The 70821-nt window shown below is 48.8% G+C and overlaps 2 protein-coding genes and 2 long non-coding RNA genes across 9 annotated transcripts in view; 2 read left to right on the top strand and 2 right to left on the bottom strand.

The window, feature by feature from the left end:
* LRMDA (leucine rich melanocyte differentiation associated) overlaps positions 1-27414 on the bottom strand; it is a 1134568-nt gene extending 1107154 nt beyond the window's left edge. For all 5 annotated transcript variants that reach the window (XM_033209743.1, XM_033209745.1, XM_033209746.1 and 2 more), the window contains exons 1-2: positions 27100-27414; positions 20391-20491 (exon numbers count right to left, since the gene is read on the bottom strand). In XM_033209743.1, coding sequence (XP_033065634.1) covers positions 20391-20491; positions 27100-27129 — 131 coding nt within the window. In that variant the 5' untranslated portion in view covers positions 27130-27414. The remainder of the gene's footprint in view (positions 1-20390; positions 20492-27099) is intronic.
* Positions 27415-27798: 384 nt separating this feature from the next.
* Positions 27799-31001, top strand: LOC117082759. The gene is made up of 3 exons (XR_004436764.1): positions 27799-28809; positions 29007-29163; positions 29339-31001. It is a non-coding gene; the product is annotated as an uncharacterized LOC117082759 (long non-coding RNA).
* Positions 31002-48300: 17299 nt separating this feature from the next.
* LOC117082058 lies at positions 48301-58249 on the bottom strand. Of its 2 annotated transcripts, XR_004436435.1 has the most exons (4): positions 57898-58249; positions 52578-52884; positions 49948-50003; positions 48301-49834 (listed from the first exon to the last, which is right to left on the bottom strand). It is a non-coding gene; the product is annotated as an uncharacterized LOC117082058 (long non-coding RNA). The 2 variants fall into 2 exon arrangements; XR_004436434.1 differs by having other exon boundaries at positions 48301-50003; positions 50677-52884.
* A 25-nt stretch (positions 58250-58274) lies between these two features.
* On the top strand, positions 58275-62285 carry ZNF503 (zinc finger protein 503). The gene is made up of 2 exons (XM_033208540.1): positions 58275-59058; positions 59780-62285. The coding sequence occupies exons 1-2, from the start codon at positions 58750-58752 to the stop codon at positions 61403-61405; spliced, it is 1935 nt and encodes a 644-aa protein (XP_033064431.1). The 5' UTR covers positions 58275-58749; the 3' UTR covers positions 61406-62285.
* The last annotated feature ends 8536 nt before the right edge of the window (positions 62286-70821 follow it).

Below are 70821 nucleotides of genomic sequence, written 5' to 3'. Positions count from 1 at the left end.
CTGCTCAAAGTCAAAAGAATCAAAAATGAAATAAACTACTTTTGGGATATCTACTCTTTCAGTATATCTTCTACAGGAACAAAACTCTTTTACATTTAGTATTTCATTTGGTCTTCACAGCCCCTTCTATCCCCGGTCTGGAAAATGACAACAGAGATTAAATGACCTACTCAATATTTCACAGATAATTTGTGATGGAACAAAGACAAATAGTCAAAACTCAGGCATCCTGTGTCTTAATGATCTCCTTGCTTTTCTGCCAGATCATCCTCCAGCCAGAACTACCCCAGCTTCTTGGTCTCCAACAATGTCTCTGAGCTTCAAACTAGCAAGAGTTCAGTTCCTCAATTAAAAGCAAAAAGAAAAAATGGCAGTAATGCATTAGAGTTATGTAGTGTTAGTGATTTACAGCGCATTTGCATTCAAATCACCTATCTCCTCTGACCCAGAAACACTCCCAGGAGTGAGAAAAAAGGACAGTATTCTTTGCCCGTAACTGATGGAAGATGCTGTCCAGATAAACAGCAGCAGCAAGAGGACTAAAACATATCTGAGATGGAACCAAAAACTGGTGGGGCATAAAGGAACAGGACAATAAAACGTAAGCTGATTTTCTGTGGACTTTTATAATACTATTATTTAATGTAAAGCCTCGGTGCCTACAGTTTTATCTCCTCCTGAAAAAACAATAAGGTCAAATATAAGTTTGGGAAGAAAACAAAACAGCAGCAGCCCTAGTTGTCTCCCCTGCAACTCCTGTCACTCCAGGGTGAAGGTTTGATGGGAGAACCCATACCTGGAGTCCTTACTTGGCTGGCCTCCCTGAAAGACTCTGGCATGGCCAGCTTCTACTTCCCAGAATCCCCACTACGCTGTAGGGGTTGTCCCCTTTTCATGAGCCTGGAAGACAATTTTCCTCTTCTCAGTCAACCTACACTAACTAGTTTGCCAGATAAAGATCTTAGGACAACAATGAATTCGAATTGGAGGAAATATACAATCAAATAGAATACAGTGTAGGAGCTAACAGTGGACTTCGTAGTCAGGGAAAGCTGCGTTTAGATCTTGGTCTCCCACTGACCAGTGGGAAAGCCTTTTAACCTCTGCACATTTTTGTTCTCTGTCTTTAAGCTGGAAAGAACACTGTGCTTGCCATAAAGATTCAAGAAGGTCATCAGGGAAAACTGACAGATGAACAGGAATCACCAGTACCATTACCTCTTCTAAAATAAGCAATTACCATGTTTTTTAAAAATCCATTTTACCACCAGGCAAGGTGACTCACACCTGTAATCCCAGCACTTTGGGAGGCCAAGGCAGGTGGATCACTTGAGGTCAGGAATTCAAGACCAGCCCAGCCAAAATGGTGAAACCCTGACTCTCCCAAAAATACAAAAATAAGCTCGGAGTGGTGGCACACACCTGTAATCCCAGCTACTCAGGAGGCTGAGCCAGGAGAATCTCTTTAACCCGGGAGGCAGAGGTTGCAGTGAGCCAAGATTGTGCCACTGTACTCCAGCCTGGGCGACAGAGCAAGCTCTTTTTCAAAAAATGAAATAAAATAAAATAAAATCCATTTTAGCAAATGAAGAATTTCCAGGCTAGATTGTGTCTTCTGATAGAGGGCACCTACCTAGTGCATAACCCTGTCCTGGACACTTCTGAAAGTGAAGCTGTTATCCCATCTTGGAAAAGCATACATTTCAATGGGAGACAGAGATCCTGCAAAGGCCCTAAGGCATTCACAGAACCAATAATGTACCAATTCTCCCAGTGGAGAATGTACCCCTAAGTGCTGGTCTTGCAGAAACACTGTGGCATGGAAAGTGATAATAAATGCAATTTCTGAAAGATGAGGTTTCAAGTTTTGGTTCCTCCCTTCTGAATAAGCACAGAGCCAGCCCACAGGGCCTTGCTGGATGTGAAGAGGCACATGCTTGTGGCAGAAGTCTTGGAAGAACTGCATTAACCATGACCCTTCTAACAGCATAATTGCTGCGTGTATGTGTCAGGGCCGAAACGCAGGCCCTGCTCAGCCTGGGACGGGGCTGCCCTCCACCAGCTGGAGGTGGCTTGTCTCCCCTGCAACTCCTGTCACTCCAGGGTGAAGGTTTGATGGGAGAACCCATATCTCGAGTCCTTACTTGGCTAGCCTCCCTGAAAGACTCTGGCATGGCCAGCTTCTACGTCCCAGAATCACCACTATGCTACACAGCAAAAGGGTTTCTGTCTTTGGGTGTGAGAAGAAACTTACCCTGTTCTCCAATTTCACTTCTCCTGGATTCCAACCCACCCCTGAGGGCATACAGATCACCATTCCCACTCAGGAAAATCCTGGTCCCAAAGCCCTGACATTGTACAAGCTCCGAAGTCTTAAGGCAGCATGGAAAATCCTGCCCTCCCTCCAGGAGGTGGCTCAGGTCTCAATTTCTTCATGAAGTTTCTTTTCAAGATGTCCTCCCTTCTGAGAACTTCTTGGGCATGAGAACCTCTATTATACTCCTGGCAATTAATTGGACTGTGTTATCCTGTGTGTACATAAGGTATGCACCTGTCTAGGGGCCAACCCAGGATCCACCTGGGTCATTTTACCTGCTCTGCTGGGCTGGCTGGCTGGGAACCCTCCGCTCCATGTATAGCTCCCCAATGCCAGCTCAAAGAGAATAAGCTTCCCAGGCAGCAGACAAAGTCACTACGTTCCCCAGTAGGACAGAACTGCAAGGTTCTCAAAGTCCACAGGGAGAATCTGACCATGGACCCACATTGTTCTCTAATAATTTTACCTGTATTAGCCTTATCTCCACATTGAGCATGCGAGCTTTCAAATGGGGAAACATGACAGGTATAAGGTCCACAAGCTGGGAACCCAACATTGGGGCCTTTGCAGGAACTCTCTCGATATCTGAAGGTATACAATAATCTATGCATCTACAATAAATAGGAGGAGACCTGTAAGGGACAGTGGTCAAGTTCTCAGTCTTTGAGTACATCTGAAGACAGTTTTGGGGAAATCATACTATTCTGGGCAGTTCCCACCCTCACTTAGTCAAAGGATTAGTCTATTGCCATGTCTGTACCAGCCATGACAAGACCCTAAAGAAAGACCACCTAGCTCAGGTGCCTCCAAGGAGGGGTCCCATTGTACCAGGCAGCTAGAAAGACCACTGTAACCCTACTGGCATCCTCCAAAACATAAGTGGCCCAGGCCTGACTTCTACCCACCAGTGAAAGAGGAAGAAAATAAGAAAAGCCTTGGCGTGTATGGTTAAATTTACCCCTACTGTCATTCTTCTGGGCTTCACGACACAAGCTGGAACAAATACAGTGCTCCTCAGAGGCAGAGCACTTGACAAAAGACTTTCAGGAGCCACTGCCAGGCTCCATTTTTCTATACCCCAGGTAAGGCTGATTTTTCTTGCCAAAGTCCAGCCTGAAAGAATTGAATTCAGAGTACTGATTTGCTATATCCAATTACAACTGGAAGAATGGTTAGCTCTCTGTGATGTTGGTCCACCTCAGGCATCTGGGAAGAATTCATGTGAGCCAACCAGGACAGACTCGTGATCCAACTGCCAGCACAGGTTAAGACAGCTGCCACCCGGGCTCCTGGCTCACTGCACTTTCAGAGTAAGTGCTTAGAAGGGATAGGGAATACATTCTGAAAAACAAGTCACTGGAATAAAACTAACACCCCACTAGGCAATTCCAATGCACCCCCCCCCCCCCAATTAAAGACTGTGTTGGGACTCAGAAAACGACAGCCCAGAGTATGGTGCTTTGGTGTGCTGAGTACTTGGAACTAAAGGAGACTGGAAGGTCTCAGAGGCTGCCTCAGATGGAAGGCCTCTCTGACAGCGTCTCCTGCCCCTTTTGCTTCCCCAAAATGAGAGTTGCAGAAGCCAGAATTCCTCCTCCCCAAGGCGGGTCCATAGAAAGTAGAACCCCTTTCCCTCAAAACAAACCATAAAACCTAAAAATATTACTCAAACCTTCCCCCACCTTTCTGTGCAGGAGCTGGCTACAAGAAATTCTCTGACCTACCTTGTCTGACAGTTGGTCATAAGACCCTCATTCCAGAAGCGTCCTGCCCTATAGCCAGGAAGAAGGATGCTACACAGAGAGGCCAAAAAGAATCCAGACAGGCAGGCCTTGCTAGACTCCCCGCCCCTCAGTCTGTTAACATTAGATCATACGCTTTTGTCCAATCACACTTCTACATAGTTGTCCATTCTCGATCACACCCTAGCATAGAAACGGATCATTTTCCCTGGGTTTTGGGGCCTTCAGTTCACAAGGTTTCTGTGGTCACATAAAACTTGGATTAGGCCGGGCGCGGTGGCTCAAGCCTGTAATCCCAGCACTTTGGGAGGCCGAGACGGGCGGATCATGAGGTCAGGAGATCGAGACCCTCCTGGCTAACACGGTGAAACCCCGTCTCTACTAAAAATACAAAAACTAGCCGGGCGAGGTGGTGGGCGCCTGTAGTCCCAGCTACTCGGGAGGCTGAGGCAGGAGAATGGCGTAAACCCGGGAGGCGGAGCTTGCAGTGAGCTGAGATCCGGCCACTGCACTCCAGCCTGGGCGACAGAGCGAGACTCCGCCTCAAAAAAAAAAAAAAAAAAAAAAAAAAAAAAAAAAAAACTTGGATTAAATAAATTTGTTATGCTTTTCTCTTGCATAAGACAGGTTATGTCTTTTGTGACAGAGGTGTCAGCCACGGCCCCTATGACGGGTGAGGAAAGGGATCACAACTTTGTACCCTACATATGACACGGGAGTGGGCAATGCCCAACCACCTATCTCCTCAGAAGTCAGCAAAAGCTCTTCACGCACCCTATCCCCTCTCACCTTTTGCTCCACCAACCCCCAAAATGCATTTTAATACATTCAATCGACAGAGCTGAAGCAGAACAAATATTAAAAGAAAAAAACCTATGAGGGTTTTTGAGGAACAAACACCTCAAAACTCACATATTTAAACCTCTAGAGGATTGTATGTCTAAGTGAAATAGAAAAGTCTTGGGGGGAAAAATGGCACCTTTGCAAACAGCATTTTATTTGAAAAGAATACATCTAAATGATCCCATGCTTTCATTTCTTAAGCAGTACAGGGACAAACTAAAGCTAGCTTCAATTAGCACAACTTTAATTTTAAAAGAATACAAATGAAAAGAAGCTTCCTTTGCCATCAACCTATGTTTTGCCCCACTCATGTTTGCTACGAATTCAAAAGAAAAGACAGTGGGAAACCGGCAGCTAGGTAGAGACTCCAGGCAGAGACAAAACTACTATAAATGCCACATTTGGACAAAGGTCAACTGCCAGAGCTCTTCTTCACACATTTTCTCTGTCTATCTCTGAAGGCATTCACAGAAGGATGCCCTGTTGGAGGTATACGATAATATCTGGAATTTATCTTTTTTGGGTAAACAAAGCTGCATATATGACTAATCTGATTTCTCTTTGACCCATATTAAACTAAATCAGGCTGAAGTTCCAGGTATCATTACCCCCACCTGGCCACCCCAACTATACAAGTCTTTTCCTCTCAAAAGATCCCCACATTTACTAAAATCATTTGAGACTTCATCGGAAAGACTATTATGCTTGTAAACTTTAAATAATTTAAATGCTTCCTTGTATATAAATATTTCATATCAGAAATTGATTTCCAAATCAAGTGACCACACTAAGCAGTGTCCAAGTGCATCCCAATGAAATAAAATATAGGCAGCTTTTTTAATGCAGTTGGCATGAGGTCATGAAGGATTATATATGCGCAATACAGAATTAAAATTGCTGCCTCAAACTCCCTTCAAGTCAAGCTAGAAACCTATCCAGTGAAATCTCCAGGAAGAAGAGCTAAACAAATCTTTGCTTTGCTAAATTGCTGCATTTTCAGAGGAATAACCTAGGGTGGTGGTAAGGTTGACAATGGATACTAGATACGTTTAAAAAAAAAAAAAAAAAGTCATATCCTGAAATCACTGAGTTTTAACCTTGGGTAAGACAAGCGTGAGGTTTTAAAACCCGATCCACAAAAGGCTCTGGCCACTAGCCCTTATCTTGTGTCAAGAAGCAAAGGAAAAAAATATCCTGTTCTAAAATTTGCAAGAAAAAACAAGGCTATGATGTGACCCCAAGTCTCAAAACATGCAGCTTCTCCCTGAGCGGCATGAACGGCAATCACGTTGAAAAGGGTGAACAAAGAACAGAGACGCGCGATAAACACCATTAACCAGAGCTCCAGGCAGCACAGAATAAACCAGCTCGAAATAAATGGGCATTGAGACCCCAACAAAAACTTTCCACGCAGCCTCAGGAGTGTGACAGCCCAGGACCCCAGGCAAATCCTGAAGTGTAGTGAAGGAGGAAGTGAGCAGGGGGTCCACACTGGAGCCCCTCCCTTGACCTCTCCAACAACACTGGCCACTTCTTTCCTCCTTCCCTTCCTTGGGTACCGAAGGAAAAAGGCATAACAAGACCAAGTGGGACTGAACCAAGGAAAACATGCCCACTTCTTACGCCAAGCCAACGGCACAGAATTGAGCAAATTAGCATGCACATGTAACCCCCAAATGTACTATCCAGCACAGCACCATATCACCGATGGAGACTTAGAAGACACACATACACACACACCAAAAAATGCTTTTTTTTTTTTTTTTTTACCAGAGCAATAGCTGAGAAGAAAAAATTATAACTCCTCAAGCCGTAGCGAAAGTTAAATCCTGCCTCGCCTTAGCTGCAGCATTCAGCTTGATGTAGCTAAATTAACAAAATGTTCCCTTGGCATTTAAATTCTCTTTTCTTTTTTTCCCCTTAGAAGCAGGGTGGGGGATGAAGTGTAATAAGTCAAAAGCAACTTCAAAACAAAATCAGTTATTTGTAAACAATCCTTGTGGGGAATTTTTCTCCCCTCCTCTCCCCCTACCCCAAGAAAAACAGCCCTGCCAGTTGTAATAGAAAGCCAAGTAAAGATAAATCAATTAGCTTGCTAATTTCTCCCCTCTCATTTATTTAGCTCTGCACTGTATTTGTCGTAATTGACTACAATTATGTTAATTACTAACTCCAGTATAATTACTATATTTATTGTCATTGAGCACGCGATGTACCCACAGCAAAGCTGGCATTTGTCGGGCATCAAGAAAGCAAACTGTCGAGAGGTGATTCTCGGCAAACTGGCGGATGTGGCTTCAGCAAATGAAAGGGCAAAAGAGATTTCATGCAATGTTAGTTTGAAAGCACCGGTTCATTAAGGATATTAATTTTCTGATAACTACACATTTAAGCATGACACACTCACGCAGTATCTACAGGATTTCGCAATTATTAATGCGTGACAGTTTCAAATGCTAAGTGAATCAATTAAACAGCAGCATTCACAATTTGAGAAGAGATAACTGCTTCATAACTACCTAAGACTACAATTTTCACATGACAAAAAAGAGCCATTGAGGCGCCTTCAAAACCTGACAGGTCAAGAAAGAAGTTTGAAACAAAAGCACCTTACAACCATCATCTCTCCTCTTTACTTGTCAGATCAACTTTGCTAGTGTCTCCCCAGAAACGGCATCACATGCCAGCTGCCACAAGGTGATTTTTCATGTCTTGTCAAAGAAATCTTTTATTCTATTTGCTCTGCATTAACATGTTACATTTATTGATCAAGGGCCTGTTCGGCAGCCACAGCAGGGCACTGAGCTCTCCATGCCTACAGGGCTTTGATGTCCCGGTGACATTCGAGCCCGAATAATGCACATACTAAATGGATTTAATGCAGAAATGTGTTTGGGCCTGACAGTTACATTAATAACAGCCCCTCACACTGATAAATATGCAATTGCTACTATTAAGAGTTACCCAATTACGGGGAAAATATTTCTCTACCTTATAAATAAATCCATCAAGGAAAAAGAAAGTTTTAACAATGGTGCATTTTCTTAAAACACTTCTCCAGCTGCAGGAAATGGGCCGTGTGGGGGTTAACATCCCCTCTCCTGCCCTCCCTCCAATTGTTTTTAATAAGTCTTGCTTTATCTCAAGAATGGTTTGGTGATTTTTTTTTCTTTTAAACCTCTTTTGTTGGTCTTCCCTGTTCTACCCGTCTCTTGTTTCTTCAGAACCAGAGAAAAAGCAGACACCCAGGAGACTGAAAAATTGGGTTCTGTATAAACTCAGCAAGGAACTTAGGGGAGGTGGTGCAGAAGTGGGGGCACGTAGCTGATCTCCATCATGATGGGTCTGGAGGAGGAGCTTTAAAAAAAAAGAAAGAAAGAAAAAGAAAAAGAAAACTCGACGCGAAACCTGAACATGTATGTGTCTCTCTCTCATTTAAAACCCTAAGTGACCTTGTGCTAGGGCAGTGACGGGGGTGGGGGTGTGAAGGGGAAGAGAAAGCAGCTGGGATGGAAGAAACCTTTTATTAGAAAAGTCTCGGCCAGGCAGAATTTGTAGTTATTATATCCCTGCAATTAAACACAGACACTCAGCAAAAAGCATAATCGCTCCCCTTTCATCATCAAGGAACAGGGAACAGCTGAAATCACCAACACTGCAGTCCCTGAGGAGAGGAAAGAGGCCTTTCAGATGGTGGGTGTGTGCACGCAAGTGAGTTCATGTGCAAATACACACACACACCCCACGCACCTCTTCTTTTCCCTTCAGACTCAGAATTCAAGCATGCAGTTGTCCATCTCAAGGTCCCCCAGTCCCAAGGCTGGCACCACAGTCAGCAGTTGCTGAGCCATTTGTCCCACCGCTGCAACCTTTGATCTGAACCACACCTCACAGAGCAAGGGAGAGGAAGAAAGAAGATAAGTTCTCTGGAAAACTCCCACCTCCCAGGCCTCATGAGGTCCTGCCTCGCCAAACTTTCCAATCAGAAAGGTTTTACAGAAATGGGAGAGAGCAGGAAATGCTATATACATATGACTCCAGGGCCTCCAGCGTCTTGAACTCAGAGCAACAAAATCTACTCAGACCCTGGTATAGTGACTTCCACAGGCATTTAATGATTCAAAAAAAAAAAAAAAGAAGAAGGAAACTTCCCCCCTACCCCCAAAAGTAAATACAGGCTTGGCAGTAGCTGTCTTCTCCCACACACAGAAAAAAGATTTACACCCTGAAAAGCAGTTTAGGATAACCATAAAGCTGAAGTCAGACCACTGGGGCCATTTAATCCCAGCTCTCCCATTTAACCATCAGGGTGGTCTCAGGCAATTACTCTGCTACTCTGGGTCTCGGTCGTTTCATCTGTAAAATGTGGATAAGAACAGCTCCATTCTCAAAATGTTGTCGGGAGTAAACGAGATAACATATGTAAGTGTTCTGCCCAGGTATGGCATGTAGTGCATACTTGATAATGTTGGCTGAAAATAAACATGACTTTTTTTTGAGATGGAGTCTCACTCTGTCGCCCAAGCTGGAGTACAGTGGCACAATCTTGGCTCACTGCAACTTCTGCCTCCTGGGTTCAAACAATTCTCCTGCTTCAGCCTCTCGAGTAGCTGGGATTACAAGCACATGCCACCACGCCTGGCTAAGTTTTGTGTTTTTAGTAGAGATGGGGTTTCACCATGTTGGCCAGGCTGGTCTTGAACTCCTGACCTCAAGTGATCTGCCCGCCTCAGTATCACAAAATGCTGGGATTATAGGCGTGAGCCACTGTGCCCGGCCTAAACATGACTTTTGATGTCATCTGTCTGACTGTCTGTCCCTCGACTACTTTGGAGAGTAGAGCCAGTCTTTCGGTATTATTGGCAAGTCTCCTTTATTATGAAGCTCATCAAGAGAACCATTCTGCCAACTATCTCCAAAAGGGCACCAGAGGTCTTTCTTGACAGGCTGAAGTTGGCACGGGGGAGGAAGGATTCCTTTCATCCAAAGCTGTCCTATGCCCTGACACTTGGCATCCCTGGCCTCACCCACTAAATGCTACTAGAGCCCATCCCCATCACTGTGACAACAAAATGCCCTCTACAGTGGCAGAATTTCCTGGTTGAGAACTTGAAGGTCTAGCAAGTAGAAAGTTTGAAAGGGTTAAATTCTCCAGTCTCCTTCCTAACACCCCCAAATCACCACTACTCCTAACAGTCACCCTGACAATTTGGAAGGCAGCACCACTCACATGCCCGATAATGTCCTCAGAACAGAAAGCAGGGCAGAGGGGGAGGGTGGGGCAGTGGGGCCCAAATTCCAAACAGCTCAGGGAGAGACAGACTTTACAAGACAGGAAAATAAACCCCAAGATTCTGGGACAGCAAAATGGGTGAGAGGGGAAATAAAATGCGTTATCAAAAAGTCTGGGAATGTCTTATATTAGAGGCAAACGCTGCAGGAAATATGGAGACAACGTTTATGAAAGCACTTTCTAAATCATATCGCAAGTTACAGGGATCATCATCATTCAAGAAAGTGAACCTCAGGGAAGTCCTGTAGCTGCTTAGCAACTCTCTCCAGTTGCCCACCACCTCCTGGACCAGTCTTACCGTGGCACAATGCATCATTTTCTCTGGGTAGAAATCCAGGAAGTCAGGAAGCCTTAGGGAGGAGGGAGTGCCACAAAAACCACCCTCACAGTGGCCTGAAACCTGCTGCCTTAGTGCTCTTCCCTCCCCTATTGAGTCAGATTTTTGTTTGTTTGTTGTCGAGATTGGGTCTTGCTCTGTCACCCAAGCTGGAGTGCAGTAGCACAAACACAGCTCACTGCATCCTCTACCTTCCAGGATCAAGCGATCCTCCCACCTCAGCCTCCCAAGTAGCTGAAACTATAGGTGCATGCCACCACACCCAGCTAATTTTGTGTATTTTTTGCAGAGACGGGGTCTTGCATTTTCCCCAGGCTGGTTTCAACCTGGGCTCAACTGAGCCTCCCAAAGTGCTGGGTTACAGGTGTGTGCCACCCTGCCCAAGCTAGTCAGACTATTTTGATGCTTCTACAGGCAGGGAGGTCACTCCAGAAAGTCTAAGTAAAGGGAATCAAAGTCTTCTAAGTGAAATTTTTTTTTTTTTAGATGGAGTCTTGCTTTGTTGCCCAGGCTGGTGTGCAGTGGTGTGATCTTGGCTCATTGCAACCTCCACCTCCCAGGTTCAAGGAATTCTCCTACCTCAGCCTTCCAAGTAGCTAGGATTATAAGCACTCATCACCATGCCCTGCTAATTCTTGTACTTTTAGTAGAGATGGGATTTCACCACGTTGGCCAAGCTGGTTACAACTAAGACATTATACATCACCCACCAAGTCATTTTCCACCTTTCTTTTGATTGTATGTTCTGGTGGTAGCTGGAGACACCAGGATGGCCAGTGATATTCTTAGAACAAAAATATTTCTTTTACTGCATTGCTCAGTTTAAAGAGAACACTGGTTCTAACATACAGAGTACCTTGCCTCCTAGGAATCAGTCAGAATATATCAATGCCCTATAACTACATTGAAAATTCACTAACAATTTATCTTCTAAAGCCTATCTTTTCCACCACCATCTCTTCTGCTCAAGGCTTACAGACATGAGCTCTGTTGCCTCCCCTACCCCAATATCAGCATGTTTCCCAAATAAGATCACTACATTTGGGGTTGGAAATAAATATGAATAAGGCCCTTGGCTGCAAAGCCAATATTTAATGAAGACCCACTACCAACAGAACATGTCCTTTGAACTGTTCTCCTGAGAGTCTGGGTGGGGAATTTTCTCTCCCCAATCCCACTGGAACATGATCAAATATATGCTCCTAGCTGGCAGGGATAAAAAATATATATGAGGTGAGCTGGTTTAGCCTATGGAATACCAGGGACAGTAGGAAAGCTAAGGTATTTATATTAGGATAGCATAGGTTATGCTACATTAACAAGTAACTCCAAAATCTTATAACACAGATTTATTTATCATTCAAAATCTATGTCCACAATAGATAAGCAAATGGTTATATTCATTCCGGTCAGAACCCAAGACTGATGATCATATTACTAAAAGATGAAGTGGCAAATCATTCACTGGCTCTTACAGATTCTGCCCAGTGGTCAACCAAAGAACGCTGAGATGTGCAAACACATTATGTGTTGAAGAAGATGAAATCCTGAATATCTGTGAGGAGCCTCAATGACAACCATAGTGAAATGGCCCCCATGGAGGGTCAAGCCCAGGCTCTTAGCCTCACTAGCACCATGTTCTAAGCACTAACTATGTTTACTAAAGACCTATTATATGCCAGGTAATTTAGAAGGCACATTACACACAGCACTCAACATTTCTGCAATTAGCCCAAGGTCAGTTAACCAACAGATGAGTGACAGAAGCAGGATTTCAAACCAGGATGGCCCAACCCAAAGTCTTGGTTCTTTTCATTACACTGCCCATCTTCCCAATAAAGCAGCAAGTTAACAGCCCAGCTCTGTCTAGCAGTTCATAACAGAGACACAGAAAGTATGGTGTGTCTGTCCTCAAAGCAGCTCTGACAGTACTCCAGGTGTCTGCCTCATTGCCTGCAGCAGGGGAGAAAGGGCAAGGCTGCTGTTTCTTTTCTGAAGTTTCCCAAACTCCAAAGCCCTTTACCCTCATCTTGGCCAAAGCCAAGGAAGCAACAAGCAAGCTCTACCTAAGAAATTTTCTCCTAAGCAATTCTCCAGCCCAGGCATTTATCAGAGTGATGCTAAGTAAGATGCAGCTGCAAAGAATTTAATTTTTAAAATGTAAGCTTCCCGTTGCCATAGATCAATTAAACCTTCTTGATTTTATTGCCAGGTTGACATGGGATATTTATCACCGTTTGCCATGGGAGCTCTGCTCTGCCACTGTGTTCAACAAGCTAAGCAGGCAGCCCACTCAGGGCCCCTGGGGCAGGGGAATGGGGCCACCAAGGAGAACTCTGCCCTGGGGCAGGGGAATGGGGCCACCAAGGAGAACTCTGCCCTGCCCCAATCAGGGGAGATGGGAAACTAAAAAGCTGGAACAGTTCATTAAAATGTCCTCTCTGCATTGAGCAGATTAAGGAACCAACACTGGCTAAAGCACAGAATTCTCTTTACTAATTAGCAAAGGAAAGGTAAAATATGGACAAGCTCAAGGAAGAATTTGGGACCATGGACATTCAAACACTCTTGGAAGGAGAAATTGGTATCACCTCTCCAGAGGGTAATCCGACATCTGTACCAAAGCTGCCCTATTTTGTCTAGGAATCTGTAAAAGCAACTAATCAGAGACATACTCATTAATGAGTATTACAAAAATATTTATATTAGAGCTATTTATAGTGGTAGAAATTTGGGGGGAAAAAAACAACTAAACATCCAACACTAAGAAATGACTTGAGAAACCATTAACAATTGTGATACAGGCTGGGCATGGTGGCTCATGCCTGCAATCCCAGCACTTTGGCTGAGGTTAGAGGATCACTTGAGCCCAGGAGTTCAAGACCAGCCTGGGAAACATAGGGAGATCCCACCTCTACAAAATTAAACAACAACAACAAAATTAGCCGGGCATGGTGGTGCATACCCATAGTCCCAGCTACTCAAGGGGCTGAGGTGGGAGGATCGTTTGAACCTGGGAGGTTGAGGTTGCAGTGAGTCATGATCATTCCACTGCATTCCAGCCTGGGTGACAGAGTGAGACCCTGTATCAAGAAAACATTGTAAAGCAGTAAAGTATTTATTGAGATGGGGAAATACTTCCAACACAATGTAAACAATGGCATCATTTTTTAAAGTATTTGGCATTGTAAAAGACTAGGAAGACAATACAATGACAACAATGGTGATTTCTGGTTGGTAAGATTATCAGTGACTTGAGAGGAACACGGTTTCCTTCATACTTTCTCTGGGTTTTCCAATATTTCTATATTAATTACTGTTACTCTTATAAGAAAAAAATTATCTTCAAAAATAAAAAACTTAAATACAATTTCACACAGATGTAGACATTGGACTCACATTCACTAATGCACTCAATTTCAAGGGACAAAATGTCATGCCTCCTGGCTGTTACCTGATCAGCTCCCTAAACCCTCTATCCTCATTCCAGGGTGGATGGCAAGACCCTGACCCTGAGAATTGAGTCCAGAGAACTCAATCCAGTTCACAGTCACTATGGCTGACCTGGTTCCCGGCCGATCACAGCAGGAAGAATCAGATCCAGGCTGAAAGAGCAAAAGAAAGGAATGTGTGAGCCTTTTAAGGGAGCCAGAAATTTCATTTGGGCCTGTTTTCTTGCTTCCGTTTCCAATTTCTAACCTGACAGGGTACACACTGGCTCCAATAACTTTAATTCCCCCCCAGGAAAGAGTCACAAAAACAATACAGCCTGAAATCCATGACCTTCTGCATAGAGAGGTCACCAGTTTACTGATGGACAATCCAACTAACACAGAAGTGGATTTGCCATAGTTAATGCAGGAAAGAAGACTTTGAAGCATAATGGGAAGAAAAAAATATGTACAGTAACTTCAAACAAAAGTCCAGAACTTACAAATCCATAACTACCCTCCCTTCCAGCATAAACAGGTGGTCATAGTAGAATCAGCAGAACTATCTCTTTTATGAATGAGATTAACAATGATTGTGGATGGATAAGAATGAATGGCAAGGCTGGACATGGTGGCTCATGCCTGTAATCCCAGCACTTTGGGAGGCCAAGGCGGGCAGATCATGAAGTCAAGAGATCGAAACCATCCTGGCTAACATAGTGAAACCCCATCTCTACTAAATATACAAAAAATTAGCCAGGCATGGTGGTGGGCCCCTGTAGTCCCAGCTATCGGGAGGCTGAGGTAGGAGAATGGTGTGAACCTGGGAGGCGGAGTTTGCAGTGAGCCGAGAGTGCACCACTGGACTCCAGCCTGGGTGACAGAGTGAGACTCCATCTCAAAAAAAAAAAAAACAAAAAACAAAAAACAAAAACAAAGAAGGATGTTCCTTACATGAGTGGTTGAAACCTGGTGCCTTTCTTCTAACTAACATCTTGGCAGGCAGTAAATACAAATCCAGCCACATAAAAAAAAATCACCCAAGCAGATCAATTAACAAATAGGGAGATTAAATAAATAATCAAAAATCTCCCAACAAAGAAAAGTCCAGGACCTGATGGCTTCACTAGTGAATTTTATCAAACATTTAAAGAACTAACATCAATCCTTCTCAAACACTTACAAACAACTGGAGAAGAGGGAATACTTTCAAACTTATTTAATAAGACCAACATTGTCCTGATACCAAAGCCAAACAAGGACACTACAAGAAAGCTACAAGCCAATATCCCTAATGAACATACAAGCAAAAACACTCAACACAATCAGCAAACCAAATTCAACAGCACATTAAAAGAATCATGCACCATCATCAAGTGGGATTTATCCCTGGAATGCAAGGAGAGTTTAATATATGCAATCAATAAATGTGATGTACCACATTTAATGGTATATATACCACATTAGCAGAATAAAGGATACCATATTAACAGAAAAAGCATTTGACAAAATTCAACATCCTTTCATAATAAAAACTCTCAATAAATTAAGTATAGAATGAATTTACCTCAACATAATAAAGGCCATATATGACAAGCCCACAGCTAACATCACACTCAACAGAAACAAGCCAAAAACTTTTCCTCTAAGATCAGGAATAAGGATGCCTACTCTCACCATTTCCATTCGGTATGGTAATAGAAGTCCTAGCCAGAGCAATTAGGCAAAAAAAGAAATAGGAGGCATGTAGATTGGAAAGGAAGAAGTAAAACTGTCTCTGTTTGCAGATGACATGATCTTATACATAGAAAACCATGAAGACTACACTAAAAAACTGTTAGAATAAACAAATTTAGTAAAGTTGCAGGATACAAAATCAACACACAAAAAGCAGCTGCATGCCTATACACTAACAAAGAGTTATCCAAAAAAATTAATCCCATTTACAATAACATGAAAAAATAAAATATTTTTATAGGAATAAAATTTATTCCTATAAATTAACCAAAGAGGTAAAAGATCTGTACAATGAAAACTATAAAACATTGATGAAAAAAATGGAAAGATACACACATAAAGGAAGATATCCCATACGACCTAAAGCCATCAACAGGTTCAATGCAATCCTTATCAAAATTCCAATAGCATTTTTCACAGAAATAGAAAAAAAATCCTAAAATTCATGTGACACAAAAGACTCCAAATAGAGCAACGTTGAGCAAAAAGAACAAAGCTAGAGGCATCACACTACCTGACTTCAAAACATATTACAACGCTGTAATTATCAAAACAATACATACTAACATAAAAACAGACATATAGACCAATGGAATAAAATAGAGAGCCCAGAAATACATTTATGCATTGACAGTCAATTGATCTTCAACAAAGGTGCCAAGAACACCCAAAGGGGAAAGAACAGTCTCTTCAATAAATGGTGTTAGAAAAACTGGATATCCATATGTGGAAGAAAAAATTGATCTCTTATCTCACACCATATACAAAAAATTGATCCCTTTTCTCAGATCATATGCAAAACTCAACTCAAAATGGATTAAGAACTTAAACATAATGTAATGTACAGCATGGTGGCTATAGTTAATATCACTGTACTGTATACTTGAAATCTGCTAAGACAATAGATCATTCATGTTCTCTTCATACAAAACAGGGAACTGTGTGAGGTAAAGGATATGTTAATTAGCTTCAGCTCAGTAATCATCTCACAATGTATGCATGTATCAGAACATCATGTTGTATGCTACAGATACAACTTTTAGCTGTCAATTATGCCTCAATAAAGTTGGGAAAAGATTTAAAAATCACATGTTAGTATATGCATGGAATATCTCTGGAATATGACACAAAAACTGAGTAACAATAGGTAAATGTACAAAGGGAACCTGGGAGGCTAAAGGACATGGTGTAAATGAGACTTTCTTCTCACTGCATGTTTGCTCCTTCTAAAGGTTGTGCCATGTGCATGTATTAACTATTTAAAAACTGAATAAACAGAACTCCTTGTCTAAAAGTAAACTTTGCCCTAAAACACAAATGTACTGCAGCTGATCTTGCAACCTAGAGGAGTGCAAAGTTTTTATTTATCAAGGTACTGCTCTGTTTAAGGCAATATCCTGATATGACTTTAGAGGTTAAAAAAAAAAAAAAAGCCTGTAGAGATGTTCTAGAAGGAGAGAAAAGGGTTAATTTTTCTGTATATAACAAGGGAAGAATTTTGTGCTTCTGAGGATAGCTCTGGAAAGATGGTAAGTGGCATGGAAAAGAGAGAAAGGGCCTGGGAGAAAGAGACATTAGTCACATGCAGGAGGCCTGACCCTAATTAGAGGCACTGCCAGGGAGAAATTCTCTGTGGCAAGCAGAACCCCAAAAATGTCCAGGAACAGTACTATCCCAACCTTATCTCCTGCTGTGTGCCACAATTACCACCCAACCCTCTTCACTACACCTTCAGCTAGCAGTACAAGTCAATATGTAATAACGTGGTGTTGGGCTTTGGAAAAATGAAGGGGATATCCCAAGTGGGGCCAGGCAGGCTGCTCAAGAGGAAGAATAGCAGACAACAGAGCCGAAATATGGTCAGGGAGCTGCAGTGTGCTGGGTGCAAGGCAGTCTGACTGGGAAACATGCTCCCTGCAATCCCATGGAAATAGTGAGGGGCAGAGGGGCCCAGGGAGAAACTTTCTACAGAACACGGGATATGGATTTACAATATTTCATTTGGATATCATGATCCCTGAAGCCTAGAGAGCTTGGGTCATCCACTCCAACCCCACTCATTTGGAAGGTAAGTTTAGAATCTCCTGTCTCTTCTCTTCTCCCTATTTTCCCCCTCTCCTGCTTGCTTGCTCGCTCTCTCTCTCTCTCCTCTCTCTCTCTCTCTCTCTCTCTCTCTCTATTTCGAGACAGAGTTTCACTCTTGCTGCCCAGGCTGGAGTACAATGGTGTGATCTCAGCTCACTGCAAACTCCACCTCCCGGGTTCAAGCAATTCTTCTGCCTCAGCCTCCCAAGTAGCTGGGATTACAGGCATCTGCCACCATGCTCAGCTAATTTTTTGTATTTTTAGTAGAGACGGGGTTTCACCACATTGGCAAAGCTGGTCTTGAACTCATGACCTCAGGTGATTTGCCTGGCTTGGCCTCCCAAACTGCTGGATTATAGGCGTGAGTCACTACGCCCAGCCTCTGCTTATTCTTGTTAAGAGGAATTAGCTAAGCATCTAAAACATCTTAGATGTTGATTCAGCTGAAGGCAAAGATAGAGACCAGTGCCCAAATAAGCTCAACTCTTCTTCTAACACCCCAGAGAAATAGTGTTGCCTCCCCTCCTCCTCCCTCCAATTAGGTAAATAAAGAAGATCAAAGGTGATCCACTCCCAAGCACACCCAACTCAAGTCAGGAGTGCTTTTCTCCATTCTGGTCTGCAGCTGTCTCCAGCATAACCAAGTCCTTAAATACAAACTTTTTCTGAACACTAGACCTCACCCCTCCACTGCTCATCCCTGCCCAAACTCAGCTACAATCCAGTGTGGAGCTCACACACTGACGACAACACGGACAAGAACAGGCTCCTACCAGATGTGAAACCAACTCAAACTCAACACTACAGAAATGTGTCTCCTCTCAACAAAGGAAAATATAAATCTTCGGTGTTCTCCTTCTGAATCCACTCTTCAGCCACCCTCTTACTAAATTTTCCTGCATCTAGGATGTGTCATTTCCTACAATAAATCCATATAGATCCAGCCCCTCAGAGCCAACAGCCCCTTCTTGCCACACATACACACCTCCCAAGGTCCAGTCCCTTCTCTCCCAAAGAAGGCGGGGCCCCTGGACATCACAAAGATGGTTGTGTTTCCTCAGACCTGACAGCCCAGTCCCATGACCCGCATACACTGATGCTCCCTCATGGGGCCCAGCCTCCTCAAACCCACATCCAGCTCCCACTAACTACTCGGGGCAACCACAACCCCGAGCCCCAGTGCCCTGAGCCCCTGGGGGCTGGTCACACAGGAGGAACTCCTTCCATGCCCAGGAAAGGGAGCCTTTTGCCTGAGTCTGCTCTGGGAAGCTGGAGCACTCAAAAAAAGTGCTCAGAAAAAGATATCTCAAAAAAAAATCCTTCATTTCTCTAGAGTCAGCATGTATTTATTTGGCTTCCTCTCATCGCTGTGTACTACTTTACAACTTGTCAGTTTCCACCTCTCCCCAGATGCACAAAAACCCTTTGGGAGTAAGGAAGAATACAGAGACAGTGGCCACTCTCCATCCACCACAACCCTCAGGGTGCCCCTTTCCTGGAGACAGCGCAGCTCTGTGTGGCCGCGTACTCCCGAGCTGCATCCGAGGAGTTCCGCTGGCTGACCTCAAACAAATCCTCTTTTACCTCTTGTGCCTTATTGCTCTGAGTTGTGTTCAGTTTCCCTCAAATTTCTAATTCCCAAGTATCCAGATTCAGCAGTGGGAAATGAAGACTCCGAGGCCTAGAAGCAGGAAAGTGCCTGGGCCCTGGAATGGAATTCAGGTTCCTCATCTCTCCTTTGACCCCAGAACAGTCTGTCCCACTCAGAGGGCAGCACAGCTCTCAAGGAGAGCACTGAGGAAAAAGCCCTGGGTGGCACCAGCTTGTTAGGAGAAAAGCAATTGCCCTGCCTGACCCCTGCTCTTATCCCACTGACACCTGCTTTCCAAGTACCTCTTACTTCTCTCCTCCAAGCCCCCAAATCAGGCACAAGGCATAACCTTTTAGGGAGAAAGGAAATAACTGCCTGTATTCTCCACTGGAATAATATACAAGATCACACTTACCTTTGCCAAGACTTGAACAGTTGTCAGAGAGTTTCCCTCCCACCCACCCCACACCAACAGTGTTTAAATTGCTTTGAAACACCATCTGGGAGACATTATCATCACAAACATTTAAAGCTCCAATTCATAAAAAGGCAAAAGAAAGAAAACACACACATACACACACCCTACCTGTGACTCGACGAATGTTTTGGGACATGTGTTTATCCTAAAAAAGCACACCTAGACACCCCAAAACACTCTTGCAAGCTCCATCTCATTCCTTCCCCAAGAGTATTCTGACCTGTCTACACAGGTATCCATGAAAAATGAAAAGAACACAGTGAAAATATGATGACCCTCTCATAGGAACTGGTGTGAAATGGATGAGGCTCAACATGCTGCCTAGGCATCTTCAGCAGCACAAAAAAAGGGCAGCCAAGGAATCACCGGACACAGTCAAACCTTTGGGGCGTGATTCCACACCTCTCAGAGCCTCCTGCTGAATAAAAGGACACCCTATGTGGAGTTGGAATATTTGACTTTTATCTGCCAGCCCTAAAGTACCCGGGAGGACTGGGCCTCCCAGGCCTGGCCTACATCTTGTGAAGGTTACATACCTCAGAAGGTTAAAGCTCAGATCAAGCCTCTTTGCAAAATGTCCACAGTCCCTGCCAAGGTGCTCTGGAATTTCTCTGCAGTCCTGGCCTACGTAGGACACCTGGAAATTAAATGGAACAGAAACAATGTGGCAAACGGAAATCACCCAGCTGCTCCCAACCCTGAAATTATTGATCCAATGATTGCTTCTGCAACTTGAAACGCATGTTTCTCACACACAAAAAGGCCACATTTGTAACTCTTTCCCTGATCAAATCAGCTTTGGGGGCTCCAAGGACACCACCAACAGTTCCCCTTTCCTGGTGCAGTTAACATGATGGAGACTAATCCCAGGACAATGGAAATTGGACTAAAATTGGCCAGATTCAGGTGTCCAAAAGAAACCTGAATATCAGGGCATGTTGATATAACTGCAACAATCGCTCTCTCACTCAGGGGCTTTTGCAACAGCTGCTCCTCTGTCCCTTCTTCTCCCTCCCCTCCACTGCCCCCCAGTACCCTGGTATGCACATTACCTCATCAAACACACAGCAGATGCACTTGCCAGCATTCAACCTTCAGGGTGCTGGAACAAACAGGGTTGGAAAAGAAAACCTCCCCAGACCACCAATCCCACCCAGTTGCCACCATGTACAAAATGCCCTCCACACCCAAAAAAAGCTGATTTGAAGGCCACAGGGCAACAATGTGTGCCTGGGGCTCCTGAATGTCCCTCCTCCAGAGGCCTTTGGCAGTCAATCCCACTCTGTGCACAAAGTTGTTTCCCTGGGCATTCTTCTATCTATTACAGATTATTTATTATTAAGTACCTGTATGTGCCCAAATATTAAAAGGCTGAACTGAACTGAATCTGAACTGATTCCAGAACTGACGCCTGTGAGAAGGTCAGTGGGCTTTCTCACTACCCTAATCACCCAGTTTTTGGAACCCATTTTTACAGACAGCACTCTGTGGGCAGACTGGCAACTAATCCCCAAACCATAAAATAAACCCATGGGGTTGAGCTGACCAATAGGCCACAATGCACGCTGTTTCCCTAAAGTACAACATGCTTAACCCCCAGCTCGAAATCCAAGCCCAACACACGGCTACAACCTTCTTCTGGTTTCCCTACAAATCACATTCTTCCACATATACAGACAAAGATCTCTTAGAATGAGAAAGAGATTCCCCAGGAGGTTGTTTCCTCATGGGAAACGAGACTACGGTGACCATCTTACATCCTCAGATATTAGGTTCAACCATGTGAGCTATGAATATCCATTTTAGAACCACAAAATAGCTCTTTTACATGGTTCAACCTAATATAAGCTACACTGAATCCTGACACCCTCAACATCTCCAGTCACCTCTCAACCTTCTCCTATCCACTAAGGACAAACTGCTGACAATGCAATATCCTATATCCACTCTCCTTCAGTAACTTCATTCTAGGAGAGAAAAGAAGGAGAAAGAACAGAAAAATAGCTGACTCCAATAAAGTAATTTTGACTCAAGAAGATATAGGCTAAAAAATAAAGGACTCTAAGTTCAATCTAGCAGTCTCTCCTCTTTCTACCTGGGGTCCATCTTTCTTCACAGTTCTTTGTGTAATAAATTAAGTTCTGCTTCCAAGCTGAGAGAGAAATAACACGCCAAAGAGAGACTGTGGCTATAAGGCTCTAGTCCATCTGGTGACTTCGATCTCCCTCAGGATCTCTGCTTAACCAGCAGCTTCTTCTGTATTGTACATTCACAGTGAACCCCAGGCCCATGGCACTCACCAGAAAATCCATCCCATTCACCCCAGCCTGCACCACTATCTTGTACATATTATCAGTCAAGACCTCTATGATATATATAGTAGAGACATTGAGTTTTAGATGCAGAAACTGAGTTCTTTCCTCTTAGAATGGCCAAGGACTAAATCTCATAGAGACCCAGTTTGTCAAAACTTCTTATGTTTTATACAAGGAAACTAAGACCCCAGAGGCCTGCCTAGCACAATACAGCTTCTTAGTCACAGAGCCCAGATCAAGTCCTATACCATAAATAGGGACTTCCAACTTGGGGGCCATGGAGTGTTTACAAATCCACATGTGGGTTTGAGATTTCTTTTTTTTTTTTTTTCTTTTTCTTTGTAAGAGATGGGGTTTTGCTGTGTTGCTCAGGCTGATCTCAAACTCTGAACTCAAGCAATCCCCCCACCTCAGCCTCCCAAAATAGCTGGAATTGCAGGTACAAGCCACCATGCCAGGCAGACACGAGTTTTCTTGATCAGCAAATGCCAATGGTGCATCTATCATCATGTTTTGGCTTCAAAATGAGTCTTCTGAGCTGAAAGGGCAAGAACTTCTCCCATGGTGCTACACTGAGGGCCCAAGAAGAGTGTTAGAGCCTGGGAAAAGAGAGGGATATTTGCTTCCCTTTTTCTTCTGTAGGAGTTCCATTCAAAGGAAACAGGAGCACCAAGGAGAGCTATCACCACAAAGCATTTGGATCATTCACAACATCTGATGAGACTGTCAGCAGCCTGTTTCATTACATGGTCTTAACTATATGACATCCCAGGAAGACTAAGAAAAATACAAGTTGTTCTCATTGTTCTCAAATGTGAAGACCAAGTCTCAAAAGTTTAGCATGAGAACCAACTTGGTAAGTAATCTGCATGCTTAGATAACCCCTGTGGTAAAGTAGAAGCTTTTAGAGATGTGAGTTAAGCCGACCAGGCTGAAGGGCTCAAATCGGCTGGAAAAGGCTCAAAAGCAGCAAGCAGTCACTGCCAGATATTGCAAGCAACGCTTGAAACTAGAAAAAAGACTTAAGAAGTGCTTCTGAGGGAAGACATTACCTCTCAGGATGTCAGGAAGCTTCTTAGAGTATAGGACCACCTAATGTAAGATGCAAGGCCAGAAGAGCCAAACCAAAAATAGTTTGCTTCTTCAGCAAAAGGGAGATGGGATACAGAGATTAATATATCTTAAATGACAAGAAGCAAGAGCATATTCAGAACACCACTGCATTTAGTCAATTACCTTGATTTAGACTGCATTGAGGAACAAAGATTCGAACTTATCATTTCTCTGTTTTCTATAATTTGTACCCTAAGACTTCCACCCTGTGTGGAATAATAGGAAGGGACACCATTACCAGGCAAATGAAAATATAACAAGTTAAAGATCCCTATGGAGAGGAAACTAGAAAGGGAGAGGAGAGTCTGGAAGGGGTCCCCATCCACGTACACACCCAATCCCTCCGAGCTGAAGCTGTAGAAAATGACCAAACCGTAGAAGACTGCAGGGTTAACTTTGCTTTGGGACTTTCTGGCTCCCAGGGCATTTCTGGAGATGAGTTTGTCAACTGTCAGATGTTGAGGAGATTATTTTATGATGCCTGCCCCTAGCCAGGGGTGGGAGATCCTTGATTTCAAATTTGTAATACTGAGCTGGGCACAGTGGTGCATACTCGTATTTCCAGCTACTCAGGAGGCTGAGGCAGGAAGACAGCTTGAGCTCAGGAGTTCAAGGGTGCAGTGAGCTATGATTGCGCCACTGCATGTCAGCCTGGGCAACAGAGCAAGCCCTTATCATTCATTCATAAATAAATAAGTGTATGTGTGGTACTGGAAGCGGTTGGAGTAGAAACAACCATAGGTAGAAATCTGATTCCCGGTACTGCCACTGCTATCTGTGTTGTCGCAGATAAGTCACCATCTTCGAGTCTGTTTCCTCTTCTGCAACTGGACTAACACTAACTCCTCCAAAGGTGTTAAGAATAATGTAAAAACCAACATGTATTAAATGCCTATCATGTGCTTGTTATCTATTCAATCCTCATGAAACAGCCCCATGCATATTATTGTCCCTATTGTACTTACAGCAATGCGATGAGCCAACATATTAAAAGTGCACAACACTGTCCTTGGCACCCAGTGGCCACTCTGTTAAACAGCTGTTGAATGAGACCACTCTCCCCACAGAAGCGATTCATTATTCCAGTATCTCTTGGGCACAAGATTTCAGTGCCCAAATTCCAAGTTTGTATTTGTGTCTACAATCGTATTAAGTTGTTATAAGCTAGAGGAAAGAGAAATGACTTAATGCTGAACATAAATGATGCATTCAAGCCAAGAGAAGCCAAATGAAGTCAGACCCATGGCAAATGAAAAGACTTTTACAGAGAAAAGCAATAGGAAGACTGCAACATCCCCAGGCATGTGGCATCATAGGCTTGTGGAGCTCCTAAAAACCAGCTCCACAGCAGTCGGCCCACAGTGGCCTTAAAAGCAGTGACTTGGCCGGGCGCGGTGGCTCAAGCCTGTAATCCCAGCACTTTGGGAGGCCGAGGCGGGCGGATCACGAGGTCAGGAGATCGAGACCATCCTGGCTAACACGGTGAAACCCCGTCTCTACTAAAAAAATACAGAAAACTAGCCGGGCGAGGTGGCGGGCGCCTGTAGTCCCAGCTACTCGGGAGGCTGAGGCAGAAGAATGGCGTAAACCCAGGAGGCGGAGCTTGCAGTGAGCTGAGATCTGGCCACTGCACTCCAGCCTGGGTGGCAGAGCGAGACTCCGTCTCAAAAAAAAAACAGTGACTTAACTTCAAGCCAAGCAGCATTCATCTCATTAAATTGTTTAATTGTATAGGGTTTTTTTTCTTTGCACTTAAACCATCCCTTTATTTGGGATTTATAGGTCTCTGGATATGGGAAATTTGTATCTGGCTTTATGTTTTTATATTTGAGTAACACTGTAATAAAAACTATATTCACACGATGGGCTCATGGGAAGTTTTGTGGGTTTCATTTTCCTCCCTTTAAGAAGGATCTACTAAAGTCTGACAAGTACTGTTCCACGCTACCCACATTCAAGGTGCTACCTCTTAAAACGGCAGCCATTAGAAATCACTGGGAGCAGAATGTCAAAAAAAAACACACACACACACACACACAACCCTCCGGGGCCAGGCACTCAAATCCACTAACCTGGGCAGTTTGGGAAATGGGGCACTAAGACTCTCCAGGGGCATTTTCCCAACCTACCTTCTTAGCTCCTCCCCAGGCAACTCGGTCTAGTAAAACAGTCCCCAAGGGCCTCAAATGCTTCACCCACACTTCCATGAATGCCCTTGGGCTGTGTGGAGTAGGCTAAGAACAGGTGTTGCAGGAAAAATCAAATCTAGGAAATGCAGGAAGAGCAAAGGGAAAGGAAGCACAGGAAAGTGCTCAGCCCCCTGAACTTGTAGCAAGGTACACCGGGAGAATACCACATCTGAAAACACAGAGACCCAGGGTCTGGGGGGCGGGGAACCCTCCTTCTTAGGTAGATACTCCAAGAGAAGGAAGAGGCCCTCTTGTCCAGCCCCTCCCTCCAGGCAGTCATAGTAACTCCCAGGAGAAAAAAAAAAAAAAAAAAAAACCTTTCCCCGATGGCTGAACAAGACCGGTCATTTTTAGCCTCTCTGAAAGCTCGTAGCTCACTTTTGAACTCTGGTCTTTCTCCAGCTCTCTCCTCCCAGGCTGTGGGTCAAGGGACAGAGCCAGCATTCCTAAGCAACAAAAATGTTAAATAGGGTGGTGTACAGAGACAAAGGAAAGGCTTATTTCCAACAACACCTGGCATGGTGCCTGGCATACAGTAGGCACTCAATAAACATGTGTACCTGATGAAATGACAGGACTCTGGAAAAAAAGAAAACAGGCAGTGGCTAGTTTAACGGGCAGCACAGATGGCCCTCACTGCATCTGTAGGAGCTGTAAAAACCCCTAGAACCTCCTCTAAGGAGGAATCATTCCCTTCAGCCCAAAGTAATCTCAAAATCCAATTGTGCCTGACACTACCTGCCTTAGGCAATCCAAGAGGAGAGCTTCAAAAACTCAGAACTATTTCTCCAGGGTGTGCAGGGAAAGGTGGGAAGTAAGAGGGCTCTGGCTTCATCAGAGAAGAGAAGAGGTTAAAGACAGAGAACTGGCTTTTTCAGCAGGTAAGAAAGACACCTGGTCCCAGCGTTGCTGGGTTCATCCCTCCAGCCATGAACATCTGAGGCTTCACTACAGAGCTAAAAGCATGTAAGTCTGGGTGTCTGGCACCCAGGGTTGAAACTGGCGTGTTGCCATTCGTCACAGACTCCTGTTCAAGAAATCGAGTGTGGAAATAGAACTGGAGGTCGGTAGCCTTCCATCAGCCTTTGGCTATGGCGTAGCCCATTCAGCGCGGGGCCCACCAGCACCCTCATCTCCAGGGATGTGCTGGGACTTTGGGTACCCTAGACACTTTTGCCTACATAAACCCTTTCCTCTATTTACAAATAAGTAAATTTATATATGACAACTGCATTGGTATAAAGATGACTATATATCAATGTGATTTATCAAAATGGATTATTTGACCAAAAGTTTTAAAAATTCGGATTATGAAATTGGAACATTTTCTGTGGGCCCCCAAAAGTACCGCTGGGCCTGCTCAGTGAGGCGCTAAGGGCAGAGGGAAGTGGGGGGAACGGGGGACCTTGGGGGTATTCTTCCCGCAGAGCCAGGGTGTGTGCCAGACCCGAAACGGGGTCTGTACTCGCCCCACTAGGGCGAACCTGAGCACCTGACGCTCACCGCCTGCAGATGCAGCCCCCTGAGGCGGGGTCACGGGTGTCTAGGCCCTGGGGAACCCCTGTGCACCGCTGTTCCTCCCCACGCGGACTGCGCCCCGGGCGGAGGCGGGGCTGGCCGGGACTTACTTGAGTTCCACTGACCACGAGCCCGGCCATGGCTGCCAGGACGCGGCGGGCGCGCGGCACGGAGCGCGGGGGCGCGGCGGCGGCGGCGGCGGCAGCAGCGGGGAGCGCTGCAGGGGAGCGCGGCGGGCGCACAGTTCCGCACTGGGCAGTCAGCTGACCCAGCGGAAGCCGGAGGCGCGGGCCGGCCGCGGGGACCTCAGCTCCACCGCGCGCCGCCGCCGCCGCCGCCCCTCGGCCCGGCCCCCGCGCAGGTGAGCCCTGCCCGCCCGCTGCAACAGGTGGCCCGCAGCGCCCCGCGCCCCGACGGCGGCCTGACCCCGACTCCCCGCGCCCCTCCCTTCCCCGGGTGTCCCAGTGCCCAACACTCCATGCCCACAACTTTATCGCGTTAGTCTGGGCCAGGCCTGAGGTGGGGGGATTCCTATCAGGGGCGCCCCTTCTGAGCCGTTAGCTGGGCTGTAGCCAGCCGGGCCTTTCCTGCATTTCGCAAGCTGCGTTACATAAGGGCCCTCAGCTGCAGCGAGCAGGGGCCTCTTGGCTGAACTCCCCTCCCCACCAAAGCTGGTAAGTTAGAAGGTTGAAGGACTCCTGGTGGGGCGGAGTTTCCATTTGTAGGGGGGGGGGGGGGATTGGGGGGGTTGAATTTCCCTGTAAATAAAACGTGGGCTTGGTTAAGACCACCCCATCCTTTCCCTGTGGCCTCTAAGAGTTGACAATAATAAACCCTGGGGAAGGATAATTGGCTGGTGACCCCAAGTTTCAGGCTTTTCTTCTCCTGCTCCTCAGAGGGAAAGAGATTTGTGAGGCTTAAAGTCATCAGTGGGGTCATTCGCGCTGTTCCCCACCCACCCCATCTGGAAGAGCTGGCCATGGGCCTCCTGTCTGGATGAAAGTAGGCCCAGTGGGCAGGTAAATCCTTAAACCCATGCCTGTTTTTCTCTGAAAGGATCCAAATTTTCTCCTTGCCTATTCTTGCCTCCAAGCCCAGGATGCACAAAGCTACCAGATATCAACTGGTTGTCATCTTCCACTCCTGCTGCAGCTAAGAGCCACCCCAGCCTTAACTGGCATCGTCTCTCAGACAGCCCTGGTCCTAACACATTGTTAGGTGGGCCCTTGTCAGCATTTTGATGAGCAGTGTTGATCTCGGAGGGTTGACCTTCCTGCCCCTCTCTCAGCTGGGAGGAGCAGACTCAGAAGAGTGGAGCAGTAAGAATGCAGTCTCGACTGTGTTTACTTTGGGGAATTCCAGGAAATGCTGCAACAAAAGGTCCTGCAGGCCAAAAAAGAAAGCTTACCCTCCAGAGATAAGGGGATCAAAGGGAACCTTCCCAGGCCTGCTGGCCCAAGGACCAGCTCCCCCGCCTCCTCCCTCCTTCTCTGCTGGACGCGCCCTCTCTGGTCCATTGTCCACTTTTGTCTGCTTTTCCTGCCTGAAAAGGAGGAAGTGAGCCCGGGCCCAGCCAGCACTCTGCCCTCCGCAGATGCCTTTCAGCTCAGCTTTCCTAGAAGGGCTTTGACAGATAGAAGAGGACTTGTGGAAACAGGCCCAAGCCGACTCAAAGATGAGATTAGAGAACGGCTCTCGCTTCCCGGACCAGAAGGGAGTTACTGAAGGTCATCTCATCCATCCCCCTGCCTCCATACACAGCTGGGTCATCTTAGCATAGGCTGTTCTGCAGACACTACCAATGTCACCATAGTGGGCAGGTATCTTTCCCCCTTTCCACACCCTCTCACTACTATTGCCTCCTCCACATAGCCCCAGGGCAACCATTTTAAAAGCCCAATTTGATCCTACCTAAAATCTTTCAATGGCTCCTAATCAACTAATAATTAATACAGTTCAGAATCTCTAGTATGTCCCTGAAGATCTCTTATAATCCCATCAATTCTTACCTCTTCAGCCACGTGTCCCAGCTCTCCCGTCCTCTGATTGGTTTCGCAGAAGCTGTTAGTGTCGGCTGGAAATGCTTCCCCACCCACTGCTGTCTCTGTTCTGTGAACACATCAAGAAGGCCAGTTGATGGTGTGGGGAAGGATCACGTGCAGAAATCACAAAAAGTAAGATCACGATAGCTCTGTTGGAGGGGGGCTTTAGTGTTGGAACTGTAAACTGATAACAATAAGGAGTTATTGAAAGTTCTTGAGCAAAGTAGTTGTCTTAGTCTACTAGGGCTGCTATACCAAAATGCCATAAACTGAGTGCTTATAAACAATAGAAATTTATTTTTCACAGTTCTAGAGGCTGGGAAGCTGAAGATCACGGCACCCACGATTTGGTGTGTGGTGAGGGCCCATTTTCTGGTTCCTAGACAATGGCCTTCTTCCTGTGTCCTCAAATGGTAGAAGGGACAAGCTAGCTCCTGTGGGCCACATTTATAACAGCACTAATCCCATTCCTGAGGGCTCCACGCCAATGATCTAATCACCCCTCAAGGCTTCACCTCCTAAGACCTTGGAGGTTATGACTTCAACATACGAATTTGGGAGGAACACAAACGTTCAGACCGTAGCAGAAGTAATTTCCTGAATGTTGTTGGGGGAGGACACCAGCAGAAACAAACTGGATTCACCTGTCCTTATTCCTCAGCTTTATGGAGTTAGTCTTAAGAATAGAAGAACAAGGAGAAGGAGGAGGGGAAAGGAGAATAGAAGGAACAGAAGGAGGAAGAGGGGGAAAGGGAGAGTGGTAAAAGGAAAAGAAAAAGAATCTGTGTCCCTGGACCAAGGAAGATTGGAAGCCGGGAGGGGGAACATCCTTGTACCTCCTCATCACCGTTTCGAACAAAAACGAAGATTAAACAAATAGTGAAGATAGTGAAGTTCCTCTGTAATGTAGCCCTCCCTTGGGGAGGGGAGAGAGCAAAAAAAAAAAAAAAAAAACACACACACAAAAAAAAAACAAAAACACCGAGATAAGACTGACCTAGGAGCTAGACAAATAATTCCTCCGGAATACGAAGAGTTTACAAGGGTGAAAATAACAGACAAGTCCCGTAGGGTCTTCGTCCTGAACACAGCTCTTTCTGCCCCAGCCACAGGAGCACTGAGGTAAAAGATGGGCTCATGCAGTCACGGTCCTCTCACACCATTCCATGACTCATTGAAAGTGAGCTGCAAGCTTCCTGTCCTGCCCCATCTTACTTCACAGCCGCTGTTCCCCAGCTTCTGGCCTTGTGCTAGGCACTAGGGACATCTGTGACTAGTACACACTGTTCAGGAGAGACGCTCCGACTTGTACACAGACATTCGCAGCACTGTGTCAACAAGAAGTGCTGTCATTGTGATCCTGTTTTCTGAACCCCAAATTGAAGCCATAGCCCAGTTTGTACAAGTGCACTCAGGAGGACCACAAGACAGAAAGTTCAAATCGAACCTACGCTGACCACCCTGAGCCTGTGAATTCTGGAGCTCTGACGGGCACATGGAGAGCAACAAGGTTCAACTCATACAACTGGAGATTTCCTTATCGCCCTTGATGAAGAGGGCAATATTTTATTCCTATTGTCATCATTGTTATTATTATTCTGCTTTGGCAGAAGAGGCCCTTTGCCTTAGAGTCTTTCCTCCATCACATTCCTGGGGACAAAAAGGAAGATCCTGTTTATTTCCAATCAAGGGAGTTGATTCTGGGGTCGGCCAGAACCAGGGAAACAGGAACTGATTCCTTAAATCTTCCAACTCTGCATTAGCAGCTGAAAGAAGAACAGGGCCAGTTAACAAAGTTTTGTTAGAATTCCTAACTATCCTTAGCTGCATTTATCTTCAGCCTGGCTTCATTTCTTTCAGGCCCAGCCCCTGGGCAGGTTAAGATGGTTATTGTAATTAATCATGCCCTGGGCCCTAGTTCAGACTCACCACATTGATATTTCAATTAAAAAAAAAAAAAAGTGGGGTGTCTGCTTAAGAAATGCTCTGCACGGCCGGGCGCGGTGGCTCAAGCCTGTAATCCCAGCACTTTGGGAGGCCGAGACAGGCGGATCACGAGGTCAGGAGATCGAGACCATCCCGGCTAACACGGTGAAACCCCGTCTCTACTAAAAATACAAAAACTAGCCGGGCGAGGTGGCCGGCGCCTGTAGTCCCAGCTACTCGGGAGGCTGAGGCAGGAGAATGGCGTAAACCCGGGAGGCAGAGCTTGCAGTGAGCTGAGATCTGGCCACTGCACTCCAGTCCGGGGGACAGAGCGAGACTCTGCCTCAAAAAAAAAAAAAAAAGAAAAGAAAAGAAATGCTCTGCTGCCGGGCGCGGTGGCTCAAGCCTGTAATCCCAGCACTTTGGGAGGCCGAGACGGGCAGATCACAAGGTCAGGAGATCGAGACCATCCTGGCGAACACGGTGAAACCCCGTCTCTACTAAAAAAAATACAAAAAACTAGCCAGGCGAGGTGGCGGGCGCCTGTAGTCCCAGCTACTCGGGAGGCTGAGGCAGGAGAATGGCGGGAACCCGGGAGGCGGAGCTTGCAGTGAGCTGAGATCCAGCCACTGCACTCCAGCCTGGGCGACAGAGCGAGACTCCGTCTCAAAAAAAAAAAAAAAAAAAAAAAAAAGAAATGCTCTGCTTATGAAATGCTCTTTCTTGCTGAAGCAGCCCCCTTTCAGCCTAAAGGAGAAAGTCTAGGAAGTGCAGGAAAGAAGAGAGGTTTCCAGGGCCCTCTTCAAAGTACTTGCACATATGTGAGGGGATTGAGGATGATCTGTGCTCCAAAGCCCCACCAGTATCTCCCAATCAGAACAAATTGAATTTTTAAAAATATATATTAAATACCATCATAATATCTAGCATGAGTGTTCATTCCATAAATGTTATTCTCAGTGCCTCTAGTTTTCCTTTTTAATTTTTTCTTTTTTTTTTTTTTTTTGAGACAGGGTCCCAGGCTGGAGTGTAGTGGCACAATCACAGCTCACCACAGCCTCAACCTCAGGGCTCAGGTGATCCTCCTGCCTCACCCTCCCAAGTAGCTGGGACTATAGGCACTCACCACCACGCCTGGCTAATTTTTTTGTACTTTTTTTGTAGAGACGGGATTTTGTCATGTTGGCCAGGCTGGTCTTGAATTCCTGGGGTCAAGCGACCCACCCACCTTAGCCTCCCAGAGTACTGGGGTTACGGGCATGTGTCACCGCATCTGGCTGTTTTCCTTCTCTTTAGGTCTTAAAAGGTTTTGTCATTGTTTCTCTGTTAAAATGCAAACAATAGGACTGAGCATGGTGGCTCATACCTATAATTGAGCACTGAGACCAGCCGGGGCAACATAGTAAGATTCTCTTGCTAGAAAAATAAAAGTAAAGCAAAATGCAAACATTAGCTGGCTGTGGAGAAGGGAGTGGGTTTGAGGAAGGTGGGAGTGGGAAAGGAGCTTCTGCTTTTCACTCCATTTCTTCTGTGATTTTGGTAACATGCATATACTACTTTTATAATTAACAACAAAAAAGGAGGAGATTGGCACAGAATAGAGAATTTACCATGAAAACTACTATCTGCTAATTTCTTGGTACTATTTTAACAAATCCTGAAAACAGCAGTGAGAAACAAATCTTATTTCCCATTTTACCTGGAACTCACTGCAACTCCAAGTCCTTGGCTGGGCTTGGGAGGCAGGTCATCGCTGACTTGGAGGAGGGGGACTTACGTTGGACTTTCAAGAGGGAAAGAGAACCCATCCAACTGTCTATTTCCAGTGGGAGCACCTTTCCAGAATCCCAACTTGACTTGGAGAGGTTCTGCCACTTGGAAATTGGGGAAGGGTTCCTCCCACCCTCAATTAAAATACACAGAACTTGGCAGTCAGTTCATTAAAGTGGTCCCCCATATCTATATTTTTCTGAAGTACTCCCAAAGTAATTTGGATTTATGATCATCCCAAATTGCTTTAGAAATCATCTACTCCAGTTACTGATGAGGGAAACTGAGGCTTAAAGGGCAGAAGGGACTTGCCCAAGGTCACCCAGCAAATAAGCAGGTGACCCTAGGCCACAAAAGAAAACAGGACTCCTCCTATGTCCCACTGAAAACAGGATAAGGAGGCTGGGAGGAGCACCTGAAAGATGCCATTTCACATCTAATCGCTTCTTGTCACGTTGCAACCATTTTCCTCATATGGAGCCTCACGCTGATGGATCAGAAATAACATTTTGAAAGTTATATCTGCAAGGAAATGGCTATTAATGTTCTTCCTCTCCTTTTAGAGCGCCGAGGAATACATATTAATTTTCTCTCTATTTATATTGCCTCTTTGCAAATTGTATTCACTACTCAGTGCTCCAATTTGTCCTACCCCTGAAGAGATTATGATGAATAAATGTGTTCCTGGAAATAAAATAAAAAATGTGTCACCAAGATTTATTTTTATAATTATTTGTGGGGATTATTTTAGAATATATGGGGGGCAATAATAATGTGCACATGAGGGTTCTGTTGTGACTTACCAATATTAATTCCAATTCTCTTCCCACTTCTCCGAAAGAAGCCCAGGCTCTCTTCGCCACTGTGAACCCAGGGCAAAGCAAGTATCAAGTGCACCTGGCACCACCAGTGCCAGAGTCTGAGGGCCAGATGAAGGTTGATACTGCTGGAGCCTTGTGGTGGGCAGTGCCCTAGCCTAGAAGAGCTGGGTTCAGGAGCTAGCTTTGCTACTAACTTGCTAGGTGCTCATAGATGAATCCTTGCACTCCTAAGGTCCTCAGTTTCCTCAAATGCAAACTGATCTAAGGTGCTGTTGATTACTTAGACAAAAATGCACATCTCCTCAAATCTATTGTATATTTCAAAATACTAGGAGAGAATAATTTGAATGTTCCTAGCATACAGACAAATATGTAAAGTTATATATAGCTGAACTATATTGAGGCTGGGTGCAGTGGCTTACACCTGTAATCCCAGCACTTTGGGAAGCTGAGGTGGGAGGATCAGTTGAGCTCAGGAATTTGAGACAAGCCTGGGCAAGATGGTGAGATCCCCATCTCTACAAAAAAAATTGTTTTTAATTAGCTGGGCATGGTGGCACACACCCATGATCCAAGCTATTTGAGAGGCTGAGGCAGGGGGATCCCTCGAGCCCAGGAGTTGGAGGTTGCAGTGAGCTGCAATTGCATCACTGCACTCCAGCATAGGCAACAGAGCAAGACTCCATCTCAAAAAAAAAAAAAAAATTACGTTTATCTGATCTTTACAAATTATATGAATGTATTATATGTATTCCCAAGATATATATATATATATATTATGTATCAATAAAAATAAAAGAAAGAGAATAAGTACTACTCACTAGTAGATACTTATTGAGCAACTACTATGTGTAGAGCACTGGAAGGACAAATAGTAACAAGACACATACCGTCCTTACTCCTGTGAGGCTTACATTATGGTGGGAGAAGACAGCTAACAAGTAGAAACATAATTTCAAGTAAGCAAAATACCTCATTTCAGATAGCAGTCATCTATACCGTGAAGACAAAAGTGGACAATGTGAGACAGGGTATGGGAGATGGGGGGTGCTAACCTAGGCACAGTGTCCAAGATCTTTGCTCGCCCTCCAAAGCCTTTTTCTTATGAAATCCTTGAGGAGTGCATCACAGACTGGATTTTGGCCCCACTCACCCCTTCTGCACAATGCTATTGTGATGCACAAACTGCACAGCCTCAGACAGCTGTGGAATGTTCTGGGAAGGCCTCTCTCAAGGGAGCAACATTTGAGCTGAAGTCAGAATCATGAGATGGAGCCAGCCATGGGAAGGCCTTGGGAGAAGGGTTTGCAGGGGGAATAGCAAACACATTCTTTTAGTTTCATGTAGTCACTTTGCTTATGTTTGAGTGGTGAACTTGAACTCAAGTGTTTCCAAGGACAAAGTGTCACCCCAGCCAGAAAGAAGAGTCTTCAGTACAGCTGCACCTGGCTTTGATTTGCTCCTCGGCTCCAAATCACAGGTGGGCTAAGGCTTCAGGATGCAGCAGCTGGAAGCAGAGTCACTCATGGACACACAGAGGTTCCACAGCTCTATAAAGCATCTGTGGTTTTCTTGAAGAGGGAAACACAGAAGGAGTGCTGGCCCTTATGCATGTCTGCACTGGCACAGAATCTCCCGGACACACAAAAGCACACAAACAGGCTGGGTACAGTGGCTCACACCTGTAATGCCAACACTTTGGGAGGCCAAGGCAGGTTATCACTTAAGGTCAGGAGTTTGAGACCACCATAGCCAACATGGGGAAACACCATCTCCCCTAAAAATACAAAAATTAGACAGGTGTGGTGGCGGGTGCCTATAATTCCAGCTACTCAGGAGGCTGAGGCAGGAGAATTGTTTAAACCGGGGAAGCGGAGACTGCAGTGAGCTGAGATCACACCACTGCACTCCAGCCTGAGTGACAGAGCGAGATTTTGTCTCAAAAAAATAAAAAGAGAAACAAGAAGCCCACAAACATACATGTAAGCACACAGCCACGTGAGACACATGCCAACCTTGGATCCATGTGTTCCATCTCACGGCTATGGTCTGAACCCTGAACCCCATTCCTAGGCACACCCTGGTCTCCCATCTCACTGAAATAGCTACTAGTAGCCAGTAGAGAATGCAGACATTATAGATACCAGTACATCTTTAGACCTGAGAGGATTTATAGCTTATGCTAAGGTGATAGAAATTTATTCATTCAGTTCATTCGTTCAAAAAATACTAGTTGAGTGCCTACTATCTGCCTGACAGGAATCTAAACTCTGGGGACATAGCTGTAAAAAAAAACAAAAAGAAAGTTTCTACCCTTGTGGAGCTTATTTTCAGTAGGAGAACAGAAAATAAACGACGAGGTCAGGCGTGGTGGCACTTTGGGAGGCCGAGGTGGGTGGATTGCTTGAGCCCAGGAGTTCAAGACCAGCCTGGCAAATGTGGTTTCCCCCGTCTCTACAAAAATACCAAAAAATGTGCAAAAATGACTGTAGACCATATGTGAACAAAGAAGTTTGGCTATGTTCCAATAAAACTTTATTTATAAAAACAGTGGTAGACCACATTTAACCAATGGTTTGTCAAATACTGGTATAAACACTATTTGTGGTATTGATATTACATATACTGTGTATGTACACATAGTCACACACACACCCACATATAACTTAGATATGATATTATTTTTTTCTAAAATTCACCTTAGTATATTCTTATGGGCTTGTTGCATGTCTGTGTGTTTATGTTAAACAACATTATGAACACACTGAAATAAACCTTGGAGAAATGTAAAAAAAACAAAACAAAAATTAGCTGGGCATCGTGGCACACGCCTGTAGTCCAAGCTACTCGAGAGGCTGAAGTAAGAGGACCACTTGAGCCCAGGAGGATGAGGATGCAGTGAGCTATGATCCCAGCACTCCAGCCTGGGTAACAGAGCAACACAAGAAAAAAAGAAAGGAAAGGGAAGGGGAAGGGGATAAGGAAAATACAGTGTGATGAGTGCTGTGGAGAACAGTGCAGCAGAGAAGGGGGACAGGAGTGCCGGGTACATAGGGTGACCAGGGAAGGCCCTACTGAGAAACTGAGATGAAACTGAGATCTGCAGGAAGTGGGGGAGAGTCAAGTAAACTTCTAGGGTGGAAATGTGCCCAGCAATAGGAACAGCAAGTGCAAAGGCCCTGAGGCAGGAGGATGCCTGGCACGTTGGGGCTGGAGTTAGTGATGGGGGATAGTAATGATAAGTGAAGTCACAGGGCAGGTGTGAAGGGGGCAAATTATGTAGGGCCAAATAGGCTGAGGTTAGGACTTGAGTTTGTATTCCACCTGAGATGGAGAGGGTTTTTTGTTTGTTTTGTTTTTGTTTTTGAGACAGGGTCTTCCTCTGGCACCCAGGCTGGAGTGCAGTGGAATGATCCCAGCTCACTGCAGCCTCAAACTCCCAGGTTCAAGCAATTCTCCCACCTCAACCACCAGAGGACCTGGGACTACAGGTGCGCATCACTACACCTGGCTAATATTTTTTTAAATTTTTTGTAGCGATGAGGTTTGGCCATGTTGCCCAAGCTGATCTCAAACTCCTGAGCTCACGGGATCTGCCTGCCTCGACCTCCCGAAGTGCTGGAATTACAGGCGTGAGCACTCCCGGCTGAATCGGGGGTCCTGAGCAGAGGATGGGCCTGATCTGACTCACATTTTGTAAAGACTGCTCTGGCTGGCTGGGCGCAGTGGCTCATGCCTGTAATCCCAGCACTCTGGGAGGCCAAGGTGGGCGAATCAGGAGGTCAAGAGATGAAGACCATCCTGGCCAACGTGGTGAAACCCCGTCTCTACTAAAAATATAAAAATTAGCTGGGCATGGTGAGGCACATCTGTAGTCCCAGCTACTCAGGAGGCTGAGGCAGGAGAATCGCTTGAACCCGGGAGGTGGAGGTTGCAATAAGCCGAGATCAGGCCACTGCACTTCAGCCTGGCAACAGAGTGAGACTGTCTCTCTCTCAAAAAAAAAAAAGACTGCTCTGGCTGCTGTGCTGGGAATGGATCATGGAGAAGGGACAGAGGCCAGGAGGCCAGACAGCAAGCTGTCACAGGAATCCTGTGGACTATGAACAGTGACTGGATGTATTTTGAAGATGGCATCAACAGAATTTTCTGATGGATTGGACATGGAAAGTGTAAGAAACCAATAGTGAAGCGTAGCTCCAAGGTGTTTGCCTGAGCCGCCAGCAGGATACAGTTGTCATGCTCCATCCCTCACTTTCTGCCAGTCTCAGCTTCATCTCACTTTCTCAGTGGGGCCTTCCCTAATCACCCTGTCCACCCTGGTGCTCCCGTCCCCCTTCCCTGCTGTATGGTTCTCCACAGCACTCATTACTCTCTATTTACTTATTTATTTTCGATTCCCCTACTGAAAGTAAGCTCCACAGAGTGGAATTTCTGTTTTTTGTTGTTTTTGTTTTTTTGTTTTTTTCACTACTCTGTTCCCAAAGTGTAGCTTCAGTCAGGCAGATTGTAGGCATTCAACAAATAGTTTGATTTTATTTTTTGTTGTGTTTTGTTCTGTTTGACAGAGACAGGGTCTGGCTCTGTCCCCCAGCCTGGACTGCAGTGGCGAGATCTCAGCTCACTGCAACCTCTGGCCCCCAGGTTCAAGCGATCCACCCTCCTCAGCCTCATGAGTAGCTGGGACCACAGGCACACACCACCATGCCCGGCTAAATTTTGTAGTTTTTGTAGAGACAGGCTTTCACCATTTTGCCCAGGCCAGTCTCGAACTCCTGAGCTCAAGCGATCCGCCTGCCTCGGCCTCCCTACGTATTGGTGATTACAGGCTGAGCCACCACACCCAGCCCAACAAATATTTTTTCAATAAATGAATTGAAATGGATGAGCAAATTAGAGGGTGAAGGGCATCAGGGGTCATTTTTAGACCTGATAAGTTTGAGATTTTTTGTTTTGCTTTGTTTTGTTTTTTGAGACAGTCTTGCTCTGTCGCCCAGGCTGGAGTGCAGTGGCACGATCTCGGTTCACTGCAACCTCCGCCTCCCAGTTTCAAGCGATTCACCTGCCTCAGCCTCCCAAGTAGCTGGGATTACAGGTGCCCGCCACCACACCTGGCTAATTTTTTGTATTTTTAGTAGAGAAGGGGTTTTATCATGTTGCCCAGGCTGGTTTCAAACTCCTGAGCTCAGGCAATCCGCCTGCCTTGGTCTCCCAAAGTGCTGGGATTACAGGCATGAGCCCCAAGCCCGGCCTAAAATGATTTTGATGTTTATTTTCCGTTGGCAGGGTTTTAGAGACAGGGTCTCGCTGCCACCAAGGCTGGAGTGCAGTGGTGCAATCAGAGCTCACTGTAACCTCAAAATCTGGAGCTCAAGTGATCCTCCAGCCTCAGCCTCCCAAAGTGCTGGGATTACAGGCATCAGCCATGTGCCTGGCCTTGACTTTGAGGCTTATAAGTAGAGACGACAAGAAGGAAATTGGATACGAGTGTGGAGTTCAAGAGACAGATCTGGACTAGAGTTAGAAATGTGGGAGTCGGCCAGGCGCGGTGGCTCAAGCCTGTAATCCCAGCACTTTGGGAGGCCGAGACGGGCGGATCACGAGGTCAGGAGATCGAGACCATCCTGGCTAAGACGGTGAAACCCCGTCTCTACTAAAAATACAAAATCTAGCCGGGCGAGGTGGCAGGCGCCTGTAGTCCCAGCTACTCGGGAGGCTGAGGCAGGAGAATGGTGTGAACCCGGGAAGCGGAGCTTGCAGTGAGCTGAGATCCGGCCACTGCACTCCAGTCCGGGCGACAGAGCGAGACTCCGCCTCAAAAAAAAAAAAAAAAGAAAGAAATGTGGGAGTCTTCAGCTTTCGGGTGGCATATAAAGTCACAAGACAGGATTAAAAAGATTTGAAGATTGAGCCCTAGAACCCTCCAACAGTTAGAGGTCAAAGAAAATGGAAGAATCACAAAGAGATTGAGAAGGAGCAACTGGAGAGGAAAAGAAGAACCGAAGGCAAGTTAGGGCTTGGGAACCAAGAAAAGAAAGTGATCGGAAAAGACAAGGTTCCCAAGGTGAAAACCAATCTTGCCAAGGATCACCAGGGGATGTTGAAAGCATGGAGTGAATAGGATATTTGCATGGCCTCTAAAGTATCACCTCACAGGCCCGGCGCGGTGACTCACGCCTGTAATCCCAGCACTTTGGGAGGTCGAAGAGGGCAGATCACTGGAGGTTAGGAGTTTGAGACAAGCCTGGCCAACATGGTGAAACCCCGTTTCTACTAAAAATACAAAATTCAGCCAGGTATGGTGGTGTACACCCGTGATCCCAGCTACTCGGGAGGCTGGGGCAGGAGAATCACTTGAACCTGGGAACTGGAGGTTGCAGTGAGCTGAGATCATGCCGTTGCACTCCAGCATGGGCGACAGAGTAAGACTCCGTCTCAAAATAAATAAATAACATAAAATAAAAAATAGACACAAAGTGTTACCCCACAGACAAAGGGGAATTTACAAAGGGGAAAATGTACCTCTACAGTGGAGAGATCTAGGGGTCACAACCCTAACCAACAGCTCAGACAGCATCTCCAAGGGTGATACGACCTCACATCATGGGCCTCTGATGTGATTCGATGGGAAGTACACACCACCTGCATGCTGTTCTTACCATAAAAAATTTAACCAGAATCCATGGGTGAGGAAACAGACAAATCCAGAAAGTGGAATATTTTATAAGACAATAATGCTAGACTGTCCAAAATAATATAATGAAAAGACAAAAAGGCTAGGAGAACTGTTCTAGATAAAAATGGACCAAGGAGACATGACAGCCAAGTCAAATGCATGCTTCTTTATTGAACACTGGAACTGGAAGAGGGACAGCTAAAAAGACATGATAGGGACAACTGGGAACATTTAGATGTGAACTGTTTGATGATATTACTGACAATATTGAATTAACATTACTTTTCTTCATTGTGCTGTCTTGTGGTTTCATAAGAGAATATCCTTTTCCTTAGGACATGAAGAAATTAAGAGTAGCCATCAAGATGCCCACAGATTTCAAATGGTTCCCAAAACTTGTGTGTGGCAGGGTGGGGAGAACAGGGAGAACCAATGTGGCAAAGTGTCGCCAGCTGGTGAGGTGAGGTGAAGGGTATTGGGCATTCATTGTCCTATTCTTTACATTGTTTTCATATGTTTGAAAATGTTATAAATAAATACAATATGAAGGACTGAAAGGAAGATGGCATGATCAACTGCGTCCAGTGCTGGTTAAAGGAAAGTAAATGGAGGACTGAGAATTAACATTGGATTTAACAATTTGTAAGTCATTGGTGACCTTGATGATCTGGACAGCAAAAGAGGCAGGTAGGGGCCAGACGGGAAAGAGCTGACTAGGCCTCACTTTGAGGACAATGGGAGTAAAATTAAGCACATCGGCATTTTAGAGCAATCAATCTGACAGTTTGGGAAAGGATGGCTGAGAAGGGAGAGAGTAGGAAAATGTCCTCACAGACTCTGAAAGTTTATCCTACCCCTAGAAAGGGTGGCAAGGGCCTTAAGAGAGAGCGCAGCTAGAGGGATGCAAGGGGACAGAAGGGGATGCTTGCAAAGAGATTGCCGCCCAACTGCCTTGATGTAATAATACCTGCTTGGGAGCAAAGGATGAAGGAGCTTAGATGCTGTCATTCTCCAAAATACCACATGATAAGTTCCGTTTGGGACATGATGCATTTGAAAGCCTTCATACATTGTGTCCTCCTCTGGGGAAAGCAACGGATGGGACTCTCTAGGACCAACAGCCTGCCCAAGCACCCATGAGTCATTCCCACTCTGCACTCTGTGCCTCTGACGTCTGCACCACGCTTAGCGTGCTGGGGGCCACGGCTTTGGGTGTGACAGTAACCTGAAGATGCTTTTGTTTGTAAAGTCTCTGAATCCTGGGAATCCCTCTCCCCAGAACACCTTCCAAGTCCTGCTGTTCATGTGAACAGGCTTTCCCTAATGGTCCAGTCTTCGGTGACTGCTCCAGGGTCTGAAATGTCAATTTAATGCATCTTCCTTGGGCCTGACATTGATGCCTGCTGTTTGGTGGTGTTATGTCCACGCATATCTGTTCCTGACTTCCCAACTAGGTGGTCAGTTCCTTGAATGAAGGGAATCCAGTTTATATGTCAAAATATTCCCAGCCTTGCCCAGAATGGATAATCAATAAACTGGAAAGAAGAAGGAGATGGAGAGAGGGAGGAGGAGGAGGATGAAGGCCATCAGTTAACACTCTTCATACTCAAGATGCCCTAAAAGCTTGCTGTGTTGACTTCTAACCGTGGGGACCACTTCTCATTTCTATGGGGGGTGAGAGTGGAGTTACCTGGAGGCCATTGCTGTCAACCCCCCTAATTCCTGAGTTAGAAGCCCTGGTAGGAAGCCTCCCTGAAACAGCCCACTGTGCTCTCTCCTGAAGCTGTTTGCAGTAAGTGACTCACCCAATTAACAGCATCTACATAACAAAGACTTACCGGGCTGCAGAGGTCACAGAGACTGTGAAGTGTGTCTTTCGTGTATACTCTGGAGAAGGTTCACTAATTACCAGTCATTTCCACCCCTCAAGAGCCTGTCAGCCTTTGAGAAGCAAGGGATAAAAGAATTCCCAAATTCCCACCCCACACCAATCACTTCTACCTCCCCAACCCACCCCTGCATTTCAAACCTGTGACTAATAAGTGCCAGCGATGGGTCTCTGCCCACCTGGCTCAGAGTGAGGAGGGAGGAAGGGAGAGGGACGAGGTTGCCTCCACTAGGAGCATTTGTTAGTAAAAGGCAACTAGGAGGCTTGCAACATTGTCTCTGTTAAACAGGTAAGCAAACAAAACAAAACTTGTATTGCTTTTTTTCAATGTATAAAGTATGAATGTTTGTAGTGGAAACTACAGGTGAGCAAGAAAAAGTTAAAATCACCCACGACCCCACCCCTAAGATGACCAGCGATCCCATAGATGCCCTTGCAGCCAGCTTTCTAGGTGGTATGTATTTGCTGTGGGTGTGTGTGCGCCCCTGCTCTTTCACAACCAGCTTTTTCCATTTAATGATATATCTTCAACATCTCTTCCCATGAGCACATGGAAAGAATGTTAGAGGTGTCAGGGATGCTTAACTGGGTTAGCAGAGAAGGTGTGTTTTGGTCATTAGAGCCTGGGAGGGAGGCATTGCCAGGATTTCTGAAAGCTGAAGGAAGCTGTTGTGAGGCCAGAAAGAGCCCTTACTTTTGGAACCTGAGCAAGTGACTCCCTCTGTGAACTTCAGTCTCCTCATCTGTAAATGGGGATAACAATATATGCCTTATAGGATTGTTGCAAGGATTAAGGGAGATCCTGGTTGTGAAAAAACTATACAAGTATTGAATGTTTTATTACCCATTTTAATAAGTGTTCATGAATTAGTGCCTGCTTGTTACTTAGCTCTCTGCTAGTCTGTGTTGAGAGTATAAAGAAGGCATCTGGTTCAGCCCTGGAGGAGCTTAAGATCTAATTGGAAAGTTAAACACACACATATACACAAAAAGCTAAACAATAAGAATTTAAATAGCTAATAAAAGATATCATCAATTAGTAGATAATTAAGTGCCAGATGAGTGGCACAGACAGCAAGCACTCCAGGGGTTCAGAGGTAAGAAAGAACACAGTGGATAATAATAATGACCACTTTGAGCACTCTTTCTGTGCCAGGCACATGCATTGTCTCATTTAATTTACCCATCGACCATATGAAGTAGAGATCATTATTACATCCATTTGGCAGAAGAGGAAACTGACACTTCAGAGAGGTGAAGAAGCTTGCCCCAGGTCACACATCTAGCAAGCGTGGTACTGCTGTTCCTTAGACCCAAGCAGTCGTGCCCCAGAGACCACCACATGCTGAAGCACCATGCTCTACTCAGATGGAAGGAGGGGCAGGGTGGTGCCGTGTCCTAAGCTGGATGGTACAAGAGGGAGCCTCATGAGTACAGACAAGACAAAGAAGGGTATGTTGGTGCAGGGGGAAGATTCCAGGCTGGCTGGATGGCTGGTCCTCAGGGACAGTGGAAGGCAAGCCTTGACAGTAAGACTGAAGGAGAGTGTCCAGGCATGGTGGCTTACGCCTGAAATCCCAGCACTTTGGGAGGCCAAGGTGGGTGGATCACTTAAAGGCCAGCAGTTCAAGACCAGCCTGGGCAACATGGTGAAACCCCATCTCTACCAAAAATACAAAAATTAACCAGGTGTGGTGGTGGGCACCTGTAATCCCAGCTACTCAGGAGGCTGAGGCAGGAGAATCACTTGAACCTGGGAGGCAGAGGTTGCAGTGAGCCGAGATTGTGCCACCGCACTCCAGTCTGGGTGACAGAGTAGGTGACACTCCGTCTCAAGAAAAGAAAATTTGAAGGAGAGAAGCTAAGGCACATGAAATGCTTTTTGGCAGAAAATGAATTGTCCGTGAGGGTTTGGAGCAATGTGGGATCCAATCAAAACCTTTGGGAAGGTAGGACTAGGGGAGGCTACCGTAGGAGGATTTCAGATGGCTGCTGAGGAGAACTGAGGTTGAGGCAGAAGCATTTCGGGGAAGATGGAATGCCATCCTTCCTAAAAAACCCTTATTCCCCTACTTTTTATCTTTGTGACATTTTGGGTTAATCTACATTTGGTTCCGTGACTGCCAGCCTCATTCTGGCATGTTTACTAACTCCTTTCACACTTAGGTTCTGCAGGAAGTAACTCATTTGTTCCTTCCATAAATGCTTGTGGAGCTCCCATTTCAAAGGGAGAATTGGTCAACACAATCTGGGTGCTAATTATGATTAAGGGGGAAAGAGGTCAAAGATGATGCTAGTGGTCAGAGCCGATTCCCACCAGATCCCCCCAGTCCCTGCCCACAGCCTGGAAGACCCACCCTCCCCACACCAGCCAGCTCCCCAGGCCACTGTTGCCACTTCTCACTGCACACCCCCACCCCCGCTGAAGGGACTGGTCCTCCTTTTCTTCTGAAGCAGCAGGGCAGGGAAACTGAGAACATGATAAAGCCTTTGACTCTTCAAGTAAAACGTTGTGAATATGAGAATGTGGTCAAAGAGCCGGTAGGAGTCACTGCAGGGCAGCATGTTCAGTTACAAAAGTGGGGACTAAGAAAGTCAAATCTTTAAAAATGTATTATATAACCTAAATATTAATTTTTTTGAGGGTCTTGCTCTCCCAGGCTGGAGTGCAGTGGCGCTGTCACAGGTCACTGCAGCCTCCATCTCCTGGGCTCAAGTTGTCCTCCCACCTCAGCCTCCTGAGTAGCTGGGGCTACGGGCGTGCACCACCACTCCCAGCTAATTTTTTTTAGTTTTTGTAGAGATAGGGTTGCACTATGTTGTTCAAGTTGGTCTCACATCCTAACCTCAAGCGATTCTCCCACCTCAGCCTCCCAAAGTGCTGGGATAACCGCTGTGAGCCACCACACCTGGCCTAACCTATATTTATTGAATGCAGTTGATGTATATGGTAGACTACATAGGGAATAAAAGTAAGATGACATCATTTGTGTCCTTATGAATGTCTTGATTAATGGAAAAGGTGAGGGGAAACAAAGGGAAAAAGTAGGGGTAGAGACAGAAAAAGAAGAGAAAAGAAGAATAAACACTAAGCCCAGAGACGTGAAGCATATTGGCAATATCAAGGTTTGGGAAAGTGCAGTGCAGTGAGTAGGAAACCCACCTCTTCCCTGGTGCTTCCCCCGCATACTCACACAAGACCCCAAATGCCTCAGGCCACCACTTTCCCAAGGAAATGTCCCCTGGAGATTTTTCTGTGCCATTTATTGCATTCCATAAATATTTTTGAGCACCCCGAGGTACCAGTTTCTTAAGCTCTTAAGCTCTGCTAAGAAGAAGCAGAGTTGATTGTTACCTAAGGCGGTCGATCCTGACAGTGTCCTTTGATGCCTTAGAAACCTTAATCAGAAATATTGGGTGTCGGCCGGGCGCGGTGGCTCAAGCCTGTAATCCCAGCACTTTGGGAGGCTGAGACGGGCGGATCACGAGGTCAGGAGATCGAGACCATCCTGGCTAACATGCTGAAACCCCGTCTCTACTAAAAAACACAAAAAACTAGCCGGGCGAGGCAGCGGGCGCCTGTAGTCCCAGCTACTCGGGAGGCTGAGGCAGGAGAATGGCTTCAACCCGGGAGGCGGAGCTTGCAGTGAGCTGAGATCCGGCCACTGCACTCCAGCGCGGGCGACAGAGCGAGACTCCGTCTCAAAAAAAAAAAAAAAAAAAAAAAAAAAAAAAAAAAAAAAAGAAATATTGGGTGTCATCCAAGCTTGTGGGAGGGAAGGACTAGAAGGGAAAAATTCTGTACATTCTCAAACCAGGTGGAGATAAAAATTATTTTCCCACTGGGCTTTGGTAAGAGGTAAGGTAATGTTGTAATCTACCTAGAATTGTGTCCAGGACACAGTAGGCACTCAATAAAACCAAGTGTGATTCTCTCACTCAATGCTGACATGACTGCTTCTCTTTATTGCATTGATCAATTTTTCTGCTGAAGTTGTTACCTGGTCAGGGTGGTATTCAGCCAGGCTGTGTGGTGCTGGGGTTCCACACAAGTACCCATCATAGGAACCCACAGACACAACTAAGAAGTAATCACCATTGGACCTGTTTAGAAGCCACCTGAACAGCCAGGCTATGGCAAATCAGTTGATGTTGTTGGTTGTGAGTGACCACGACTAGCTCTGATTAACTTATGCAGAAAAGGAATGTATCAAAAGGATATCAGGAAGTTTACAGAATCAGTGGGAAGACTAGAGACCTAGACTTGGGAAATGGACAGGAATTGTCAGCGGCTGGGAAATGGAAATGTGGTTGGCTATGCTACCATACCAGCTGAGTCAGGCCACTGCCTGAGTGGCTGCCATGATCACAGTGCACATGGCAGTGACTGTCCTCTCTGCGCCTCCTAGTCAATGCCATTGCACTGGGCTCACTGCTGCTACTGAGAAGAGTTTCCAAACTACCACAATCCTCTGCTCACCCTTTGAGTCTGAGACCCAGGTAGGGAGCATCCATTGATAGAGGGCAGAGAGAAGGAGGATGTGGCCTCTTCCACTTCAGTAATCAGACACAGGCCCTGCTTTCCAACAAGGAAGAGGATTCAGATGTTAGGCAACCAAATGAGTAGGAAGAAATTAAATGTCCACCATGCAATACTTTACTGTAGCACTGAAGGTTAAAGGTATTACCACGCTTGCCTCCAGGTGTCTTTTGGCCATTCTAAAATATCAAAGCCATGCCATATGACTGTTTGTCTGCTTCTGAGGCTATTTCAGAAACTATACTTGAAGGCAAGTCTCTAATATAAGTTTCTAAAAACTGTTTTGGACCACTGTGATGGCATTTTTTTTTTTTTTTTTTTTCCTTTTCTGAGATGGAGGGTGGTATTTCTTGCTATAGTAGGTGAAGAATATGTCTGGCTACAATTATAAAAATCCCCAATTTCACTGGCTTAAATGAATAGGGATTTTTCTAACAAAATAAAAGTTTTGGAGAAGGAGGATTATTGGTGATGGCTCAGTGTCCCAATGACATCAGGATTAAGTCTCGTTCTTCTGTTTTCTAGGACTTTCCCTCATAGTCACAAGATGGCTACTATAGCTGTAGATATTATGTCCAAGCTCATGCAAGGAAGGAGGGGAAAGGGAAGGGTCCAACCATAGGCATCATCCCCTTTGATCATGAAAATAGAGTGCTTCTCAACACTCACTTCCTGCTTTGCCACCCCTGTACTTCTACTTGTTCCTCATTTGCCAAAATAGGTTGCATGGCCACCCAGCTACAGGGATGCAAGGGAAAGATGAAAACAGGATTGTCATGATTGGCCTATGCCAAATGCAAACCACTGCCTGGGCCTGGTACATTACTGCAGTGTTCAAATGAGGAAGGTGGAGGGAGGCGCATATCAGATAATATATCTAAATTCTGGTATCAGATTTGACCATTGCAGGATTGGAAGTTAGACACACAAGCATAGAGGACAAGGGCTTTCCAGGCAGAGGAGACAGAAGGAAAACACAAGGCATGTGGGGAGAACAAAGAAATTCAATTTGGCTGATGTGTAAGTAGTTGCACTTTTGGTAAACTATCCTAGAGAAGTAAAATCACTAATTGCAAGGATATAGACATAAGAAATTTTATTAGCAAAAAAAACCTGGTAACAATCTATGTGCCCATTAATAGGGGAATGGTTGAATAGGTGTAGTATATACATCCTATGAAACATTATGTCGCTGGCCGGCATGGTGGCTCACGCCTGTAATCCCAACACTTTGGGAGGCTAAGGCAGGTGGATCCCTTGAGCTCAGGAGTTCAAGACTAGCTGGGGCAACATGGAAAAACCCCATCTCTACAAAAAATACAAAAACTAGTCAGGCATGGTGGTGCATACCTGTAGTCCCAGTTACTTGAGGGGCTGAGGCGGGAGGATCACTTAAGTCTGGAAGGTCAAGGCTGCAGTGAGCCGTGTTTGTGCCACTGTACTCCAGCCTGGGCAACAAAGTGAGACCCTGTCTAAAATACTTACATACATATATACATATTTTTTTAAAAATTAAAATTACTATGTAGCTAAAAAATGAATATATTCATTCCATATCTATAGACCCATTTATTATTTAGAAAGAATGAGCAAGTTGCAGAGACCCCAATATAATCCCTTTTGTATAAACAGGCAATAACACAATAGCTCCACATATATGAATGTAGTTTATTATGAGCATGGAGCATAGTGAAAGGGGTAGAAGTTATACCCCAGGTCCTTAACAATGGATATCTTGGAAGACTGGGTGGGAAATGCAGAGGAGGTGAGGAAGATCACTAATGTTTTTCTTTGTATATCTTTGAGTGTTTTCCTAGTTGAGGTGAACATGTGTTTCCTTCATAATTTTGGAATGCATCTTAAAGCTTTACAAAAGTAGTTTGGAAGTGGGTTATGAAGAGTCAAGTGTTACATTGTGTGATAGGGAGCCACTGAAGATTTTTGAGTAAGGGAATGATATGGTCAGGAAAATTAACCCAGTAGGAGTATGTATAACGGATTAGAGGCAGGAGAGGTGGAGGATGGGCAGAACAATTAGAAGGTTCTTGTAGCAGCAGTTCAGTCAGAAACTAGTAAGAACTGAACTGTGATAGCAATAATATGTGAAGAAAGGAAGAGGAAAGGGGGCGCAGGCTAGAGCCTTGAGACATATATGCCCAACACTGGGAGATGGTCGTGGGGGGCATGTTTTTCCATTAAATTGTGTCAACCAACACATCTTGCATCTTGAAACCCTGAATAAATGGCTGTAATCCATGCATATTACTCTTCTCCAACCTCCTCCAGCATCCCCTTATTTGACATTTACAATAAAGGCATTCAAAATAATGTACGTTTTCATGAGATTTGTATCATCTTCCTCAATAAGTTGAGAACATCTTAGAATGTGAGAGCATACAGAATACTTACTGGTGGCCCCAAAAAGTGCAGTTTCATTCGTTCATCATAGTTGGTGGTTTACACAAATGCTCTTTCTTCATTTGTTCCTTGAAGGAACAGCCCCAGTCCCCTGGGAGTTTACCATCCAGTGAAGGGGACAGACTCTCAACAGGAAACTCTATTATAAGTGAGGGTAATGGGACGTGGGAGGACGCAGGAAAGTGATGTGTGAGCTGAGACCTGAAGGAAGAGGATGAGCAAGCCAGGTGAAGAGAAGGACAGGTCATTCCAGAGAGACAGCGAAAAGCAGGAGCAAAGCCCTTGAGGTGGGGAGTAGCATGGCACACTTGAGGAACTAAAAGGAAGCCTTGGGTAGCAGGAGTTCCGGGTGAGGGGGTGTGGAGGCAGACCAAGGCAGAAAGGCAAGCTGGGGCAGAGCCAGTGTAGACCTGCCAGCCAGGGGAGGCAAGCTCAACTCGTTCTCAAGAACAACGGGAACCCGGATGCTTTTAAGCAGAAGAGAAACATGGTTGGATTTGCTTTTTAAAGAAGGCACGCTGGCTTGGGCTGGGACTACAGGATGCTCAATGGTCCGTTTTTCCCATTAGGCTGGGAGCTGGCCAGGGGCTGAGATGACCCCATGCCATTTATACCGTTCTCCTCTGTGCAGATCCCCCTCCTGCTCTGCACCGGCCTCAGCTGCAAATGGTTGTGGTTAACAGGCTGGTACTCCCCCATCAGAAAAGTAAAAGTCCCCCTTCCTCCAATACTCCCCCAGGGTAAGGAGTCGGGATGCTCCAGATCTGAAGAAAAGAAGGAATAAGGATAAGGATGGGATGTGGGTGAGGCAAGGCCGATTTATTCTCTCTGTGCCTCAATTTCTTTATCTATGAAATGGGGCATTCATGGTACCTACCTCAGAGAGTCGCTGTGGGCGAGGACATAATTCATACGAAATTTTCTAAATGGCACCTGGCACAAAATGAACAATCAAAAAGTGTTAGTTTTTGTTTTTGTTCTTCCTGAAGGATAGGTGGGACCCTGTGATCACGGACTATATTCCCGACTGTCCGAGAGCATGGCTGCTCACATCCGCAGAGAGAGCGTGAGGACCCCTGGGCCAGGAGTAGCAAATGACCTAAGTTTCGACAAATCTCACGTGCAAGTTTGGGCCTGGGATCCTAGTCCGAAGATGCTTCAGTTCCTATGACTTAAAAAGAGAGTACCCCCAGGTGAGGAAAAGGGAGCCGCCCTCTGCCCTCCCACGAAACCCGGTTCAGCCCGAGGCTTCCGGGGACGGGGGCGCTTGGCGGGGCCGTGACCTGAGATCCCGCTCCGGGGCGGTGGGGGCGGAGCCTGGCCTCGAGCGGGTGGGCCCGCTTGGCTGAGGGGCGGGACCGGCGCGTCAGCCCGCAGCCCCACCCCCAGCGGAAGTGCCGCCGGGGCCGCCCCTCCCTCCCGAGGCCCGTTCCACTCGCCCCTCCCGAGGCCCACTCTTCCTGGCGCAATTCGGCTCCCGGAGCTGGTTCTGCCAGGGCCCCAGCACCGGTCCAGAGAGGAGGCCCCGGGTCCGCGCGTCTGGCTGTGTCGGGCGGTGCTCTCTGTCCCTCCCACTCCCCAGCCCTCCTTTCCATGTCTTGGTTACCTGCGCGGCTGCAGGCGCCGCGGGGGACTGCACAGGTAAAGTCTCGGCAAGTGAGGGTGCAGGTGTGGGCGCCTCCTGGGTCAGGCGGGCAGGGGAGAGGCCGACGGCAAGTGCCTGGCTTTAAAAAGATTGATTTTTTTTTTTTTTTACAGCGATTGTATTGAAAGTGGGGGCTTGGGGAGGGCAGACACGGACCCTAGGAGCGCTGCAGGGCGCTGGGGAGACAGAGGGGCGGGACTGAAGCCCTGAGAGCTTGGGGGCCGGTTGCGTTAAGGCCCCGCAGCTTGCGCAGGCTCCCTGGTGCCTGGGAGGTGGTGCGCCGGTTGGGTGGGGGCGGGTCCAGGCAGCGGCGTCGGAGAATTGTTCCCCACCCAGTCCCCGAGGTGACTGGGTTTTAACAGTCTCCCTTCCCGGGCGCGCACATTCCCAGGTTTGGAGAATGAAAATCAATAAAATCGATGCAGTGGCAAAGAACACAAAACATGTTGGGTTATTATTATTTGTGTTTGTTAAATTCTTTTTGGTGTTTTTTTTTTTTTTTTAACTTGTTTCTTAGAAAAGGTGGTTTCGGCTTGGATAACGGCCTCAGAGAGGGACGAAAAACGCCCCCTGGTCTCCCAGCAGGGGCCGGGGGCCTGTCTTAGGTCCCAAGCCTCGAAAAACGTCCCGGGTTGGCCGTGTGGGGTCCGGCGGCGGGAGAGAAGCCCGGGCCACGCTCGGTTTCCGGATACGGCTATTCCCCGCACCTCACCCTTTGCCCTTTAGGGAGATGGCCCCCCTCCACCGACATTTCCCCGGTTCACCACCCCCACGCCCCAGGAACCGCGCCTCCTTCCCTCCCCCGCGCTCTCCCCGGCGCTTTAAATAATGATATTTGCATGCAGGGAGCGATTCATAAATATGTCAGGGCTGGTGAAATATAGGCAACATTTCAAACTTTCTATTTAAAAAACATGAATTATGGCCGCGGAAAATGTGTTCCCATTTAAAGGCGATACGAAGTATTTGGTGTCTCGTCCCCGGGCCCATCCATCACGCAGACAATAAAGAGAGTTTTTCGCCCTGACACCCGCGATTTATGGGCGCCCTTCTCTGCCCTCATCACTCACCCGCCGCGGCCGGCCTGGCGACAGGCCCCGCGGAGAGACGCGCGGCCGCCCCCGCGCGGGCTAGCTAGCGCACTTTGCGCCCTCGCCAGCCCCGCAAGATCTCGACTCCCAGAGGGAAGCACCCGCTCCCAGGAGTTGGGGGGGTCGGTCTTGAGGGTCTGGGCAGCCGAGTGGGAGCGGAAACCACACTGGTTCTCCCACCCCGCGCAGCCTCTCAGGGCTGGGGCCGAGTGCACCGCGGCGGGGTTTTGCTAGCCTTTGCTGTGTCCTGGCCTCGCCGGCGCCGCGCCTGAAGTTTGCAGGGCAGGCGGCGGGAAGTTATTTAAGCGCTGGCTCGAAGTGAGCACAGAGAACTGGGCAGGGGGTTACCCAGGCCAATTCTTGGGCCATTCCTCCCCAGGGAACGTGAAGCTGTCCCCAAGCTTTCTTGAGCCCCGCCGGGCGGATGCTTCTGGGCTAATCTTTCTGCAACTTTTACAAAGCCGCCTCCTCCCCAGTTTGATCTCTGCAAACACACCCTGGGCGTCCGCGGCAGCGTGGAAACGATTTTTACCGTCTAGGGCCGAGGAGTTGCATTGAAATAAGGAAGGCGAGGCGCCTTCTCTTGTGTTTCGCCCCGGGCCAGGGCCAGGCTGGGTCACCCAGTGTCCTCTTCGCCCCCCCTCCCCCGCCCCACCCTTCGCGCGCCCTCCAGAGCCGCCATCGAATCTCTGTTGCTAACTTGCAGCGCTCTGGGGGTTCTCCGAGATACAGGCTCAAGAGAGAGCCTTCGTCAAGGAAAGTTCGGGCTACCTCTGTAGGAGAATTTGCTTTCATTTTTCACCGCGGGCGAACCTGGCCAGGCGGGTTTCCGAAGCACCAGCAGAGCTGGGGGCTGTCAGGCAGCGAGAGGCTCCTCAACCTGGGGGCGCCGCTTGTCCAGCCTCCCTCGGAGGCCGGACTAGCAGCCGCCCAGGCACTAGGAGCCACCTCGAGTCCCGCGTTGGGCCGAGGTGTCGGCGTATACGCGAGCTGGGAGCCGTTTCCTGCAGGATGCCTGCGAGCTGGATTTATTCGGATAAATGCAGCGCAAACGACAGCCAGAGAAATCCCGTCGATTCTAAAAATGACAAGGTTGAATTTATTAGACTGAGATTCATGTGTAAGTGCAGGGAGATGAAAGTTATACAAACAGCTCCACGTCCAGTGTGAACACCACTGATCGCTTCCAGCTTCCAGGGCATGTAATTAACACATCTGAATATTTAGATATAGAGAGAAATATAAAAATACTCTTAAATTCTCCGTGTGTGGACATATATTTCATTTGAAAAAAATTATAGAACAAGTGTCCTTTTACAGCCCCTGCTTGGGTGTCATCAGGGCTGGAGATAGAACTTATGTCCAAATAACCACCCAGAGAATATTATCTATAACCAGAGTGAGTCCCGCATCGCTGAGGGTTACGGTATCTACAGATCTTTAAATATCTGCAGCGTGACGGAGGTGAAATAAATATATTTAAGAAAAGCAGGCGCGAAGATAACCGAGCCACTGTGTCCAAACAATATTTCTGGGCATGGAAATAAATTTCCTACAAGGTCGGCAGTGGAGAGTGCAGACAAATGGAGAGGCTTTCGGAAACCCTGTGTGGGGGCCACCGGTCCTGGACCCCATGCACCATGCAAGTTGAAGTGGGCTCTATTGGATGTCCGTGGCCTCCCTGCGTGACTGCTGCGAGAGGCTCGGCCCTGACGCCCAATACTGCAGCGCCCTGGGGGTCCTCCGAGATACAGGCGCGAAGAGCCTTCGCGGAGCACTGAACTGACGTATCAGGTGGCAGGCCTGAGCTCCCCTGGGCAGCCCTTTCCTCGGAGACACTTCAGCTACCCCTCAATCCTGGCTCCACCTGGCTCTGGCAGTGGCTGTTTGGGTCTATAGATGTGGAGGAAGAGTGCAGAAAAGGGCGGGTCCGGCTCGATTCCGAGGCATCCCAAAGCAGGAAGCGGAGGCCACGGGGAAGAAGGCCACGATTTTTGCGCCTTCTAGAAGTCAGGCCCCACCCATACTCTTGGGGCACTAACTTGAGGCCACAGAGGCAGTTATCTGGGTGTATTTACTTATATCAGGCACACACACACACAGTCACTACTGAGGCCCAGATGCCCCCGTGAGTCTTATCTACATATTTGAAAAGCCCGGGCAACGCCAACAGCGAGGTCGGCAACGCTGCAGCTGTGAAATTCCAAGGCCAAATACTAATTCCAGAATAGGGCAATTGTCCACCAGTCTCTCTCCCTCTTTTTCCTCTTCACCTCTCCAAACCCACCCAACCCTTAAACAGGAGCAGAGCTTCTCAGAGGCCTGCTCGGAAAGAGATTAGAGAGGACTTTGCCATGAGTTTCTAGGAACTGCACACTCCTGGGGCAACCCTGCCGCGGGAGAAATAACCAGGGCCCTGAGAACGTCCTACTCCAGGCAGTGTGACTGCGCACGAAGCGTTTATACGGCACACCGAGAAGAGGGAGCCAGAATGGGAAATACTCCCTGGCAAGTAAGAAAAGGGAAAAGGAAATGAAGGAAAGAGATGCGGGAGCCCAGAAAGACGCGGGAGAGGAAACAAAAAGGAGAAGGGAGACAGAAAAAAGAAATGACTGCCAGGAGAGACGCGCCGAGGAGAGCGCAGCCCGTGGCGAGACCCCGGGACAAGGCCGGGCCGCGGCTCCTGCACTCCAGGCTTCTCCCCTGCCCCGAGCAGCGGCGAGGGCCACATGGGACTGTCCCCTACTGGCCCCGCGAATCTGCGCCTTGCTCCCAGTCCGGTGGGGCAGACCTGGGTGCAAAGGCCTCCGCGCGCGCTTTCTCTTCCTGCTCCCGGGGACCGGGAGGCGGGGCAGGACAGGGGTGGGGAGGCCCCCGGGGGCGCGCGCCAGTCCGGGACTGTTTGGGTGCTCTGGGCCAGGCTTTTCAGCTCGCCGGGCCTGACCTGTCAGGCGGATTATCTTCGAGGGAGATTAATAGGGGAGGCGGGCTGCAATAATAATCGTTTTGTTTGATGTGACAACTCTGATAGGCGTTGATTTACTTACAAACTGATAGGCTTTTAATTGAGCGCCTCCGCCGAGCCCGAGATGAAAGGGAAGCGGCGGTGAAAGGCGGCCCGCCTGCCCTCCGGCCTCAATACTGATTAGCCATCTCGACAGTGAATAGTTCAAGGCATTTTCAAACTTTTTTCCTCAGCTCTCTCCCCTTCCTTCTCCTCCTCCCACCCGCTCCTCCAATGTCTGCCTTGCCCACTCCTTTTTTAGAGAAAACAAATCATTTCCACTGTGTGCAAATAAAATCCGCAGGACATCCACGCCAACCGCTGCCGGGGATTGAAGGCTTTAGGCCGGACGCAGAGTAATTAATGGTCCCCACCCCCGGACCCGCGCGGCCTTCGGGGGTTTGGCCTCCTGCGCGAGGTGCGCAGGCTCGGACGCTGGCGGCTCCCAAAAGCCCCGGGCGTGCAGGCCCCCAGGCGCCCCCAAGCGCTCGGACCCTTGGAGTGGAGTTTTGAGAAAAGCGAACGCACGCTGACCACTGCCCGCATCCACGCAGCACAGCGCAGCCCTACGAGCGTGTGCGGCCACACCGGGGAACGCGGGAGCCACTCCCCGCTCACCCCCAGACTTCAGGTGCTGAGGCTGCCTCCCCTGAGCCGCCGGCGTAATAAGATGCTGGAATTAGAGGAGAGGGGGAAGAGCTGAGTCTGGAGGCTGGGGAGGGACGCCCTTGGCTGTGTCACCCCCAGCCCTGCCGCAGCCCCCAGAATTTCAGTGCCCGGGCCTCGAGGGGAGGCCGCGGCTATAGCGGCCCAAAGCTGGGCTCGCGGCGTTGGGAGCACTACCATTGGTTGGGTGGACACCTAGACGGCCGCGGACTCAGTGACCAGGCACACATGGGCACACCCGAAGGATAAGAGCGGCTTCACAGACGCGCTGCCCCGCAGAGACAGCGTAGGACTGTCCCGCCCTCCGAAACGCACACCTGGGACTCGCTCCCCGGAGACCAGACAATCTGTACAGCGTGGGGCCTCGCCACCCGCTCGCCAACTGACCTTCCTCAGATGTTGCACGGACACTACAAACCCCCTTGAATGCAGGTGTGCTCTTACACACTCACACTGACAAACACCAGCCCCAAACACACACCGCCTCATTCTCCTCTTCTCTCCAAATGAGCTTCAGTCAAGTTACCATCTCATGAAGTTTACCAAGCCAAAGAATCAAGGGATAAAATCCAAACGCAGAAAAAGAATGCCTAGGAGCAAATTCTAAAACTCACCCCAGAAAGTTCTCGGAACCCTTGCGGAGTGGGAGACAGAGAAAGAATCGGGGGAGGGGAGTGAGGTGGGGCAGGGGAGTGAGATGGGCCAAGAGGAGCGGGCGAGCACGCCGAGGGCAGGTTCTAGACCCGACCCCCGCGCGTACCCAGCTCAGCCCCAGGTGCGCGCCGGTCGAAACCGGGTCTCCAGGCTCGGCCCCCGCCCCCCGCGCGGGCACAGACTGGCTACCGACTCCCAGAGCTCCCAGCCCCACCATTTATCAAAAGGACTTGACAACAAAAGAAGAGCCGGGGCGGAAAAGCGGAGGAGGGGAGATTCAAAGTCTTCCAAGTCGTTCCGAGGAAGGGGGTGTGTCCTTCTCACCCACCCACCCCCTCTTAATTTCTGCGAGTTTCTGGAGGAGACCCTCGAACCCGCTCCGAACGCTATCAGAGTCCCGATAACTCACGCAGCGCCACAGGCATGCATACACACTGGGCACCCAGGTCCAGGTACCCGGTGGCACGCACAGCGCCTCCCCTTTTCTTCCCAAACAACCCGAGTGACGGTGCAAATCGAGGGGAACGCGGCAGTCCCGCTCCGCTTCCCTGGAAGAATCCGCGTTCCCACAGGCAGCCGCCCCCTCCCTCTCTCCCTCCTTCCCTCGACTCTCCCAGCGCAGGTCGTTCCGACTCGGCGTTCCAATAAATTCTCGAGAGCAGCCCCAAGTGACCCAGGCTCCCCAGCCTGCAGGGATGGCGGCAGGTGGGAGAAGGTCGGGGAGGGGGCATGAGTGGGCCTGAGTCGTTTCTCCCCCATACACCATGGCCAGGCCTCTTCTTCGCAGCCTCTCAGCCCTGGTTACGACCCGAGGGGGTCAAAGAATTGAGGCGAGGTTTACCCCACCATTGACCTCCAGGATTCGAGGTTCCTTGGTGGTGTGGCTCTTAGAAGTCTCCGAGTTTGGGGTTAGGGAACTACGGAGGGTGGCAGCCTGACCTCCGCAAGCTACACGCCCCCCCGGGGACTAGCGGTGGCGGGAATCTCCCGTGTTAGACGTTGCCGCCGCTGGTCTCGGGTACCCGGAGCCGCGCCCGAACTCCGCGATCCCAACACACCGAAGCCCCCAGAGGTGGAAGGGCGACTCTCCGACAACGAGAGGGCAGGCGCGCACTCCAGGCCTGCGCACCCCTGTCGGCGCCCTGGGCGCACCTGCGCACTTTACTCTCGCTATTCATTTTCCTGACACCGTGCGCCTCTCTCCCCTCTTTCATTCTTTTTCTTAGAGCCCCCATCCCACCCCACCCCCATCCCAGGAGGCCGCTCCTCCTTTCCCCTCCTCCAGTTCCCTCTCGATCTCTTCCTTCCTCTCCGTCTCTCTCTCCCTCTCTCTTTTTCCCTTCAAGTCGCACCCGCCTTGTAATCAGCAACAAAAGCTGACATAAATCACGGGAGGATTGACAAGAGCTGACAAATAACTGATTGATTGCGGTCGAGGAACACTGACAATTGATGGAGGGGTGGAGATGCCCAAAGAACGGGGGGAGGGAGGAAAAGAGGGCGGAAGAGGAGAGTAAGAATGGGGGGTTGGGGGAGAGACTGAGTGTGAAACAGAGGAAACATGTGATCCCCGCTGCTGCCCCAATCTACGCGTCCCCGGGCGTCACGTGGCCGGGAAGGGCGGAGAGCCCAGCGCGCATCGCGGTGTTGAGCCGCCGCCGCTGCGACTGCCCATCTAGCTTCTGGTTTCTCCGCCGCGGAATCTGAGGAAATCAGAGCGGGCGGGCGGGCTTCTTCCAGCTCCGGCTCCCCACCTTCCTTCCTTACCCTGGTGGCCGCGCTGCGCCGCGCGGGATCTCGATTACTGCGAAGGAGAAAACTGGGTGTGCGGGTTCCCTTAGCCCCTGGAGTTGACAGTCCGGCCGGTGTCCACACTCCCACTGGTGCTCCTTCTGGACACCCCCGCAGTCTGTTCCTCACGCGCACCCCCCTCCAAAAGAAGGTTTCAGTTTATTTTCGAGCTGGGGAAAGGAAGAACGACGAGGAGGAAAAAAGAGGGAGGCGGCGGATGGCAAACGTAGAATAAATGTCCAGCTCGTCCTCGGAGCGAAATCGAGGGAGGAGACACACGGCGGGGGTGGGGGGGGCGGCGGCGAAGACGGAGCTGCCCATTAAAACCAGCTCTGAGAGTCCTGGCGGCGGCGGCGGCGGCGGCGCGGGACGCGTCACATCCCCTTGACCCTCCAATCACCTCGGGCTCCCATTTGATTGGAAGGCGGCAAAGGCTTTAATCTCCCCCTCGGTGCAGCTGCTTTTGAAGTGAGTTTCCTCGCCAGAGCCCCGGCTGGACACGCAGCGGCTCACATCGCAGAGCGCAGCGTCGGCGCGGGGCCGTGAGAGCGCAGCGCAGGGGAGCAGCCCGAGGCGGACACCGTGAGCCGCCCGGCACTCCAGCAGTCCAGCCGGCTCCTCCAGCCCGGCCACGGCTCCGCTGCGGGCCACCCAGGATTACTCGCATCTGGCTCCAGGCGCCGAGAAGGCGCGCTGGGCGCCCGTGGCCGCCGCGCCAGCTCCTCCTCCTCCCGCTGCTCCTGCTCCCCGGGCGAGCGCGCAGCCCCGAGCCCGCCCCGCGCCTCCCGGAGCCCTCCCCCCCGCTGCTCCCATGCGCGCGGGTGGGTCATGAGCACAGCGCCCTCGCTTTCTGCCCTAAGAAGCAGTAAGCACAGCGGCGGCGGCGGCGGAGGAGGCGGCGGTGCGGACCCTGCCTGGACCAGCGCGCTCTCTGGAAATAGCTCCGGCCCCTGCCCAGGCTCGTCCCCCGCCGGCAGCACCAAGCCTTTTGTGCACGCCGTGCCTCCCTCTGACCCCCTGCGCCAGGCCAACCGCCTGCCAATCAAGGTGCTGAAGATGCTGACGGCACGAACTGGCCACATTTTGCACCCCGAGTACCTGCAGCCCCTGCCTTCCACGCCCGTCAGCCCCATCGAGGTAAGTACCCTCTCTGGATCGCACTGGGACTACTACCCTGGTTGCCACCTTAGGGCTTTCTTTTTCTCGGCATGTGGGCGGGGGTGGGGGAGTCGGAGTGATTCAGCTCCCGAATGGGGGAAGAGGCTACTGCTTCCGTACCTCAAAACTAGGGCGGAAAAGGGGGAGGAAGTGGAATTGGGCGTGAATGCTAGGAAGCAAGGCTGCAAATACTTGTTTCTGCTTTTGATATGAAAGGCCCCTACCCCGACCCAGGCCCCTTCACTCGGCACCGAAGGCAGGCGGAGGTCTGAAATACGGTTCCAAAGTCGCCGTCCTCCGGATCCCCAGAAGCCAGTGTGTGCACAGGCACCAGCCGCCCAAGCCCGTACTCTGAAGAATTAAGGAGTGTTTGTGGGGAGGGGGTACAGTTCTGGGTCTAGGAACCGAGCACTAAAACGTTTTGCTTTTTAAAAATCTAGTTAGCGCTCAGAGAGGGCAGGAAAGATGCTGCTGGGGGTGGTGGTTGGGCGGGGGGAGCAATCTGCTGCCTTTCCCAAGGGCGAGAATGTTTGTTTGTGAGTGGGTGTTGAAGACGGGGTGCCGCCTAGAATTGTGCCTCGGGGCTGGGAGGATCTTCGTGGGCTGTTGCGGAGAAGCATTTGAACCCCAGAAGCCAGGATTCTAAAGGGTTTCCACTTCTTTCTCTGTGTGACCCCCCCCCCATCGTCTGACCCCGCAGCTCGATGCCAAGAAGAGCCCGCTGGCGCTGTTGGCGCAAACATGTTCGCAGATCGGGAAGCCCGACCCCTCGCCCTCCTCCAAACTCTCCTCGGTTGCCTCCAACGGGGGCAGCGCGGGCGGTGCCGGCGGCGGCGCCGCGGGCGACAAGGACACCAAATCGGGCCCCCTCAAGCTGAGCGACATCGGTGTGGAGGACAAGTCGAGTTTCAAGCCGTACTCCAAACCCGGCTCGGATAAGAAGGAGCCGGGAGGCGGCGGTGGAGGCGGTGGCGGGGGCGGGGGCGGCGGCGGGGGTGTTTCGGCTGAGAAGTCGGGATTCCGGGTACCGAGCGCCACCTGCCAGCCATTCACGCCCAGGACAGGCAGCCCGAGCTCTAGCGCCTCGGCCTGCTCACCGGGAGGTATGCTGCCCTCGGCCGGGGGTGCCCCGGAGGGCAAGGACGACAAGAAAGACACCGACGTGGGCGGCGGCGGCAAGGGCACCGGGGGCGCTTCGGCCGAAGGGGGACCCACGGGGCTGGCACACGGCCGGATTAGCTGCGGCGGCGGGATTAATGTGGACGTGAACCAGCATCCGGATGGAGGCCCGGGGGGCAAGGCTTTGGGCTCAGACTGCGGTGGTTCATCGGGCTCCAGCTCCGGCTCCGGCCCCAGCGCGCCCACCTCCTCCTCAGTGCTGGGCTCTGGGCTGGTGGCTCCCGTGTCACCCTACAAGCCGGGCCAGACAGTGTTCCCTCTGCCTCCCGCAGGCATGACCTACCCAGGCAGCCTGGCCGGGGCCTACGCCGGCTACCCGCCCCAATTCTTGCCACACGGCGTGGCACTCGACCCCACCAAGCCAGGCAGCCTAGTGGGGGCGCAGCTGGCGGCGGCCGCGGCCGGGTCTCTGGGCTGCAGTAAGCCGGCCGGCTCCAGCCCCTTGGCCGGAGCGTCTCCGCCGTCCGTGATGACAGCCAGTTTGTGCCGGGACCCGTACTGCCTCAGCTACCACTGCGCTAGCCACCTGGCAGGGGCGGCGGCCGCCACCGCTTCGTGCGCACATGATCCGGCCGCTGCGGCCGCGGCGCTGAAGTCCGGATACCCCCTGGTGTACCCCACGCACCCGCTGCACGGTGTGCACTCCTCGCTAACGGCCGCCGCGGCTGCTGGCGCCACACCGCCCTCCCTGGCCGGCCACCCCCTCTACCCCTACGGCTTTATGCTCCCTAACGACCCGCTCCCCCACATCTGCAACTGGGTGTCGGCCAACGGGCCGTGCGACAAGCGCTTCGCCACGTCAGAAGAGCTGCTGAGCCACTTGCGGACCCATACGGCATTCCCCGGGACAGACAAACTGCTGTCGGGCTACCCCAGCTCGTCGTCTCTGGCCAGCGCCGCCGCGGCCGCCATGGCTTGCCACATGCACATCCCCACCTCGGGCGCGCCGGGCAGCCCTGGGACGCTGGCGCTGCGCAGCCCCCACCACGCGCTGGGACTCAGCAGCCGCTACCACCCCTACTCCAAGAGCCCGCTTCCCACGCCCGGCGCCCCTGTGCCGGTGCCCGCCGCCACCGGACCCTACTACTCCCCCTACGCCCTCTACGGACAGAGACTGACCACCGCCTCGGCGCTGGGGTATCAGTGAGGGCGGCCGGGAGGGCGAGCGAGGGAGAGGAAGGAGCTGGGGGAGGGGAGGAGCCCAGGGAAGGGCGGGATCACGGCCCAGGCTGCTGACACCCGCGCGTGGGGAGGACTCGGGCCACGAAAGGAAATAAATATATGCCGTATCTACCCGACAGCAGCGACCGAGACCCGGTGGGACACTCCCCTTCTCCCCACTCTCACCTCCCCACCCAAACTTTATAAAAGTTGAAAAAATATCGTTTGACTTTTTATAGAAAAAGAAGGAAAAAATAATTGAGAAAGTGTTCATCTGAGAACTGCACGGTGGACACTGGTATTTATTTATGTTAGCTCCAAGCGGACCCGTGGTTCAAAAGTGCATTATTTAGTTTGAGCTCTGTAGGTAAAAAGGAGGAGGGAAAAAATTTAAAACTTGAGGGTAAAAATGTGGAAAACAAACCCTCCCATCCCTTGTAGATTATAAATAAAAGCAAAACCGCCACAGAACTAGAGGTCTTCTCTTTAATGTTACTTTAAAATTGCTATGATTGTATTGTACGTTATTTAATGTCTGATTGAAACAAATTTACATGCATGTTTGTTACAAAAAATGAAAAAGTCACAATTTGTCTGCTCTGATTTAAAATTGCAATTATTTTTAAGGTGTATACCATCGAAGAGAATGGGTATTTTTTTGTATGTATTCTGGAAGAAAACAACAAAAAAAAGGAAAAAAATTCTATTCCAAAACCTCATTTGCCTTATTTTGTTCTTTAAAAGGAACACTTAACTATTTTTAATTTTTAAGTCCACCCGCTGAGAAGGGGACAAGGTTTACGTCATGTACTAAAATAATAGACAATGTATCGCTTTAAAGATTAAAATTCCGTATATTTGATGTATTAAAGGGTTTTACTTCTTATCTTTTTTATTTTTTGGTTAAAGAGAGCATGGCAGTTTCGGCCGCAGTGGGTTCCAGGGCCTCACTGCTACTCCTCCTTCCCGGGACCATGGCCGAATTTCCGATCGCTTTGTTGTGATTTTCTGGGAGGCAAAGGCGTCGGAAGGGGCGACCAGCCATTAAGTTGGCCTTGGGGAACATATTTTTAGAGGATATCTCACTATTTGGAAAGATAGTGTCCTCTGCTATCTATCATTTTGTTTTTATTTCAATATTCTCGTGGCAGCTGGCTTTTTAAAAGTGAAAGGGGGTGTGTGACGGGGAACAGGGTTTTTGTTAAATTTCCCTCCTGAGCTTTTTGGGCGTTTGGGTTTCGTTTTGTTCAGAGTGGAGCAGGCTGGGACTCGCGGCTGGGCCTGGGCCGAGGCCTCGGGGACGAGGAGCTGCGCGCTGTCCCTGCGTTGGCTTCCAAGCCTCCCCTGCCCACGGCAGGCAAGCCGAATGCACTGGGAGGCGGAGGGGCGCTAGGGAAACCTGTGTCCCGGGCTGGGGAGAGAACGCCGGGACCCTTTGATCCCTCGGGGAGAGTGTGCCCTCTTTTCTTCTTCTGGCTGCCCACGGCCTTCTAAACGCTTCCCCTCCCCTAACCCTCGCCCCCACCCCTACCCGCCGGCTCCTTCCTCCAGAGTCGGGACCCGGGGCAGGCCGGCGCCACAGCTGCTTTTCCCCGTCCCGGTGGCTCTGCGGCAGGCGCTCTATTCCAGTCCGCGCCGCAGGAGAGCGCGCCCGGCCAGGGACCCAGCAAGCCCCTACAAGTGCGGCCCCAAGAGCGTCCCAGCGCCCAGGCCCGGCCTCTCTGGGACTACCAGGTGGGCACCTAAGGCTCCGCTCTGCAGAACCGCGGCGGGAGTCTGGGTCCCGGCGCAGCTCCCAGTGGCGCGGGCCACTCTCTTCTCCCCAACTTGGGCCGCAGGACAGAGCTGCCCGAAGCGCCGAAGGAAGCACGCAGAAAAGAGTCCCAGTCCGTTTTGCAGGGAGGGGGCCCGAGACCCAGCGCCCCCTCCCAGACGCTACAAGCCTGGGCGCTAGCCCTGGTCCTCCGGCTGGTTGGGAGTTCTGAGCCCAGAGCTCCCTTTCCGGGGATTCCGGGACCGGGGAGTCGCGGCTGTGAGAGCGCACCCCAAACTCCCCGCTCCCTGGGGTCAGGCCCTTCTGGGTTCTCTGAGACTCGGGATCCCGTCGGCGCTCAGGTACCCCGTTGCCTCTGGGGACTCATGGCCGCGCGGAGTCAGCCTTTGGCCTCTCGCCTGCGTCCCACAGCCTGCGGCCTCTGCCGCCATTTGCACCGGGGTTGTGACTTTGAGATTTTCCACCATCCTCCTAGGGCCAGCCTCACGGCTGCAGGACCTTTACCCGGGTTGCACGCAAAGCCACCCCCAGCGACCTCCCGGATGCTGCGGGGAGCGCGCGTGCTGCCGCCTGGAACTGACTTGGTGGGGACTCTGGCACCGCTGCCGTCTCTGCATGTCCGGACCTGCAGATGTCCGGACGTCGCGAGACCCTGGGAAACGGAGCTGGCGCTGAGGAGGACCCCTGGCCCGCAGCGTCCTCAGACGCCGCAGCCCCGCTCCCACTCTGGTCCCGCCGAGAGAGGCTGGGCTGGGCCTGGTTCCTTGAGAATCCTGGCCGGCGGGCTTGTCAGTCAACCCGGCCTCTCGGACAGACATCCCCCGCCCTGCAGGTGGGAGAGCGGCGATCGTGGAGGTGCTGCAGCCGGGGTCCCCGCTCCAGTGCTGGGGACCTGAAAGCCAGGCGTCTACCACCCTCTCACCAGCAGCAGCCATGCGCTCCTGGCCACTGCGACCCACAAACTGTGCGTCTTTTCCCTAGCGTCTTCGGACAGGGGTCCCTGAGCCACCACACCTTGCCGTCTGGGAAGGACCTAGACATTCCCCCACCCTGGGATTCAGGCCTGGGACCGGCAGGGAGACGAACCCGGGACATTCGTGCCTTCATACTTCTTGGTATTTTATCAACACAACCCAAAACCAACGTCCCTTAAAAGTTTGATGAGAACCCTTCCGGGAGCAGCTACACAGTGGCACAGCATTCTGGTGCTGAGGCGCCCAGGGATGAGGACAGAAAGGATTCCCCGACGTGTTGGACGGATCCGAGTCACCCCGGGCGCCCGGTAAGTGAAGGGTGGGTGCCAGTATGTGCTGCGCGTCCAGGCCGAGGTGCGAGCCTCCTCGGAGGGACAAATGCCCCTCCCCAAGGCACGCCCCACGACTCTCTCCAGCTTTCTCCCGAACAGCCGCTGGATCCCAGGCGTGCAGGCTGGCGGCTGGAGCCCGGGCAGAGCGCCGCGTGTCCACCAGGCGGCGCTGCAGAGCCCGGCGGAGCAGGAAGGAGCCCTGCAACCCCGGCCAGCGCGCGGGCAGCCGGCTGGGTGGGCATCCCGAGGCCCCGCGCTTCCACTTTCGCGTGGCTTTAGAAGCAGTGTCCAGGAGGCCCCTCCCTGTGGCTCCTCGCCTCTTTTCTCCGCTGCGAACCGTCTTCCCTGCTCTTCTCCACCCTCTCCGCCTTCTGCCCTTGTTTCCTCCTCGCTCTCTCTTCCTGTCCGGAGGACTGACCCAGGTGTCAGTCCCTTCCCAACCTGGGGAGCTCCCACCCTCAAGGCTCTGACACGTTACCTTGTCTGCCATGCTGAAGCAGTCCCCACACAGGCCTGCATTCATTCACTCCCTCCTTCACTGATTATTTCCTAACGTCTACCCCTTGCCAAGGGCTTTACTCATTCTTGACAGTTTTAGAAACCGAGGCTAAGTCCTGGAGGCCAGTGGCAGGGCTGGCGGATAAAGTTCAGGCCTTTCCCCCACCATGCAATCTTATCCCCCTACCTGTCCCTCTGGTGGTGACACTGAGTGACCCTGGTGTCCTTGTGCTGGGTAACTCCGCATAGATGCAAATCAGGGAGGTGTGCCTCCGAGAGAGCTGCGGAAGAAGCACCAGCTTCTGAAATCTGCCACAAGCCTGTGGACCTCTGAGTAAGCACAACTAACACAAATGCAGATGCCTGTCAACACACACACTCACATGTTTGCACACTTTCACTCCTACTTCCACAGAAGCCACACCCCTGCTCTGACTCTGGCACACCTGGTTACGTGTGGCACACACTTATGCTCTGACAACAGACAGAAGAAAGAAAGATGTGGGCTTGGTCTTTAAGCAGTGAGGAAAGGCAGATAAAAAAACCTCACTAGGTGATGAACTTCTCGTGCTTTAGAAAACTCATAAAGCTGGAGCTCCAGGGGCGCAATCAGTTAGCGCATAGTACTTCCACAGAAAACTCGCGAAAGTTGCCCGGAAGGTGGGACCTATCCCCTGCCAGGTCATCTGCTGGCTTCTGCTGCACATATTGGCTTAGGGTTCCTCACGGAATGTGGCCAGCGGACTGGTGGTGCTTAGAGTGACTGGAAAACCTAGGCTGACCTGCTCACATTTGTCAGGGGCTATGCCCAACCCATGGGATCCTATATCATCCCACTTAAACTTCACAGCAGTTCCATGAGGTCATTAGAATCTTCACCCCATTATGAGACTTAATACCTGGGTGATGGAATAATCTGTCCAACACACCTCCATGACACAAGTTTACCCATGTAACAAACCTGCACTTGTACCCTTGAACTTAAAATAATCTTCACCTCGTTTTTCAGATGAGGAAACAGGCTCAGCAGGGGAAAGACTCTGGCTTAAGGTCACACAGCTAGTGAGAGATGGCTATAAGCAGGGCTTCTCACCTTGGCGGCTCTTGTCTGATGAAGTTTTAAAACAGAACCGTACCTGGGAACCAGAGATGCTGTTCCAGCTAGGGGAGGGTGTGGTGAACATAGCTGGGTTTTCAAAAAGGTTTTTGGTGTTATTGTTACTATTTTATTTTTTAACAGAGATTTTCTTTTTTCTTTTTCTTTTTTAATTTAATTTTATTTTTTTGAGACAGAGTCTCGCTCTGTCGCCCAGGCTGGAGTGCAGTGGCTTGATCTCAGCTCATTGCAACCTCCATCTCCTGGGTTCAAGTAATTCTCCCACCTCAGTCTCCTGAGTAGCTAAAATTACAGGCGTGCACCACCATGCCCAGCTAAATTTTTTGTGTTTTTAGTAGAGACAGGGTTTCACCATGTTGGTCAGGCTGGTCTCAAACTCCTGACCTCAAGTGATCTGCCCACCTCAGCCTCTTAAAGTGCTGGGATTACAGGCATGAGCCACTGTGCCCAGTCTATTTATTAATGGAGATTTTCAAACAGAGCAGTAGAATGAATGGTGTAATGGACCCCCATAAACCCATCACCCAGCCTCAACAATGAGCAGCTCATGGGCAACCTTATTTCCTCGCTACCCCCTCCAACTCTATTTTGAAATAATAAAGACACCATTTCACCTCCTCAGTGCCTGTCACTTCCAGCTATGGTTTCAACCTATGCTTGGACTGGCCCCCAATCCAGGGCTTATTCCACTGCCCCACCTGGGTTGAGGCTCGGTGAGCTAAAGCATATTGCTCTCCAGTTCATGCACAGTATAGCTGGATTTGAACCTACTTCTATCAGACCTGGAAGCCAAGCACTTAATCCTACCCAGTGCTGGGAGTCCCCAGAAGTCCCAAGGATATTAAGGCGTCTGTGCCCAGTGTGACCCAGAGTGAGCCCAGGGGGTATCTGGGCTATTGAAAGACTTGAGCCCTGGCTAGGAAATGCCTTAGTTGGGACACTCACAGTACAAGAGATATTCCTAGAGTGAGACCAGCATAAAGCCACATGGTGCAGTGGAAAAAGCACAGATTTAGGTTCAGTCTAACCTAACTTTTAGCTCCACCACTGACTCATATCTAAGGGTAAGTCTCTCTTGACCTCAGTTTTCACATCTATGAAATAGGGACATTGATACCAAACTAATAGTGCTATAGTGAGGCTCTAGTTAAGTAATACATTTGAAAATGGCCAACTTCCTGCCTAGTTCATACTGGTTCTTAGTAAAGACAAGTTGGTCTCTTTCTTTCCTTTCTCCCCAAAGTCTCATTTCATTTTGACCAGCCCTCTTGGCCAAGAACTTCCAGTGGCTCCCTGTGACACACTGTCTTAGAGCTTCACTCCACTACCTCGCCATCAGGGTGCCTGTAATCATGGTTCATCCTCTGATCTTGCTGTTTGCCTGATCTACCTCGTGTCTCACCAATTTTCAGAGTTCAAATCGTCTGCAAGCCAGCTAGCCCCCTAGCCCATCCTCTAACACCCTGGTGGATGACACCCATCATACACTCCTTCCCTGGAATACCTTCCTTTTTCCATTTCTACCAAAACGCTCTCAATACTCTCCTCTTCCAGGAAGCCCTCTAGATTTTTCCCCCACCACACACTGATCTTTCCCTCACTTTACGTTCCCTCAGCACTTAATGCAAAGGCAGAGGGTGGAGATACAAAGGCCACTGTACCAGGGACCAGGACACTTGGTTTTGAGCAGTGCCTCTTTATAGTTGTGTGACCATGGACAAGTAAGTCACATGTCCTCTGTGAAGCTTGTCTCCAAAACTGATACAGGGCTGTGCCTACCAGGGTGAACAGCACATTGCCAACAAGAATAAAATTAAAAAGTAGCATGAACTGCACACTTACTAGTACATGCATTCACTTATTCATGTTACTATTACTGTCCCCATTTTACAGGTGATGAAGCTGAATAAAGTAACACTGTGCTGGTCACTGTGCCTGGGATTTTGTCCTCCACCCTCTTTTCCTTATTACCAGCGACACAAAAGTTCTACTTTAGATCTCAGGCCAAGTGTGACCTCCTTCTGGGACCCCCCAGGCCCTTTTTATCAGATTTAATGCCCTTTCCTTTGCTGTATCCTGCCATCATATTCTCTTTACGTTGTCCAGAAAGCCTGGATTCTGGGTTACTGGGGAGAAGGGATTATCTCCTATACCTACTTCTAATCATGGCAGCTAGCATGGTACCTGGAGGTGTTCAATAAATTAGAAGGAGGGAAGGAAAAGAAAGGAAAGAAGAGAGGGAGGGAGAGAGGAGAAAGCAGAGGAAAGAAAAAAAACAAAAGACAGAGGGAGGACAAATGTGCATGAATCGGGCATTCCTTGGATAAAATTATGCTTCCAAAAAAGGGAGGGTAGGAGAAAAAGTAGCAGTGGCCTTAGAGGAACTTTGAATGTCTTTGCCTGAAGCTCAAAACTCAGAGCCAGGTAAGCTTCCATGCATCAGCTGGAAATAGCATTTGCTGACAATAACAAAGACTCCCAAATAGTGGCTTATGGAAGACAGATAATCTCCCAGACTGGAGGTGGGCAGTCCAGGCTGGGGGGAGCCCTCGGTCACCAGGAACCCAGGGTCCTTCTGTCTTCAGCTCTGCCAGTCCAGGAAGCTTTCATCCTTATGTCATCTCTGAGTCTGAGATGGCTGCTTGAGCTCAGGTACCATCAGCTCATTCTAAACCACAGGAAAAGGAACAAGAGGTAAAAGGGACCCTCTCCCTTTGAATGGGTCTTCCTGGAAGCCACACTGCTCCTCAGCCTGCACCTCATTGTGTAGAGTTGAGTCACTTGGCCACACATAGCTGTAAGAGAGGCTGGGAAATGTCATGTTTAGTTGGGTACATTGCCACCTCAGATAAACTCAAGGCTGCTATGGACTGAAGTGTGTCCCCAAAAAAATTCATTTGAAGGTCTACACCCCAATGTAACTGTATTTGGAAATAGGGCTGTTAAGAAGGTAAAGTTAAATGAAGTCATAAAGGTAGAACCTAATCTGGGAGGATTTATGGCCTTCTAAGAAAAGGAAGAGATACCACCAACCTCCCACCCCCAACCAATGCACAGAAGAAAGGCCATGTAAGAAGGTAGCCATCTAAAAGCCAGGAAGAGAGCCCTCACCAGAAACAGAATCAGCCGGCACCTTGATCTTGGACTTCTAGCCTCCAGAACTGTGAGAATAAATTTCTATTGTTTAAGCTTCTCAGTCTGTGGTATTTTGTCTGGCAGCCCAAGCTTACTAACACAAAGGGCTTTGTTACTAAGAGGGGCAGGAGTAGAAATAGAATATTGGCAGACTCCCCTGCACCCCATGAGTGGGATCACCCAGAGCCAGAGTCAAGAGAGAGCCCTCTTGTTGCTGACCTTCAGTGGGTCACAGCATGGTGACTTCTCCCTTTTAAACACAAATTCTTGTTGATAAAGTGGGCAGGGGTGCTGCTGGAGAAGCCCTCAGAGTTGTAATTCAGAGTTGGTGCAATTCAGTTAAATTTTAGGTGCCTATCAATGTACAATGCAATGATGTAGAGTAGGATTGGCCCTGAGGAGGAAGAGGAGAAGGAGGAGGAGAAGGAGGAGAAGAAGGAGAAGAAGGAGGAGAAGGAGGAGAAGAAGGAGAAGGAAGAAGAGGATGAAGAGGAGGGGGAGGAGGGAAGAAGAAAGAGGAGAAAAAGGAAGAGGAGGAGGAGGGGAGGAAGTAGAAGAACAATACTGAGAAAAGGAGATGGAAATAAAGAGGAAGAAGAAGAAAAAAGGAGAAAAGCAAAGCTGCTGGGTGGAAAGGCAGAAGCATATTAAACCTATCTGCCACTTGCTTCCATGTTACTGATTTAAAAAAAAAAAAAAAAAAACTGAATATAGCCTCCAGCCCAAAACGGAGGCAGACCCTGCCTTAAATAATTATGGTGTAACTACAGAAACCTGAAAGAAACAAAATCCAACCATAAAGAAGACAAATGGTGTCACTGAATCCTAACAACAGGTGAGCGAGTTTTGTTTTGTTTTGTTTGTTTGAGACGGAGTCTCGTTTTGTCACCCAGGCTGGAGTGCAGTGGCACAATCTCAGCTCACTGCAACCTCCTCCTCCCAGGTTCCAGCGATTCTCCTGCCTCAGCCTCCTGAGCAGCTGGGATGATAGGCATGTGCCACCACATCCAGCTAATTTTTGTACTTTTAGTAGAGACGGGGTTTCACCATGTTGGCCAGGCTGGTCTCTAACTCCTGATCTCAAGTGATCTGCCCACCTCAGCCTCCCAAAGTGCTGGGATTACAGACATGAGCCACTGCGCCTGGCCCATGTGAGTTACTTTTAACCCTGCCTCTATGCACCTACAAAGAGGTGGCCCAGGGGATACCTACGCTGGGTCCAAGAGGGCACTGGGAGGAGAAGGAGACTTGCAGAAGAGAAGAGGAGATCCCTGGGAAACTAGAGGGAGTAAGGAGAATGCAGGAACCAGGAGAGGCAGTGAGCATGAATGTGAGCCTTTTGGTTGTCCCGTTGCTGGAAGTTTCCTCCAGCCTTAGGTCTCAACAAGGAAGAGACATCTCAGAGTTCTCGGCTGACTCTCTGTGTCTCTCCATCTCTGCCATTTTTCTTTCATACACTTTACAAACATCTCCTCTCCTCCAAAACCCTTCCGGGGCAATTAGGCAATTCCTAGGGTGTGGGAATTCTACACGCTCCATCCACATCAGCAGTTCTTAAGCCTTTTGTGGGTT

The sequence above is a fragment of the Trachypithecus francoisi genome, unplaced genomic scaffold (genome assembly GCF_009764315.1).
Source record: "Trachypithecus francoisi isolate TF-2019V2 unplaced genomic scaffold, Tfra_2.0 Lachesis_group9, whole genome shotgun sequence".
In the NCBI taxonomy this organism is placed as follows: domain Eukaryota; kingdom Metazoa; phylum Chordata; class Mammalia; order Primates; family Cercopithecidae; genus Trachypithecus; species Trachypithecus francoisi.
Note: the sequence above shows the minus strand (reverse complement) of the source record. Positions and strands in the feature narration are given on the sequence as shown.

What these genes read in the sequence shown, in the direction of transcription:
- ZNF503 (XM_033208540.1), top strand. Translation starts at nt 58,750, where the DNA reads ATGAGCACAGCGCCCTCGCTTTCTGCCCTAAGAAGCAGTAAGCACAGC. An exon ending in CGCCCGTCAGCCCCATCGAG is followed by an intron (nt 59,059 to 59,779) that starts GTAAGTACCCTC and finishes CTGACCCCGCAG; the next exon opens with CTCGATGCCAAGAAGAGCCC.